Raw genomic sequence first — 72,089 nt, forward strand, 5'->3', positions numbered from 1 at the left:
TGGTGCTAAAGAAATCTGTCAGGAACCTCTGTCTAGGTACATCATGGGTCGGTCTCCTGTTTGTTAGAGGGTCTCTTTGTGTCTCCTGAGCTCAAGTAGGAACAACCCCAGGCATCTCTGATCCTCAAACTCCATGACCCTGCGTAACGGCCCAAAGCCCTCTTAGAAGAGGCAGTGATATCTCCCTCGGATCTCATAATAGACTGTACATCGGCAAATGTAGTGCTCCTCTGTTTTTGCCTCGTGGTAGCATCGCTGACAAATGCGGTCATCTGAGATCTGATGCACATATCGCCCTGTCTCAATCTGCAGCTGGTGTGATGAGGTCCGGATCTATCCAATGGCACAACGTATCCCATGTGATAGGTAAACATCCATGTATGCCGGGTGGGTGATGAAACCATCCGGTGAGAGGTGCAGAAAATGGCTCTTGTAATGAGCCATTTTTCATGCCTAAGGGAGAGAGAGAGAGAGGAGTCAACCCTGTCAAAGACGAGTGAGAGCCAACTTGTTGCATTGAATGCCCTTCACGGAGAGTTGTTTACATCATAATGACATAACGGCTAAGTCTCGCAAAGAAAATGCAAGTTTGTCCAAAATTTTTGGCATAGTTACATTGGGATAAAACCTTTAGTCTGTGGTAACGAAGGACCTCTCTTTTGGCTTGTGTCCGTTCAGTATTCCAGCTTAATGGAAAAAACGGTCTTGGGGTCCGACAGTAGAAAACGTCAGCTCAGCGTCTCTGGCGGGCATCCCCACATACTTAGGCATGCCATTATCCTTTCCAGTTGAATTCTGATCGTTCTTCTTCTCTGCGATTAGGGTTTCGTCTTGCTCTTTCTGCTTCGTCAGGGTTTCGTTTTTCTCTTCTGGTTAGGGTTTGGTTGGGCTTCCCTTCTCGTTTGCACCCGTGACTTGTGTTCTGTGATAAGGCTTTCTTCTGATTCACCTGTTAGGGTTTGGTTGGTTTATGCATTCCGGAGCTTACTGCAGAAGGCAAATAAAGAAGGGGGACTGTAGACAAGCAGGATCAAGCTTTCTGCATTAAGCGGGATCAGGGCTTTGATAAATCCCAGTTGCTCTAAAGCGCTGCGATTAGGGCGCGGCTGATCCGAGATGAAGCGGTGTTTCTTTATTGTCAAGGGCTCTCTGCCTCAGACAAGGACTAGGGCTTTCTGCATTCATCCTCTCTAACATAAGTAATGATTGGGATATGGCTGAAGATGATGCTTTACTGAGAGGAGCCCGTGCCAGTGCTCTGAATGCTGTGCAAGCTCTAGGCAGAGGCTTCGATGTGACCTGCGACATCCGGTTACTTTACTGCAAGGGTGCACCAGGCACAAGACTGGTAAAGATTGACGAAGAACACTGCGGCAATCTTGAGTTAGCAGACAGGTTGCGTATTCCTAATGTTTCTTCAGACATCAAGGCAAGGCCAGAGAATTGTACCCGCCATTTTTTGGGCGTATTAGACTTCAATCAGGTGCGTTGTACTACAAGTAATCACGTGTCTGGTTTTCTAACTGGGGATTGCAATAGCAGCATGTTTATACACACTAAAAGTATGACAACTGCATTAAACTCTCCCTCAAAGAGTGTGCCAGATTTGGTTTTTCTATGTTTCTAGTGCTGTTTTGATGCTAGATTGAACCTGCCAACTCATTGGGCAAGGCATCACCTTCCATTTTAATATTTGTCATTTAAATGTCATATGAAATGAAAGAGTGCGGTCTTGTGATCTTAGCATGGTACGCAATTCACATATCTTAATTCCCAATATAGGGCTGCAGTAGCTTCGATGTTTTTTAATACCTTTGCTAGTATTACAAGGATGTACAATGTTGGCATAGTTGCCCTGGAGCCCCAGGCAAGAAGGAATATGAGTCCAACTCAAGCAAGGAGTGCTAAATGGAACCAACTCAAGCACGGAGTGCTGAACAGAAGGCTTTCTGTCTGGACTCTGAAGAGGAGATGGATCGCCATTTAAAGAGTGGACATATGAGGTGGGAGACTTAAAGAAGAATCACTCACTTTGTCTCATCCAAACTCAAAGCGTGATTCCCCTAGCCCTTGTGACTAAAAACGTTGACCACAAATCTCATCGCAATATCCTTGTTGTGGATCCTCCTTGACCACAACCCACACGATCTGCTAGTCAACTCTCCTCTAATAGCCGACTGCCACAAGGCCACATGCACTTGGTCAGCTGAGTAAAGTCCCCCAGTATCATGCAGCACTGATGTGGTAATTAACGAGATAAGCAAGAGGGGGACACCTAGAAGACCCGAGGGGGTTTCTCTCTTAAAGAGGTTCTCAAGTGCTGTGGCAGAAGATTCAGTGGGTGGGTGCTCTTTGACCCTGGGAGCACTGAAGACTTTGTCTCACCAGCTGTTCAAATACATGCCGAGTCTCGTGGCCATCACTTCAATACATATTTATAGTCTCGCATACTTTTTTCAAAGGTACCTTGGAAACTTCATTGCAGGTTTAGAACATGGAGCTGATTTTGCAAGGTTGAATTGAGTGAAGAACACTCACTTTTATCAATGGCAATATCACACACTAATTTTGCATAGGATATTCCCAAGGAGGTGGCGATTTGATGTGACACATACCCATGCTGTCAATCATTCAGCTCAGATGGTTGATGCGACATGCTGCCCACGTGTCTCCACACAAGACTTTTTCAGATGGACGTCAAGTCGGCTTTCCTGAATGGAGAGCTTACACAGGAGGTTTATATTGATCAGTCGCCAGGATTTGTTGTTCTGGGCAAACAAGATCATGTGGTTTAGCTCATTCTTGCGTTTGGCATTCCTCAATCAACCATCATCGGTAAGTTGTCTGCATTGTAAAGAAAGTTCTTCAAAGCAATAAAGCAAATACTCCTACTTGCAAGAGGGGGGCCTTAAGTGGGTAGATTGTGTTGGATAGGTGTCATCTCCAGATGGTGTCACGCTAGTGGCACACTCTTTAGCCTCTAGGCATTTTTGGGTTTTATAGCATTCATTTTCATTTTTTCCTATTTACACACATTTTTGGGTGGAGGAACTTTCCTATATATATGAGACATTGTAGTTCATTTCTAATCAAGTTGGCTAGTGGTTCATTGATGAGTTCTTGAGTACATTGTCTCTTCTCTCATCTCTTCTTTCTCACATGGTATCAGAGCAAGGTGGTGGCGCACATAGAGCCTCCTTATCCTTCTTCCTCTCTACCTCTAGTCCTCTTCAACAACCCCGCTTTCAATTGCGTTTTTTCATTCTTTGATTTTCTGCTAAACGAATGCGTTTTTGAGGATTGTGCCTGCGCGACCTACTGGAATCATCGTGGTCTACAACTTTGCAGAAGAAAGTTTTCGCAAATTCCTCACCGTTTTTGAGTTATTCTTCGCAGACTGCCTGCGTGCAGAATTTCTGCCTGTGTTTTTTGCAGAAGCCCTTACTCATCATCCTTGCACTCATTCAATGATGCAAGAGGCTTCAAACCAACCCCTTACCATCCTCTACAAGTGTGTTTTCGTTTTTTGCAGAAGCCCTTACTCATCATCCTTTCACTCATTCAATGATGCAAGAGGCTTCAAACCAGCCCCTTACCATCCTCTACAAGTGTGTTTTTAAAGCACTTCAATCCGAGTCCTGCAACTCTACTTGCGGTGAAAACATTGCCAACTAGTTTTTCTTACATGCGGTAGTGTTTTTTTGGAGGCTTCTTGTGGAGAGATTTCTTGGCTGCGATTTCATCATCAACTTCAGCCCTCTTCAGGTGTTAAGGTACATATTCATCCTCTTTTCTACACCTTTCTACCGGCTGAAAATTCCACTTTGCTACACACTTTGTGTTTGCGTTTTTGTGGACAATCAACTCCTCCATACTCCTTCTACCTAAGGCTACATTCTCAGCCCTCTTTTGGTGGTTTCTACGAAGTCTCTTGGTTCATATATCGGCTGCGTTTTGTGGCTGCGTTTTTGCACTATCTTTGTGCATATTTTGGAGATACTTCCTTGGTGGACAACCCTCTATTATTGGCTGCGTTTTTGGAGGTACGACACTTCTTCCCTTGTGTTTTCCCATCCTCCTCTCCCTATGGGATCTCGGAAGTCCTCTACTCCAAAAGACAAAGGCAAACTTGAAGATACTATGGATCCTACATCTCTTACGACGGTTGGACCGACAACTACTACAACGGAAGTTGGTGCAATTCCTTCTTCGGTAGGTGCCTCTACTTTCTCTTTTCCGTCATATCCATTATCTTCTACGGATCCTTTCTCTCTTTCTTCTTTGTCCTTTATGTCTTCCTATCCACATACTTCTATGCCCTCTATGGTATACTCCCCTACATCATCTATGCCTTTTATGGCAACTTCATCTACTATGATTCCTCCTTCTACTACTTCCACTACTACTCCTCTCCCCACTCAATCATATCAGCCCTTTAACCCATTCACTCAATCTTTGAGCCTTCCAAGTCTTTCCGATTCACAAAAGCTTACCCTAAACAACTATCACACTTTGTCCTTGTTTATGCAACTTCTTTTGGAAAGCGTCGGGGTGTGGTCTATAATCACTTCTCCTCATATGGTGCCTTCTCAATATCAAACCTATATGGATGCACGGGCCAAAGCTTTACTTGTGCATGGCATGTCTACATCGGTTGTGTCTCAATTTCTCTCTACAAGGAGTACAGCTCAATAATTATGGCACGCTATACAAATGCAATATGGAAGACTTTCAACGGTTAAGATGGCTAAGTTGGAAGAAGATTTGGATAAGCTTTCTATCTCCGAATCCGACAACATAGTGGAGAAGCTTGGAGAATTCAATCGAATCAAGCGGCAACTTGAAGAGTTTGGTACATTGGTAAGCAATCCGGTCCACAAGCTACTTGGTAAGTTGCCTTCTTCTTTTGAATCGTTCAAAGATAACATCTTTTTTCGAGTTCCTTTCCCTTCCTTTGAAGAGACTATGGGTCTTCTTCATGATAAGTGCCTTACTCGCAAGCAAAACAAAAAGGACTCGGCTTTTGTAAGCCAAGGCAAGGGCAAAGGCAAAGGCAAAGGCAAAGGCAAGGGGAATGATCAACGCAAAGGCTCTAATTCCAATGCTAAAGATTCTTCAACCAAAGGCGACAAGGACAAATCAAAGGATTCTTCCAAGGAGTGCACTTTGTTTTTTCGTAGTGCATGCTAAGTCCAAACCTATGATATTCATAGGATATGCTTCTCGCTCCAAAGGGTTCCGTTTTTGGGATCCTTCTCGTGAGGATATTGTTCTTTCACGTGATGCCATCTTTGATGAGCATGTTTTTGGTCTTGATAAGTTACCACCTTCTACATCTCTCTCAGATCCATTTCCATCTCTTGAGCTTGGGCCTCTCTCATTTCCTACAGTCTCATCCTCATCTACACCATTAGTTCCTACTTCATCTCCTTCATCCATTTCGATTGCGACACCTACTACTTCATTGGATTCTACACGGACTTCTGGTCCTCCAAATTCGCTCTCTACTTCAGGATTCAGGTACATCACTTTCAGATGCTCAATAATCTACTGCACGTGTCTTACGTACACGCCCTTCAGTAAATATTGCCTTGATGTCTCATATTGGTGATGTGTTTGAGCCTGAAACGGTTAAGGAAGCTCTTTCCTTACCACATTGGTGTGAAGCAATGCAAGCAGAGATTTCTTCTATTGAATCAATAACACATGACAGTTAGTTCCACGACCTTCACATAAAAAGGTCATTGGTGTTAAGTGGATTTTCAAAGTCAAGTTTCATTCTGATGGTACTCTTGATAAGTATAAGGCATGCCTTGTTGCTAAAGGTTATGCTCAAAAAGAAGGTGAAGACTTTGATGAAACTTTTGCTCCTATTGCCAGATATTCTACTATTCGTGTTGTTTTTGTTGAAAGGAGCTAAAGAAGCTCAGCTGAAACAGTTAGGGATTCATGTGGAAGACACACACAGAGAAGAAGGGAGAGAGAGAGAGAGAGACATGTGGGGATAAGTCAACTCACAAAGTATGAGTGTGTGACTCCCCTATCACACATGTATATTTGCTCTAGTGCACATAGTGCACTTAGTACATTAAAAGTACTAAGTGTACTATGTACTATAAAACTTATGGGCTTGTACACACTATAAGGGTGGGCATAATGCCTTTACCCCAACAACCTCCCACTTAAAGGCAATGTGCCCTTAAGTGAAGGAAAAGAAAAAATTAGCATGTACATGATAATATACAAGGCCATATCAAGGCTGAAACTGGTCTCATCCAATGCCCATCAAGTGTCTGCAATGAGCAAACCGCTTTGGAGGCAAACTCTTTGTCAACAGATCAGTTGGGTTGTCATTTGTATGAATCTTGACAAGCTCAATCAGCTTGTTCTCTATCACCTCTCTGATGAAGTGATACTTCACATCCACATGCTTCGTCTTTGCATGAAAGACAGGGTTCTTTGCCAACTGGATGGCACTCTGACTGACATAATGCAACAATGGAATATCCCCTGTATAACCCAAATCAACCACTAACCGAGATAGCCATAATGCCTCCTTGCAAGCCTCTGTGGTTGCAATATACTCGGCCTTTGTAGTAGATAAGGTAGTGATCATAAGGAGCAGAGAGCTCCCTCTTGATGCCTTTAGCATCACAAAAGTCCTGAAACTGTTTGGACATATACTCTCCACCATTGTCGGAACGCAAAGCCTTCAGTGTTTTCCCAGTTTGATTCTCAACATGAGCAACAAACTTCTCAAACACTGAGAATGTATCACTCTTCAAACGAAGAGGATAAACCCACACCTTGCGTGTGGCATCATCAATAAAAGACACAAAATATTTTGTCCCTCCCAAAGAAAGCTGAGGCATCTCACATACATCTGTATGCACAAGCTCTAACTGAGCATCTTTCTGTCCAAGAGCTTTCTTGTGGGGGCACTGGAGTTGCCTGCCATATATACAATGCTCACAAAACTGAAAACTTGAGAACTTTAGAGAAGGCAAGTAACCAAAACGAGACAATTGCTCCATTCCTTTGACACTCATGTGTCCCAACCGGCTATGCCACATAGAGATTTCCGGCAGCTCGGTTGCATTTACATTAGCATGGTGACAAACACCAGCATGCATGAAGTAAAGAGTGTCCACCTTAGAGCCTCTGGCAACAACCAGTGAGCCCTTACTAATCTTCCACTTTCCACTACCAAATGTGGTAACATAACCAGCATCATCAAGCTGTCCAGTAGAAAACAGGTTCGTCTTGATCTCAGGCACATGCCTGACATCATGGAGCATAAGCTGTGAGCCATCTGAAAACACAAGCCTCACATCACCTCTACCAAGAATCTGGCATGCATGGTTGTCACCCAAATAAACTACTCCTTCATTGCCAGTAGTATACCTGACAAACAAGTCTCTGTAACCTGTGACATGAAAGGAGGCACCTGAATCAATGATCCACGAGTGCATACCATGACCATCTCCTGCATGGAGTGAATGGGCATCAAGTGAAGACATGAATAGGACTTCATCCTCATTGTCACCTGCATGTGACACATTGACTTCTTCAATCTTGACTCCACTTTTGTCCTTTGGCTTTGTATCTTTGGCTTCATCTTTGTCTTTGTCTTTTCCTTTGCCCTTTTCCTTTTGATCATTCTTCCATTTGTAGCATTGCTTTTTGAAATGTCCCTTCTTGCCACAATAATGGCATTCCAAGTCCTTTTTGGAGCGGGACTTGCTCCTTCCCCGTTCTTGGCTTTTACCCCTTTGCTGGGATCTCCCACGTGCATTCATTGCATTGGACTTTCCAACAGAGTTGTTCTTCCTGTTCATCTCCTCTTGAAAGAGAGCACCCTCCACATGTGCATATGACAGCATAGCATTGGAATTGCTAGTGGCTGTCCTGAATGTGTCCCAACTCTCTGGCAAAGTGCATAAGAGAAAGGTGGCTTTGAACTCATCGTCCATTGCCAACTTTTGATTGATGACCTGGCTGACAACACCATTAAACTCATTTAGATGGGCTGTCATAGGCGCCCCTTCCTTCATCTGAAGACCTATGAGTTTCTTCAACCAATACACTTTGCTTGAGGCACTTTGCTGGGCATACAAGTCCTGCAATCTTTGCCACATTCCCCAAGCTGTCTTCTCTTCACGTATGCTGAAAAGTAAAGAGTCTGACACAGGCAACATGATGGTGGATCTTGCCAGCTCATCCATATCTTCCCATTCTTCATCAGAAAGAGAAGCGGGCATTACATCCCTTTCTTTGATGGGCTTGTGCTGCTTCTTCTGGAGCAACACATTATAGCACTGGGTTTGCCAAATGTCATAATTATGTGAGCCTTCAAGCTTCTTAATGTGAAGCAATGAAGAGCTCTCACCTGTGGTTGCCATAGCAATATGCAACCTTTGACACAGTCAATGCTTGACTCCCTGCAAGATGTGCAAACACTGCACTAAAGCACACAAAGTGCTCATAGTTGTTCTCCCAAAGTTTATCTCCCAATGCGGAAGCACGAATGCAACTCTCCTCCCACTGAATGTCATAAAATCACCAAAATCTGGTTGCTGCAGATTTATGACAGCACCTTAGATGTGCTCTGTTCCCCTTCCAAAATACTGTACAATAGTACTAAGTGCTCACCAAAAATGTACCAAATCTGTACCGGCAAGTACAGCAACTGAAAATGAGCCTTTTCCTCACTCAAATCAATGTACAGCCATGCCAAAACTTGTACAAAGTTGTACCAAATCTGTACCAACAAGTACAATAGCAATAAATGCTCTCTTGGCTGTCCAAATGAGTGAAAATCAGACCTTGACAGTCCCCACCACTGCATACAACAGTCCCGGACAGAAATTGGGCAAAAGCCCCTTGACTGCAAGTGGATTTCTGAGGGTTCAAGGCATAAAAGTCTTCCCTGCTGCTTTGCCAAGCTCAACAAGCACAAAATCTTGAAAGGCCCCTTGATTCAAGATCAATTTCTGATCATGAATGGTACATTAATGCACATGAAGGCATCCAGAGTCTTCACAATGCTTCCCCCTGGCCACATATACATTCAATACATAAAAGCCCCTTGATTTACTGGCACATTGAGTGCTTGACAGGCATCAACGCATTGTCCAAGGCATCAAATGCCAGTGCCTGCATGCAAATCAACCCAATTGGCACAAAAAACCCTTTGATTTGCACTCCAATTTCCTGCAATTTAGCCCCGAATGTGAGATTGCTCACATCATACAGCATGTATGAATGCCCAATGGCACAATTACATCAAAAGCCCCAAATGTTAACACCCAATTTCCTGCCAATTGACCCGGAATGTGACCAATGTCACCCAATGTTGCCAATTGTGCTCAAATTTGAGCCATTAGGACCTGTACCTGCTCATGCAAATCCCAAAATTGAAGCAAATATCTCTGAAATTTTTGATTTCTGTTGCAAGAAAGGGGGGGCGTCGTATTTGCTGACTCGTGTGCTGATGATGCTGCTGCTGTGCAGGTACGGATGCTGCTCTTGTGCTGTATGGCTGTTGAAGGGAGCTACTGTTGGTCTTGCCCGCTTCTCAGCATACAGTATATTCGTGCAGGTGGGCGGTAGCGGAGGAGCTCTGCAGCGATCACGCCATGGCGGCCTCATTAGCGGCGTCGGGTTTCTTGCAAGGCTCATGCGTGCTCCAGGTGGAGCGCACCCCAAGTTCTACGGGCAGGCGGAACGGGGAGCTCGTGATGACGACGGGCGGGACGCAGCCCAAGTACGTGGTGGATGTGTGGTCGGGCATGATGGGGAGAAACCTGTCAATTAGGGTTTAGAGTTCATTCATGGGAGACATACACAGAGAAGCAAGGGAGAGAGAGAGAGAGTTGTGGGGATAAGTCAACTCATGAAAAAAGCATGAGTGTGTGACTCCCCTATCACACATGTATATTGCACTAGTACACATAGTGCACTTAGTACATTAAAAGTACTAAGTGTACCATGTACTATAACTTATGGGCTTGTACACACTATAAGGGTGGGCATAACGCCTTTACCCCAACAACCTCCCACTTAAAGGCAAAGTGCCCTTAAGTAAAGGAAAAGAAAAAATCAGCATGTACATGATAATATACAAGGCCATATCAAGGCTGAAAATGGCCTCATCCAATGCCCATCAAGTGTCTGCAATGAGCAAACCGCTCCGGAGGCAAACTCTTCGTCAACAGATCAGCCGGGTTGTCATCCGTGTGAATCTTAACAAGCTGAATTTGCTTGTTCTCTATCACCTCTCTGATGAAGTGATACTTCACATCCACATGCTTCGTCTTTGCATGAAAAACAGGGTTCTTTGCCAACTGAATGGCACTCTGACTGTCACAATGCAACAATGGAATATCCCCTGTATAACCCAAATCAACCACTAACCGAGATAGCCATAATGCCTCCTTGCAAGCCTCTGTGGCTGCAATATACTCGGCCTCTGTAGTAGATAAGGCAGTGCACTTCTGCATCCTGGATATCCATGACACAGCACCTCCTGTGAATGTAAATACATAACCGGTAGTAGACTTCCGGTTATCTGGATGACCGGCATAATCCGAATCCGTGTAACCATGCACTAATGCATCCTGTTTGCCAAAGCAAATGCACAAATCCTGTGTGCCCTTCAGGTATCTCATGACACCTTTCACTGCTTCCCAATGCTTCTTGCCAGGGTTGGCCATGTATCTAGAAACCACTCCCACTGCAAATGCAATGTCCGGCCTAGTAGCAACCATGGCATACATGAGACTGCCACAAGCTGAAGCATACGGAATCTTGGCCATATCAGCCCTGTCTCTATCTGACTGTGGGCTGTCCATAGCACTGAGTTTCACATATGGAGGCAAAGGAGTACTAGCTTTCTTCCCCCCGTCCATATTGAACCTCTGCAAGACTTTGCCAATGTATTCCTTCTGAGACAAATACAGCACATGCTGATTTCTGTTCCGAAGTATCCGCATACCCAAGATGTGATTAGCATCACCCAAATCCTTCATATCAAAGGTTTGATGCAGCCTCTGCTTCAAAGCATCCATCTCTTTACGAGATTTCCCGGCAATCAACATATCATCAACATACAAAATGAGAATCAATAGACTGCCATCCAAGGCTTTCTTGGTGTACAAGCAGTGATCTATGTCACTTCTCCTGAATTTCTGAGATTTCATGAATGTATCAAATTTATGATACCATTCTCTTGGTGCCTGTTTGAGCCCATAAAGACTCTTTTTCAGCTTGCATACAAGCTTCTCCTTTCCACTTACTGCATAACCCTCTGGCTGCTGCATATATATCTCCTCATGGAGATCACCGTGAAGAAAAGCAGTCTTCACATCCATCTGAATCAAGTCCAGATCATCATGCGCAACCAAAGCCAACACAGCTCTAAGTGTGGTCATTTTGACCACTGGAGAGAAGATCTCATCAAAGTCCACACCATATTCCTGCTTGAAGCCCTTAGCCACTAACCTGGCTTTGTATCTTGGCTTAGCATCTGATGCAACTTTGAGCCTGTATACCCACTTGCATGGCAAAACCTTCTTGCCTGCAGGCAAAGGCACCAACTTCCATGTTCCATTTTTATGCAGAGAATCCATCTCTGACTTCATGGCACGCTCCCATAGAGCTTTGTCTGCCCTCTGTAAAGCCTCTTTGTAACATGAGGGCTCCCCACAGTCAGTAAGCATCAAATAGTCAACCCCTGGAACAAACCTGTCAGGGGCTCTGGAGGGTCTAGTGGACCTCCGTACCCAATGACCATCATTTGCAGGTTGCTGTCCAGCCTGCATATCACCCATTGGTGGCTCCTGTTCCATGCCATAAGGCTGAAAAATCATGCCCGGTATATCCTCCAACTGTGGTATATCCATAGGGATATCTTCTGCCATATCTGGCTGTCCATTTGGACCATTTTCAGCACCATTTAAGGGGTGGTTTTCCTGCTGTAATGGCTGATTTACAGCCCTTTGTTGTTGTCCATGATGTCCATCGTCATCAAAGATGACTCTGCCAGGCTCCTGTTGCCTTGCAGGCTCCTTATACATGCATGTTTCATCAAAAATGACATCATTGCTGCGTATGATCTTTCTATTCATGGGATCCCAAAGTCTATACCCCATTTCACCTCTGTCACCATATCCTAGGAATATGCATTTGTGAGACTTAGGATCAAGTTTGGTGCGCATTTCCCTGCGTATGTGCACGTACGCAACGCAACCAAACACTCTTAAGTGCTTGTATGACGGAGGCTTCCCTGTCCATACTTCTTCTGGCACTTTCCCACCAAGCCTCGTGTTAGGTGACCTGTTTATAAGGTGTACGGCTGTCATAACAGCTTCAGCCCAAAAACCATGAGGTAATGCAGCATGTGACAACATAGAACGGACCTTCTCCTGAATGGTCCTGTTCATCCTCTCTGCTGTCCCGTTTTGTGGAGGATCATAAGGAGTAGAGAGCTCCCTCTTGATGCCTTTAGCATCACAAAAGTCCTGAAACTGTTTGGACATATACTCTCCACCGTTGTCGGAACGCAAAGCCTTCAGTGTTTCGCCAGTTTGATTCTCAACAAGAGCAACAAACTTCTCAAACACTGAGAATGTATCGCTCTTCAAACGAAGAGGATAGACCCACACCTTGCGTGTGGCATCATCTATAAAAGACACAAAGTATTTTGCCCCTCCCAAAGAAAGCTGAGGCATCTCACATACATCTGTATGCACAAGCTCTAACTGAGCATCTTTCTGTCCAAGAGCTTTCTTGTGGGGGCACTGTAGTTGCCTACCATATATACAATGCTCACAAAACTGAAAACTTGAAAACTTTAGAGAAGGCAAGTAACCCAAACGAGACAATTGCTCCATTCCCTTGACACTCATGTGTCCCAACCGGCTATGCCACATAGAAATTTCCGGCAGCTCGGTTGCATTTACATTAGCATGGTGACAAACATCTGCATGCATGAAATAAAGAGTGTCCACCTTAGAGCCTCTGGCAACAACCAGTGAGCCCTTACTAATCTTCCACTTTCCACTACCAAATGTGGTAACATAATCAGCATCATCAAGCTGTCCAGTAGAAAGCAGATTCTTCTTGATCTCAGGCACATGCCTGACATCATGGAGCATAAGCTGTGAGCCATCTGAAAATACAAGCCTTACATCACCTCTGCCAAGTATCTTGCATGCATGGTTATCACCCAAATAAACCACTCCTTCATTGCCAGCAGTGTACCTGACAAACAAGTCTCTGCAACCTGTGACATGAAAGGAGGCACCTGAATCAATGATCCATGAGTGCATACCATGACCACCTGTAAGAAGTGAATGGGCATCAAGTGAAGACGTAAAGAGGACCTCATCCTCACTGCCACCTGCATGTGACACATTGATTTCTTCGATCTTGACTCCACTTTTGCCCTTCGGCTTTACATCTTTGGCTTCATCCTTCTCTTTGTCTTTGCCTTTTCCTTTTTCTTTTTGATCATTTTTCCATTTGTAGCATTGTTTTTTGATGTGTCCCTTCTTGCCACAATAATGGCATTCCAAATCCTTTTTGGAGCGAGACTTGCTCCTTCCCCTTTCTTGGCTTTTCCCCCTTTGCTGGGATCTCCCACGTGCATTCATTGCATTAGACTTGCCAACAGAGTTGTTTTTCCTGTTCATCTCTTCTTGAAGAAGAGCACCCTCAACATCTGCATATGACAGCATAGCATTCGAATTGCTAGTGGCTGTCCTAAATGTGTCCCAACTCTCTGGCAAAGTGCATAACAAAAAGGTGGCTTTGAACTCATCGTCCATCGCCAACTTTTGATTGATGACCTGGCTGACAATACCATTAAACTCATTGAGATGGGCTGTCATAGAAGCCCCTTCCTTCATCTGAAGACCTATGAGTTTCTTCAACCAATACACTTTGCTTGAGGCACTTTGTTGGGCATACAAGTCCTGCAATCTCTGCCACATTCCCCAAGCTGTCTTCTCTTCACGAATGCTGAAAAGTAATGAGTCTGACACAGACAACATGATAGTAGATCTTGCCAGCTCATCCATATCTTCCCACTCTTCAGCTGTAAGAGAAGCGGGCATCACACCCCTTTCTTTGATAGGTTTGTGCTGCTTTTTCTGAAGCAACACATTGTAGCACTGGGTTTGCCAAATATCATAGTTATGCGAGCCTTCAAGCTTCTTGATGTGAAGCAATGAAGAGCTCTCACCTGTGGTTGCCATAGCAAAATGCAACCTGTAATGCCTGACTCCCTGCAAATGTGCAAACACTGCACCCAAAAGATGTGCAAACACTGCACCCAAAGCACACAAAGTGCTCACAAATGTTCTCCCAAGCTTTATCTCCCACTGCGGAAGCAAGAATGCAACTTTTCTCCCACTTTTTGTGATGAAAACACCAAAATCTGGTTGCTGCAGATTTTGGACAGCACCTTGAATGTGCTCTTTTGCCCTTCCAAAGTACTGTACAGCAGTACTAAGTGCTTACAAATGATGTACCAAACCTGTACCGGCAATTTCAGCAGCTGAATTTGAACCTTTTGATCACTCAAAACAGTGTACAGCCATGTCAAAACATGCACAAAGCTGTGCCAAATCTGTACCAGCAGGTACAATAGCAATAAATGCTCTCCTGGCTGTCCAAATGAGTGAAAATCAGACTTTTACAGTCCTGTACACTGCATAAAACAGTCCCGAACAGAAATTGGGCAAAAGCCCCTTGACTGCAAGCTGATTTTTGAGGATTCAAGGCATAAAAGTCTCGCCTGCTGCTTTGCCAAGCTCAACAAGCATACAAACTTGAAAAGCCCCTTGATTTGAGATCAATTTCTGATCATGCATGGTACATTGGCGCACATGAAGGCATCCAGAGTGTTCACGATGCTTCCCCCTGGCCACATATACATCAAATACATGAAAGCCCCTTGATTTACAGGCACATTGAGTGCTTGTAAGGCATCAGCACATTATCCACAGCATCAAATGCGATTGCCTGCATGCAAATCAACTCAATCGGCACAAAAGCCCCTTGATTTGCACTGCAATTTGCTGCAATTTGCTGCGATTTTGCCCAAATGTGCGATTTTTCACATCATACAGCATGTATGAGTGTTTAATTGCACAATTACATCAAAAGCCCCAAATTTCGACATCCAATTTCCTGCAAATTGATCCTGATTTGACCAATTTCCTGCAAATTTTTCCTGATTGTGACCAATGTCACCCAATTTTGCCAATTTTGCTCAAAATTGAGCAATTTGGGCACCTGTACCTGCTCAATTGCTTGAATTGATAAGAAATTCGCAAAATTGAAGCAAAAATACCTCTGAAATTACTGATTTTTCTTGCAGGAAAGGAGAGCGTCGATTTTGCTGTTGATGCTGCTGCTTGCAAGCTTCTGTGCAGGTGGACACAAGGGAGTCTTGCCAAGCCTTGTGCAGAAGGCTTTCATTTAGCTCTGAGACTCCAGCCCAGCGGTCTTGAAGGACCCTTCTCTGCCAGATGACGAGTGCTCGTTGCTGATTACAGGCGCTCGTCTGTACTGTTGACGACGCTACGGGTTGGCTACGCGAGTTGACTGGCGCCGGGGCCTACTAGCCTTGCTGCCAGTGCTCCACGCTCCACGCTCACCGCACCATGCTTACTGATTCGCACGCTTATGGCCGGCGCCACCATGCTTACTGATTCGCACGCTTATGAGCGCCACCTTGTGTTCGCTCCACGTTGACGCATGAAAGCCTTCGTTGGCTGCGAACACTCAACGCTCGCCCTGGCGCCTTCTTCGCTCCATGCTGAAGTGGTTAATACGCCTAGCGCCAGTACGCCCAGCGCTATCTCCACCAGCAGCGCTAGTCTTCGCCAAGCCTTGTGCCACGTGCTCGTATGCAGAAGTGGCTGCCCCAGCCACGCTACAGCCAGGCCTGAGTATGGTCGTGTGCTGCCTCAGCCAGGCCTTGCTGCGAATCTGATAGGCTCACACAGAAGAAAAAACGACCAGCAGCTCACACAGAGGCAGGAAGAGGGAAGAGGGAGGGAAGACCTTGCTCTGATACCAGTTGATGGGGAGAAACCTGTCAATTAGGGTTTAGAGTTCATTCATGGGAGACATACACAGAGAAGCAAGGGAGAGAGAGAGAGAGTTGTGGGGATAAGTCAACTCATGAAAAAAGCATGAGTGTGTGACTCCCCTATCACACATGTATATTGCACTAGTACACATAGTGCACTTAGTACATTAAAAGTACTAAGTGTACCATGTACTATAACTTATGGGCTTGTACACACTATAAGGGTGGGCATAACGCCTTTACCCCAACAGGGCAACCACCCCTTCTACCTGGGCAAGGAGACCGCCTTCCTTCAGGATGCCGATCGCGTGGACAGGTTCAACAAGCGCTACGGTGGTGATTCCTTTTTCTCCGTCGTCCCCATCCTCACCCAGGGCGAGATCATCTTCGAGAAGAAGAAGAAGCCTAGCAAGGGCAAGGGCGGCAAGAGGTGAACTGCCTCGCTCTGATAACAGTTGAAAAGGAGCTAAAGAAGCTGAGCTGAAACAGTTAGGGTTTCATGTGGGAGACACACACAGAGAAGAAGGGAGAGAGAGAGAGAGAGAGAGACATGTGGGGATAAGTCAACTCACAAAGTATGAGTGTGTGACTCTCCTATCACACATGTATATTTGCTCTAGTGCACATAGTGCACTTAGTACATTAAAAGTACTAAGTGTACTATGTACTATAAAACTTATGGGCTTGTACACACTATAAGGATGGGCATAATGCCTTTACCCCAACATTTGCTCTTGCTTTTCACTATGCCTGGCCTATATATCAAATGGATGTTAAATCAGCCTTCTTGAATGGAGATTTAGAGGAGGAAGTTTATGTGGAACGACCTGAAGGTTTTATTGCACAGGGTCATGAACATGATGTGTATTTATTACAGAAAGCTCTTTATGGTCTTAAGCAAGCTCCTCAAGCTTGGTATCAAAAGATTGACAGTTTTCTCCTTTCTCTACATTTTGAGAGGACTCATGCAGATCCTAATCTTTATGTGCTTATTGTGGATGATGATATATGCATTCTTGTGCTTTATGTGGATGATTTGACACTCACTGGCTCTAATTTGGATCTACTCAAGGGTTCAAACTCAACTCACAACATCATTTGCCATGATCGATCTTGGACTACTCCACTATTTTCTTGGTTTAGAAGTGTGGCAATTTTCTTCTGGCATCTTTCTTTGTCAAAAGAAGTATACTTTAAGGTTGCTTGAGAAATATGGCATGCATGATTGTGCATCACTCACTTGTCCCATGGATCCTAATTTCAAATTATCCAAAGATGATGATTCTCCTGAGGTTGATTCTACAGAGTATCGCCAACTTATTGGTTCTCTACTTTATTTGGTTAACACTCGGCCAGATCTCTCCTATGCTATGAGTATTCTTAGCCAATTCTCTTCACAGCCTCGTCGATCTCATTGGCAGGCAGCTGAGGGTTCTTCGATATCTTCATGGAACTCTTGAGTATGGCATTTCTTATGCAGGTGGTGGAGATACACTTATTGGTTACTCAGATTCTGATTGGGCAGGGTGTATTGATACTAGGCGTTTCTTATGCAGGTGGTGGAGATACACTTATTGGTTACTCAGATTCTGATTGGGCAGGGTGTATTGATACTAGGCGTTCCATGTCAGGCTATTGTTTTATGCTTGGTAAAGGACTTGTTTCTTGGAAATGTCAAAAGCAGCGAATTACTTCTTCTTCATCGATCGAAGCAGAGTACAAGTCATATCTTGATGCCACTTCTGAAGCACTTTGGCTTCAGCAAATTCTGAATCACCTTGGATGTTCATCTACTCCGACACTCATCTACTCAGATTCACAGAGTGCTATTGCTTTAGCCAAAAATTCAGTTATTCGAGGACGATCCAAACACATTGATGTTCATTTTCATTTTGTTCGTGATTGGATTTCTGAAGGTCGCATTCAGCTTGAGTATTGTCCTACCAAAGATAATGTTGCTGATTTGTTTACTAAGCCTCTTCCTCGACTTACCTTGGATTATCTTCTTCAGCGCGTTGGCGTTGGTCCTTCCATCTGGACCTGAAGAGGAGGTGTTGGATAGGTGTCATCTCCAGATGGTGTCATGCTAGTGGCACACTCTTTAGCCTCTAGGCATTTTTGGGATTTATAGCATTCATTTCCATTTTTTTCTATTTACACACATTTTTGGGTGGAGGAAAGGGTGGAGGAACTTTCCTATATATATGAGGCATTGTAGTTCATTTCTAATCAAGTTGGCTAGTGGTTCATTGATGAGTTCTTGAGTACATTGTCTCTTCTCTCATCTTTTCTTTCTCATAGATTGGGACCCAATCTGGTGTCGACTCTACATATTCTCTCTCTACAGCTCTCTCTCTTGTGTATAAAGATTAAAGTGGATTGCTTGATGCTCACTAACATAAAGGTATATAGAAGGCCTTGCTGTGCGTTACATGATCATACCGGTTGCATGCTCTACGGTTTCTTCTGTGATAACGGTTACAGTTGCATTTCAGTTTCCCCATTTCTTGTAATTCTGATTTAGAGGCTAACTCTTGTCTCGCAGACCCGCAGAAATGGCTAGTGGAAATAAGAATTTCACTAGTGGAGTGATCAAGTCGAATTTAGGTAGTGTGAAATCCTAAGCCTAATTCCAAACCTTCAATTTGGGAAAGTATGATGTCATACTGGGGATGGATTTATTGATTTTCTGTGATGGTGAAGGACACAAGATCCCAATCATCACAAAACCGCATACTGCAGCCCGAGCAGGTGGTTCAAGTCTCTGAAAAGCTGACCGTCAAAATTGACAAAACAGAGGAATCGTCTTCCTTCCTGAGGTCAAACTGTAGGCTCTGTTCCATGCACTTAGCAACACCACTTCCATGATCCCATCTCTCCCTGCATCAAACTAAGTGCCTTCAACCTGCATCAGAGTAAGTGCCTTCAACCTGCATCAGATTCCTGCAGCTTTTGGAAGAGGAGAGATGAGTTTTTGTTCTCTCCTTCCACATAGAGAGCCCAGGAAGCAACTGCTGTTGACAGTTTCAGCTTCTTCTCTGTATCCCCATTCTCATATCAGCAAAGCGAATACCCCACAAGGGGGAAGGTGGGGTGGGGGGGTGGCTGGTCATCAAGGGATTGAGTGTCTGTATGCATGTGGGTAGATCCCCTTTAGTACTCAAACTTTGATGTAGTGCAAATGTTCCTTTTAGAGAGGGTTATTGAAAGGCTCGGTTTCGCTCTCACTTCAAGCTTCCACTCCTTCAAGTAGCACGAAGTAGCAAACCTTGTCGTGTTTAGCATGGACAGGCTTCAAGTTCATAAACTGTACGTGCAAATGTTATCATAGCAACTGTTTTTACAGTGTAGTACAATTGTTGACATCATTCTTTTAGAGATGGTTATTAAAAGGCTCGGTTTTGCTTTCACTTCAAGCTTCCACTCCTTGAAGTAGCATGAAGTAACAAACCTTGTCGTGTTTGGCATGGACAGGCTTCAAGTTCATAAACTGTACGTGCAAATGCTATCATAGCAACTGTTTTTACAGTGTAGTACAATTATTGACATCGTTTTTTTTGCAATTTTTCTATCATGAGTAGGGTGAATGAGTTGTTATCACATATAAAACCTTTAGAAGGAAACATATATGTGGTCTTAGTCATGCCGTTGTTGTTGCAGATGTCCGAAACGTTCAACAAGCAATTATCTATTCTGGGAAAGACCCCATCAGGCATGTTCAATGCTATGTTCAGCTTCTCAGGGTCATGGCAAGTTGATGCATCAGTGACGAAGAGTCTTGCTGTTGATGGCTGGGTTATTCCTCTGTACAGTGTGCATCTAAGACAACCTTTGGTCTTGTGTGAGGAAGTAAAGAAAGCTGTTCCGATCACGTGGGACCCAGCAGCTCTTGCAAGGTCCGTGAAAAGTATTTTTGGTTAGTGCAGTATAGTGGAAAGCCTTTAATAGTATAGAACCTTGAAGGAGAATGGACCAATGATCTCAGAGTCTGTTATACTGCAGATTCATTGAGAAATATGGCACTCACATAATTGTGAGCGTGGAAGTTGGCGGTAAAGATGTCATCTATGTGAAACAGCACCAGTCATCTATCTTGACAAAGTCTGAAATCGAGTTGCATCTGAAAAAGCTAGTAGAAACCAGGTTTCAAGGCATGGGAAATAGTGTAGTCGAGGCAGAAGACAAGGTATAAGCTTTTTGGCAAAGTATTTTTATGAATTTTAGTAAGGCTGTACGTAGTGATTCTCTGGGGTTTCTTTCAAAAAACTTAAACAGCTTCAAGATTTGGCAATGTTTACCACCCAAAAGATTCGATCCCAGCCTTTGTATGCTGACGACGGCTCATCATCTCTCACAGGCAAACAAGTAAATATCTTAATTTTTTTTTCTTGTATCAGGGCTCTGGCAGATACTTTTGAAAGTTGATTTGGGCTAATGCAAACTATCATCTGCTTCTGTAGGATATCACTGTGATTTATAGGAGACGAGGTGGGGATGATCTAGTACAAGATCACGTTGAATGGAAAAAGACTGTGTACTCCAATCCAGATGTCTTGTCCATGTCTTTTTCCCCTATTGTTTTGCTGCTTGAGCCTGGTTCAGGTAGAGACAATCTCAATCGTGCCATTGAGGCGTATCTAACTTGTAAGGGCTCATTCCCCTACTCCCCAATACATGCACATGCCATACACACACGCGCACACACATGCACAGTTGACAGCTTTTCATAGTTGTTGATTGGTGTTAAGTTCCTACAAAATTGATCAGATGTTGTGCATTTGTTCCTCAACTATCAAATTTTCAAAATGGACTTGTGTTTATTGATTGTCTAGCTTGTGGCTTGGAATTTTATGCGGTTAAAGGTGCAACACATGTCATTGCTCATTGCAGATAAGCCTCCATTAGAAGAGCTGCATTACTTTTTGGAGTTTCAAGTTTCAAGGGCCTGGGCACCAGTGGTCAATCATGTGGGTCCCCCCAGGAAGGAGCCAGTTTGTCCTTCTTTGCAGTTCAGTCTCATGGGGCCCAAGCTCTTCATCAGTACAGATCAGGTGAGCCTTTTCCCCACACAGCCCAGGCACATGCTATACAGTGAAACATCACACACTGTATATCACTATTATATTAATTTATGTAAATTTGATTATTACTATAATATTAAACTACTATATCTTATTTTTATGTAATACACAATATTGTAAATCATTTTTACGAGTGATACTGTTGAAAGAAAATGGAGGTTGTTGATGATTGATAGATTTTACTATTTTTCTGCACTCACAGGTTTCAGTTGGTCGGAAGCCTGTCACTGGTCTTCGTCTATGCCTTGAAGGGTGCAAGTTGAATCGGCTTGCTGTCCATTTACAACACCTTACTGTGCTTCCAAAGATACTGCAACCACACTGGGATTCTTATGTTGCTATCGGGGCACCCAAATGGCATGGACCAGAAGAGCAAGATAGCAGATGGTTTGAGCCAGTTCAATGGAAGAATTTCGCACATGTTAGCACTGCTCCCGTTGAATTCAGTGAAACATGGTTTGGGGATGCATCTGGGGCTTATATAGTCACAGGGGCCCAACTTGGGGTTTGGGATTTTGGGCTCAAGAGTGTTTTGTATTTGAAGCTTCTCTACTCAAAGGTTCCTGGTTGTACAATCAGGAGGTCTGTATGGGATCATACACCTGCACCTTCAGGGAAACAGCAACCATTGGCAAAGAAAGGGCCAGCTAGCACCGGACCTGCTGCCGCTACACAATCCACCCAGAAACTCTCAAAGTTTGTTGACACAACGGATCTGGTGCGAGGGCCAGAAGACTTACCTGGCCACTGGTTGGTTACTGGTGCAAAGCTGTGTGTGGAAAAGAGCAATATTTTTTTGCGAGTGAAGTATTCTCTTCTAAATTATTAGAGGGAATGTGCTGAGTGTATTGAGACTTTATTCTCTCAAGTATGGTTACTTATTTGCCCACACTATGTATATGAAAATGGTGTCTCATGTGCTACTTTTACCTGAGGGGTCAAATTACCCAGGCTTCTGGAGATTCTTTTTCACACACTGTTGTGGTGCATTTCGGTAGCATGGTGTGAGTATGTAATAGTAATATTGTGTTTGCTGTGCTTTACTTCTCTGATGTAAGTCTGTTCAAAAACCTGTGCCTTGTCAAAATATGTTATGAATCTTAACAACTTGAGCTTGAGCTCCAGACTTGAATTTGTCAGCGGAGGAAAGCCCTATGCATATCTGTGGAGAAAAAAGGCTAAGTATATAGTGACAACACAGATGCACAATGCCTATCTTTGGAGAAAAAAGGCTAAGTATATAGTGAAAACACAGATGCACAATGCCGCACAAGAAATCGGCATAGAGCTCATGCGGCCCCAAGAAATCCTTGAGTGCACGGATGGAGCACATAAGTACATTTAAATGTAACCATAAATCCTCTTGACAATGAGAGTCTTGGCCTTTATGTATCATTAAACATGCCTGCGGTCAAGATTTTGAAGCAGGTACATTATAATTGAGTTCCATTTCATTGGTATAAGAGTTGCATGGACTCGTAGTTTGGTAGTGGTGGAGGGTGGCACAAGGATTCTAGTTTTGTGGGCTTGCTTTCTGATGCGGGATACCCTCAAAAGCTATGCCATTGTAGTCTTCATGCTAGATGAGGCATATGGTCTTGCAGCACACCAAAGGATTTTTTCTTGTGAGCTTTAGTGTGTGACATTGTTTGCTAAGAACATGACACAAGGATGGCCCTGTGATAAATGCTAGCTTTCATCATTGTTTGGGTAATGATAGAGATTGCAAAATTGTTTGACAAGCCTGGGGCTGTTGGTATTGATTTTGTTGATGTTCGCTTGTGAGGACAAAATGTGACCAGTTTACATGTGCAGACCAACTTAGTAGTGCATTATGTTGGGTGTCTTGAGTAGTAAACATGTGGATTCTTGTAGGGTGACACATTTTTATAAGGTGATGCAATGCCAATGTACTGTTTGCACCTGGTTATTTAGCAATGCCAATGAATCGCTTGCAATCTGTCTGAAATGAGAATTCTTAATTTTCCTCTATTAAATCTCCTTGCACCAGCAGGGGCACTTCGAGGGCACTTCGGTTTTAAGTGTGGAATGGGCTCCCCCACCTACGAACCTCTTAATTTTTATTTTTAGTTTTATTTTGGGTTCTGTCATGAGCTAGTGTCACCGCTTGATGAGGAGGCAAATGCCTTTTATTATTTTTTGATTGCTCCTTGCAAAATTTGGCTGTATCAATGGTCACTGATACTCAGCAAATTCAAAACATGGAGGTTTGTTATACTATATCTCAATCTAAAAATGTGTGGCTGCAACATGCTTTGTTGAGATTGCCTGTTTACAACCAATTATCTTCTTTCTGTGTACCCTTGTTTTTGAAGGAAACCATGAGTGGGCCCTTACCCGGGAAAACAATCCTTGTAATTAGTAGTGCTTTTTGATGGGTTGGATTACCCTTCAAAATGACTGGTTTAGTAGAGATAATGCTCGTTGTTTCACAATTTACCTTAATTTTTAAATGATCACTCAAAATAAGTGGTGGTATTTTATAGCCAAAATGCCCAAAAATGGGCATGACACTTGTAAAAAAGCTACCTTGTTTGTAAGATTGCCTTTCTTTAGGAAGATATGATTCTTGATTGTAGGTGGGTTGAAGAATTCTGGGGTGTACCAACAATTTGTAAGGACTTAAGGTTGTTTGATGTTGACACCATGTGTGTGGCATAGCCTTTTCATTCCTTTTGCAATAGTCTATACATTTCAAACTCAGCTTGGTATAATAAATGTGTTGATTTTCAGCGTATGCATTTGTAATGAAGAAAATTATAATCTTGTTCCCCAATCTTAAACTTCTTTCCCACATAAAGGTGACAATAATACAAACACAAGTTATCATTCAAGACATGCTGGTTGCCCCATATTGAATGGAAAGCCCATTACTAGGCTATTCACAAACCAAAAGATCAATACAGATGACAACATTCGGTTTGTGTTGTTGGATGCACAATTTAATGTGGAGACTCTTAAAACTTTGGAAAGACACCATCATAGCTTTCTCTTGGTTGCATATAAGGTGTGCTTGGAATCAAATAAGCTCAAGTGTCATGCCGTTAGTTTAAATAACAAATCAAAGAAGCTCAAGTAACATGTCATTAATTTAAATAATAAATTTACTTTATTTTTTATAACTTTTTGCAATGTATATGTTTTAGGTTATGTAAGAAGCATGGAAAAAGCTTGGAGATCCAAAATATAGGCACCATGATTATTAAAAATCATGTGAGTGGTGGTTTCCCATAATATAAACATACTTTACAAGGTAGTCATGTCATAGAGTATGTCATCTAGTTTTTGGGTCATACTTTGCACATAACACATGCTTATTAGTTTTTGATAAGGATGTGGAAATATATAGAGAGAAACATCCAAAGTTTAAGGAAGAGCCTTGCCATTATATGGGTGGTACGATGCATCTGATGGTTTAAACCAATTAATTAATTTAAACAAATATTTCCATCCTTAATCTTTTTTTTTAAACAAAGGTATTAATTCTTGCCACTTTTCATGGCTTAGCTATTGGTGTTGTCGTGCATTCATTTGACTTGTGCTTTACCCCCCAAAAGCTAAAAAGTGAACATGGATTTGCTTCATTTATGGGGAGGAGCTAGAAATCTTATGGCAATGAAACCAATTGTAAGACGTCTTAAGGATGTGCTACTCAAAGAATGCTTGGTGTGCATGACTTTCTACTCCATTTAGAGGCCTTACGTACTTACCAATGACTTTCTACTCCATTTAGGGGCCTTAGGTAATATTACCAATGACCCCCTAAGTGGTTTGATTGCAACATTAATGCTCATCATATCAATAACTTCCATCCAACTAACCAACTTATGGTCCCATTGGTCAAAATCACCCAAATTCAAAAGCAAGTGATTGAAATTACACCTTGACAAGCAATGAGAAGAAACTCACCACTTGGTATGCCGAGGCTTTTGATCTTTCATCTCCTCCCTCATTGAAGTAAATTGAGAACTCTTGGATCCATCGAACTAAGATATCAAGAGAGTACATAAGGATGCTTTTGAAAATTTTCTAATTTATGGCCATAAAAATTGCAACAAAGTAGTCCTAAAAGTGCCATGGATCCACAAAATTAACAAAAACCAATTATGAGGAAGGAGATTGTATCTTTTTGGAGATATGTGTTGTTTAAAGAGTGCACTCACAAAAGGTAATAAGCATAGCATATTCAAATCACACGATGGTATTCAATTTGTGTAGGTATGATGATTTTTTTCAACACTTAAGATTTTTAAATTTATTTCATAGGATGTTTAAAATTCTTGATTGCGATAATATATATGTGCTATTTCATAGGCTATTTAAAATTTTATAATATATGTTACAATAATATGTTAGTATGTGCTCCCAACTTCAAATAATTTAAATGAGGGCATCAAAGGTGCTATCTACAAGATTAGTGCTTTAGTGAGGTATGCTAGCTGATGCCCTTTTATAGATCCCATACATCTCAATACCACCTAGTGGTTTCATCAAAACAAGTGGTTTAACACTAAACTAGGTGCTAGAGAAGCTTCACCCACAAGCTAAGTGATTTGGTCCCTTTCACATGTACATGGTCCATTTGGCCCCATTACAATGGTATTGATGACCTTTGATGACTCACCACAACTTATGCTCTTAGTGAATGAGAGATTTAAACTAGAGGCTTGTGAAAGGCTTAGAAGAGACTTGGATTTGATTTCAAGAAATTTGTTGGGCCTTGCAAGAGAGGGCAAGACCAACATTGAGATGGAATGAGTTATAAGTCTTAGAGAGAAAACTTGATTAGCCAAGAGTAAGATTGTATTAGTGATAATTAATCACTAATTATAATTATAAGAGCTTGTGGCTATGGAAACCTTGAGAGACTGGGGCTTGGTTTGAAGTTCCCCATGTCTTCCATAGTGCACCAATCGTGAAGCCCTATCAAGAGAGGCTAGAGTGCATCTTGGCACATCCTCACCATAGAAGAATTAGGTGGATTTGAACCGGATGACCTGTATGAGCTGTACGATCACGAATACGCAGAAAACAAAGACGAATTGGGAAAAAAGACAATGACATGGCGTGACAGAGAGTTAATCAGCACAATTAGTGGTACGGGCTGGATTGGATTGCCTTGAGGTGTAGGAGAAGCCCATGAAGCATTTTGAGCTCAAGTGGAGCAAGTGGGGAGCATTGAATCCTCCACCAGCTATGGGTATGGCTGGCAACTTTGGAATCTAGTGAAAGACACTAAAAATAGTTGAAGATGTGATAACCACAAAAAAAAAAACTTCTAAGGATTATGACAAGGCTTTGATACTATGTTGAAATACTGAATAGCATGTGCAAGTTGGCTATGGTGGATCAAATACTAGAGCTAAGTTAAAACACAGGATGAGTAATTTTAAAGTGATAGATAGTGGAATGAAGGGAAGAGGCTTTAGCACAAGTGGAATCTATTGATTCTTTTGGAGCATTAAAAAAAACCAACAAAGAGATGGATAAGGAAGTGTCTTTGATAGAAGGGAAATGCAATGAGAATAGTTTTCTCTCTGCTTAAAGTGAAAAAAAAATGGTTTATAAAGAGAGCCACAAATGGGTGGCTTTGCAATGAATATCGAGAACAATGCAAGGCTCTGGTATTAGTATTAAAGTCCTAAAGAGAAGGAGATCACAAAAGGAAGCTTCAACTATAATGAAGACCCTTAGAGTAGGGACTAGACAAATGTGCAGTGCAAGGAGGCTAGTAGTGGCAAGATCGTCTAGCGGCTGCCACGTTAAACCTTGAGGGTGTCTTGACTTGGTTCAATGAGGAGGGCTAGGAGGACTTTGATGGCAAAAAGATGGCCAAAATTCATTAAAAGGTGATGGAGTTGATGTCCTAGTGGGCCATTGAGAGAGACAAAATAGAGAGTGTGGGCCTCTGCACAAATAGACTTTGTGAGAGCCAAAAGAAAAAGAAATTTTAGGTATAAAAGGCATCAAGCCTAAAGTTTTAACTATAATAATACTTGTCCCCCAAATGATACTTTTGGTCACCAAGGGTCAACCATATGGTAATTTTTTTTGAGGGATCACCAAACCGTGTTCTTTAGATATCAAAAATTATACACTTCTTAATAATTATAGGAGATGATAATCGATTAAGTATAATAATGTACAATTACATGTGCATTTTTATACCTTTCATCATGTATTATAAATGTAACGTTGATATTTTTTAATGAGAAGTCAAATAACCTCTTTATTTCCTATGAATATTAAGCGATAACTTAAATGAAAAAAATTGAAAGGATATCTTTGCTTTCTATGAATATTAAGCAATAACTTAGATTTTTTTTAAAAATGGAAGGAGCTCTTGGAAACCAAGATTTTCTAGGATGCCCATGATGTGTTTAATACCCCACCACAAAGGAGGGATGGTGGCTTGCCAACAAATGTGCCCATAGAGCTGCGAGCACACATATGAATGACCCTATGAAAGCATTGGCTTTGCTAAGGTAAGTCCCCACTCTACCTAATTAACACTCCAATATTTTAGAAAAAATAATATTGGGGGAGTTATAGATAGTAGGGTTCCATTTGGACTATTTTTGTCCTTTCATCCTCTTACACACCTTCTTTACATGTGAGATAGCTTGGGATCTCCTTCCCTATCTGGTAATCTTCTTTGTCCATATGTAAGATTTAAACCACTAATTCTCCCCTCCTCTAATCAAGCACCACAATTAAGCATGGAAGAAAGAAGCCGGACTTGGGATCTCCTTCCCTATCTAGAAATATTCTTTGTCCATGTAAGATTTACCCTATCTAGAAATCTTCTTTACCCATGCATTTATCTCTAACAACTCCCTCTAATCAAGCATCTAATCAAGCATGATAGTTCTTGATTGGAGTGCTTTATCAAGGCTTTGATACCATCTTAGAAGCCAAGATATGCTAGACCACCCATGATTGATATGACACCATAAAGGAGGAATGGTAAGGTGGCCAATAAATTTTCCCATCATGCTCTCCAGAGTCACTATCACCCCAAGAGGCACACACATCTACATGTCCCTACGTAAGCAATGGTTTTGGTCAGGCAGCAAGTCCCCACTCTACCTAACTAGCTCTCCAATCTTCCGTAAAAGATCAGCTTGGGGTAGTTATAAATAGTAGGGCTCCTTTTGAATGTTTATGTCCTTTCATTTTCCACACCTTCTTTGCATGTGGGATAACTTGGGATCTCCTTCACTATCTAGTAGTCCTCTTTGTCCACGCGAGGTTTGCACCTCCAGTAGGATCGGCCAAGTTGGCTATTATTTTTCTTCAAGGTGATTTAGAAAAAAAATGATTCTAGTGACCATTGGCAATTGGTCATATTTAGCCGAGGAGACAGACTTATTCAAAGGATTAATGATAGCAGACTAGTAGTTAAAGGCAATGAAGACAAAACATTTAAGGTGGGTTAACATACACCAACAATGCTGATGAAATGCAAGCAAGAGTGGGCTATGGTGGATCAAATGCAAGGATCAACATGATTAGTATGTAATTAAGGTAATTAAGAGATGATTAAAAAGAGATTAGTGAACAATTAATCTAATAGGATAATACAGGTATGGATACTAAAAAACCAGCAATTTCTCATTAGGCCAATGCCTCAATTTATAGGTTTTATATCCACAAGATGCCAAGCATCTAATCCCACTGATTTCTCCTTGATTTGTGCCACCTCCTCTACATCTGGGGGCACCTTTCCTAGAATCTTTCCACACCCCTATATTCACTCATGCTACCCTTGATTCTCTCATCAGTAGATTCCTCTCACTTTTTCACTGCTATCCACTTAATTACAGACTCCCTTTTATAGTCTCTTGCTAAGGGCTTGTTCCCACACACACCCATTGCCTTGCATATTTCAACACCTCCTCTCAAGTGAATAACTCTAGCATACCTGGACCCTATACCAAGTTTCCCTCTTACTTGTTGGTAGCCCATGACCAGTGCCTCAAGTCCCTAACTCATAGTCCTTGACACTCTCTCTCTCTCTATGTGTCCAAGGCTACTACAAGTGCCCGTGACCTTGACTAAAGTGCTCACACATACATCTACCACATGGCCTACATCATTGGTGGCTTAGAGGTGGTTTTACTCTGGGCTGTGGGGTTTCTCTCTCTTTCTCTCTCAGAAAAGATGTCCTGACTCCTCTTCCTTATTAGGAGTCTCCATGAAGTTTGCCGATGTCGATCCTTCTTCATTTGGTTTGCTGTAGAGCAGTCTCTAGCCATGTGTCCTGGCTTCCCACAGTTGTGGCAACAAGTGAAGGTCTTCCTCCTCCCGTGCCTCTTCCTCGTCCTCATCCTCATGCAAGGCCTCCTCGGGTGTAGGATGCTTTCTCCTCTCCAGTTGTTGGGTCCATTTCCTTTCTTCTCTTTGACCTTGTTCTCTTGCTCTAGTAGAGCTCCTTCTATCTCATGCAGCTTCAAATCTTGTACATTCTTTAAGGTTGCCACAATGTTCTCATACTCTCCCTTGCCCACACTCTTCAGAAGCATTGCTAGTGCCTTGTCATCTTCTACCTTCTTTCCAATTACTGCCAGTTGTTGCTTAATGCTTTTGTATTTGTTCAAGTGTGTGGTTAGAGGTTCACTTTCCTTCATGTCAAGTTTATAGAATTGCATTAGCAAATTTATCTTTAAAATCTTTGCTTGAGTGCCAAATAATTTGTTAAGTTCATCCCATGCATCTTTATCTTGAGTGCCAAATAATTTGTTAAGTTCATCCCATTCATCTTTAGCTTGCTGTTGTATCCTTGCAATGTGGTGAATGATTTCATCATTTAAGCTAAGTGCAATGAGTCCTAATGCTTTCTCATTCCTGCTCTTTCACTCATTCTCCCTATTCTCCTCTGGACATTCATCTCTTCCCTCAACTAGCCCCCACAGATTCTTCATCATGAGCAAATACATGGTCTTTGTTTGCCATGTATAGAACTGCTCCCCGTTAAATTTAGCTATTTCTTGTGCAGTGCTCATGATGATGTGAAGGGGCTCTTTCACTCATTCTCCCTATTCTCCTATGGAAATTCATCTCTTTCCTCAACTAGCCCCCACAGATTCTTCCTCATGAGCAAATACATGGTCTTTGTTTGCCATGTATGGAACTGCTCCCTGTTAAATTTAGCTATTTCTTGTGCAGTGCTCATGATGTGAAGGGGGTCTTACCTCTTGATCTAATTCAAGATTCAAGGGTAGTGTCTACCCTTTTACAACTCAAATCTGGTGTTAAATGATGATTACAATATATTTATGAGCATGAATACACCAGAAATTGCATAAAGCCAAGGGTAACTGATTTGTACTGAATGGTTGGGATATCAAACCATCTCCAAATTACAATCTAAAGTGATAGAGATCTGTATAAGATACCCAATGGTGAGTTTGAACCATCAATTGTAATAAAATATAGTGATTACTGCTAATTAATCATTGATTAGTGAAATAATCTCCTATTTTATGTCAGAAAATAGAGTGTACGGGGAGGCCTGATCTGGTGCCTTAGAGTTAAAATGAGCTTAAATCCTTTCAAGGGAATCAATAGAAATTTCTCTAGTAGAGGATAAAGCCCAAAAATAAAAGATTTGACCAAACATTGAATGCTTAATCACTGTTTTACCAAAGTCACTTGTTGCAGATTTGATGCAAAGCTTGATTCCACTTCTCCTTGAAGAATTTCTGAAATCTGAGATCATAGGCTTGTAGAGCACCCTTGAAAACCCCTGGGGCCAAGAGGAATTAGCTTGATTTACCTTGAGTGAGTGTAGATATAAGATTTCCTTCAAAAAACTGGCGCCGAGGCAAAATCACGATTTTCTGCAATTTGCGGGTTTGACGAGCTAATGTGCTGGGCTGAAGCATGGAGAGTCTATCTAGCTATGGCTAAGAACATTTTGCCTAATGTTGAGGCTGGAGGGAGATGGAGCTCCTCCGCCAGCTGGGTGCAGAGGATAGTTGAAAAGAGGTTAAAAATTGGGATTAACTTCTAATCATGATTAATAAAGTAATTAGCAAGGTAATTAGGCTCAAAAATCATATGAATCCTAAGATTTGCTCTGATACCATGATGAAATGCAAGCAAGAGTGGGCTATGGTGGATTAAATGCAAGGATCAACATGATTAGTACATAATTAAGAGATGATTAAGAAGAGATTAGTGAACAATTAATGTAATAGGATAATGTAGGCATGGATACTCAAAAACTAGCAATTTCTCATTAGGCCATGCCTCAATTTATAGGTTTTACATTCCACAAGATGCCAAGCATCTAATCCCACTGATTTCTCCTTGATTTGTGCCACCTCCCCTACATTTGGGGGCACCTTTTCCTAGAATCTTTCCACACCCCTATATTCACTCATGCTACCCTTGATTCTCTTATTAGTAGATTCCTCTCACCTTTTCACTGCAACCCACTTAATTACAGACTCCCTTTTACAGTCTCTTGCTAAGGGCTTGTTCCCACACACACCCATTCACTTGCATATTTCAACAAATGCAACCTAATAATATTTGTTATGTGGGGTTATGGGCTAGTGTTAACACAAAGTTTCTAAATGACATGTGGAGAAAAGACCATTAATATAATGGCATGTCATTAGAGTTATATCACTTGAACAATACTAGAACAATAGTACACCTAAAAACCAAGCAATATTAGTACATGGAGGTGTAAGGAAATCAAATAGCTATCATTTTCCATAAAAAATGACACATGGAAGAAGATTCCAATGACATGTAAGTACCCTTAGAGCATTCATACCATTGGGAAAGGTGCATCAATACGTTGTATTGCGAACCACATTAGAATATATGTGGCTCAAAAAAAGTAATTTTTCCCTCCTTAAGAGGTTTCCCCCCCAAGTGTATGTACACACTCTTATGAGTGTGTATAAGTAACCTTATCATGGTACTTTATTTGTTCTTCACTCATTCTCATCAATCTACTTTGATTGTTGTGCTTCTATGTATCTCTACTTGCTTGCTACATTTATGTGTGTGTTGCTACCTTGATGTCCACTCCAACAATTGGTATCAGAGCAAGTTCTCTTGGCTCTCACCCCCTTATCATCTTCTCCTTGAGTTTCTCTTAGCTATCTTCTTAGGTGGAGAAGGTATAGTGTATTGTTAACTATGTTAACATTATTTTTGCATGTTTTGGGTGCAATTTAGGAATTTTTCGCATGCTGTAAGGTTTTTGTAGACATCCTGCGAGAGTGTCGTTTCAAACTACTTTTGTTTGATTTTGGTTTTTTTGCAGTGTAATAGTAGCATTTGGTGTTTAGGTAGGGCTCTCGTCAACTTCGACGTTGCATCTTCAAGATTATCTTCAATAGCTTCAATGGTATCATCAACATTATCATTAATTTTTGCATTCGTGCTAAATATTATTCCACACTCTACACTCTATAAATGTCATACACTTTGTAGGTTTCCTTCATCATCAACAATCTACTAGCACAGCCATCTCGGTTGCATTCAATGAACATTGATAGTACTTGTAAGAAGAATGGATATTTACATTCTAGGTTAGATATTAGTTATTTATAAGCTGAAATGACATGTAATGATGTATTTGGGATGCTTTCTGTGCTGAAGATAAGCTTGACCGGACCAACTACCCATTTATGGTCCTATATGATATGCTAAAGGGCTTTAAAATATCGTTAATTGGCATCTGTCTTGCCAATGCAAAAACATAGTACATGGTACGAGTTTTGATGTAACTATGGCATCTGTCTCCGCACCTCCCACAGTGGAACAAGCCAAGTGAGATGGCAGGGATATAGAGGCACATGTATGGGTGGCAATGAAAAGAAGCATTATTCTTCATATTTACTCATGCAAAACTGTGAAGTATGCTTAGGGGGTGCACTACCAAGAAACCCTATGTATCATGTGCGTTGAAGGGGTATTTAAAAAACCCCTTACTTATGAATTTTTCATGAATAAAATGACCCCTTTTTCTATATGGATACGCTTTTTATGCTTTAACAGGTGCGTAATGAGGCATGAGTGGCCTACTTGCATTAGCAATTAGAGTCCAAGAATATGAATGAGAGAGATTTAATAGATGAGTTCCTCATAAGGATTAAAGATTTCAAGGAGTATCTTGCACGATGAGGCTTATCCCGAACGTTCTTCAGTGTGTCGACTGTTCTCACAGCTCTACCAGATTCATACAAGGTTTTTATACCTAAACTTCAGCACATGATGAAGGTCCAATGCCCTTACTTTTGATGAGTTGGTTACAATGCTCTTATAAGAAGAGAAATCTTGGAAATCAAAAAGGTAAAAGTAAACTCTTTTCTTAGGGTGGCTATAAGCCAAGGCAGAATCAGCCCAGTCTTCTGGAAAGGATGCCAAGAAGGAGTGTGATAAGCCTAATAAGAAAGGAAAATGCAACTACTATCGAAAGCCATGTCATTAACAATGAATGTAGAAAAAGGAAAGGAGAAGAAGAAAGAGTTAGGTATGGCTGTTAGCTGATGCATCAAGACCAAGTGTTGAAAAGGAGTTAGTAACCTATGCATACGATGATCGGGCATTCATCATCCATTACAGTTATGATATCCTTCTATCCACGATGTATGCATGATAGTGATAGATCAACATGTTTGGTACTCTAAGCCATGGGATTTACAGGTTAGATAGGTATAAGAGATTGGCACATAATGCTTGTTCAGTTACCACACATGCTATGAGTGATGTGGAGCTATAGCGTACCCTCTTTATTTACTTAAATTTTGGTAGTTTGTTGTACCTTTAAAGGTAATAGATAGTGCCAAAGTTGCCAAAGATTAATTAAATCCCCTCTAAATCATATATATGAAGGGTGCATTCTGGGCATGCAATAGGCATCATTCTCAAAAGATGGATCAGTAAGGGTTATCCAAAAAATATAGCGTATACATAGTGATGTACGTGGTCCTATGAGGACACCATTAATTGGGAGATATCTCTACTTTATGTCCTTTATTGATGATGACTACTCCAAGTACACCTAGGTGTATCCATTGAAGGAAAAGTCAGAGGTCTTTACATGCTTTAGACACTTTATTTCTATCACTGAAAATGTGTCTTCATATAAAGTTGGCACCCTTCATATAGGTGGAGGAGGGGAGTATATGTCAAAGGAGTTCCATGTATATATGGCTGAAAGAGACATAAAACACCAATGCATAGTGTCTTACAAACCTTAACAAAATGATGTGGCTATGAGGAAGAATAGATCTCTCATGGAGATGGCACATTGCATAGTTTTTGGGCAAGATTTGCCTCATATTTTTTGGTTAGAGGCACTTATATGTGTGAGTTATGTGCTAAACAAATGCCCCACCAAGGCTTTATAGATAATTACGTCTTGTAAATCTTGGAATGGTAGGAAGCCCTTTGTGGCTCATTTGCATGTTTTTGGTTATCATGCTTATGCTCTTGTGCCTAAGCAACGAGGCAATAAGCAAGACGGTAAGGCGGTAAGATGCATTTTTATGGGATATATCTCAGAAAGAAAAGGGTATAGACTCTATCATCTAGCCACAAAGTGGATTTTGGTAAGTAGAGTTGTCTTTGTTGAGAACTCACTTCAACCCATGCTTTTATGTAAAAAACAACAAAATGTATCCTCACAAGATATTGATACACTCCTACCTTTATACAATGTTGGGCAACCATATGTGGAGCAAATAAATGCTAAAAAAGGTGGTGTAAATCAGCCCATACCAATTGAAAATCAACTTGAGTTTCAGCCCATAGATAAGCCTATTGAAGAAGAAATTGTGGATGAGGAAAGTGCAGCCATATAGGCATCCAAGCAATTATGGATGATGTAGTGGATAAGGATAAGGCAGCCTATACCGGTTGAAAATCAACTTGAGTTTCAGCCCATAGATAAGCCTATTGAAGAAGCAATTGTGGATGATGTAGTGGATCAGGAAAGGGCAGCCATATAGGCATCTAAGGGTATGCCATATAAGAAATTATGGATGATGTAGTGGATGAGGAAAGGGCAACAATACAAGCATTTAGGGGTATGCCAAAATGGCTGGTGCAGACATTGTCGAACAACAAATTAGCTACTCCTTCACCTAGGAGGACACATGCAAGTTCTCATCATACATCTTATTCTTTTGTGGATCATGCTCTCATTGCCAATATATACAATGAAGAGGAATCTCTTTCCTTTGAGGAAGCATAGGAAAATGATCATTGAATGGAAGCCATACAGGATGAGTATGACTCATTCCCCAAATATGACACTTGGTATTTAGTAGATTTGCCTTATAGTAAGAAGGCCATTGGTATGAAGTGGGTTGATGTGCTTAGTGGTGCATTCTCTAATCCACTTGCCCTGCCCCAAATAAGAGCCATATTCATTCTCTTACTATTACCAAGTAGGACCTACTTTGAGCTAGAAATTTCATAAGTACCTACAATCCCTAGCTAGTGAGCACTAACAATCCTATAGATGCTTATTATTTTTTCTACACAATGGATAAAAGTCCTTCATTTCTTTCCACTTTCTAATCTTGTCATGGGTAGGGAGATTTTGATGCATTACTCTCTAGATCAAAGCAGTAGGTTGAACTTTGATACCTTGATTAACCATTTCTTCCATGCCTTGACAAGCTCTCAAAGGAATATCAGTACAATTACTAGAATTTATGATAGAATTGCAACACAATACTAGAATTTGTGATTAAAAAAGCATCTTTGGATATTCATGCCATTGTGCTCTTGTTTGGATAAACTTGATGTGATATCAATGTTACTATCATTATAATCATCATTGTAACCAATGTTGTTGTTGTTATCAATATCATTGTGGATCTACATATGCATTATCCAATCGTTCTTGGCCTTACAAATTGATGTGCCACTTCAATATGATGTTCTCTTGGATATGGTGTTATCAATCATCATTATGGATCTATATATGCATTATCAAATTGTTCTTGGCCTTTCATATTGATGTGCCACTTCAATATGATGTTCTTTTAGCTATGTGATATAACTCTTGATGTGTTATTCCTTATGTATAAAGTGTAGTCTTGTATTGTTTCCTTATATATAAAGTGGAGTATTGTATTGTTTGCTTATACGTAAAGCACATGATGATGCTTCCTCTCATTTTGAGTATGGAGAAGATTTCAACATATATTCTCTTTCCTCCTATAAAGATTTTAGTGTATCATGGAAGATTTTATCATTAATTGTAGATAGCATCAACATGTCATGGAACATGTTATCATCAATGAGTCATCAATTGTTATGGTGGATAGAGTTTAAAGTGTCACCATGATTTTGGAATTTAAGCAATATACAATCATGAGAGGTCCCAAAGACATGTCTACCATGATATTTTCATCCCAATCTAGATTGGAGTTATGTCTTTGGATGATGCCAAGCTCATGTATAGGTTGATATACAATTAAGCTTTGCCAATCATTAGCTAGCATGAGCTGTCTTGCTCACTTAAATAGTGATCACAATGAACATACTATTTACTATCATCCACTCACCATTAAGGGTTTTAAGGTCTCAAAGTCCCACAAAACATCTTTTCTTGATAGTGGCAATAAGGAACATATATATTGGTAATGCACTCGTTAGCTAGCCCCTTAGCTAGGATCTCCTCAAACTTGAGTTTTAAACACAACATTGAAGTTACCATAAAAAACTAGAAAAAACCATTGAAAACTCACCCCCTTCCCCCCAACCCTTCTTTCCCTAACAACATTTTATTGTTTTGGTAATTGGTTGCTCCTTATACATTGATAAGTGACATGAAGGTGTAATAGCAACATCATTACATACATAATGTAGAGTCCTATTTCATTGCTTATATATGTACTTAGATTTATGAACTAAAACTAACTTAAACTTTCATAAATCTCAAAGTTAAGATTCATTAATATAATTGGCCATCCTTGTTGTGCAGCAAGCAGTTTAAATCGATTTGCCCAATGCATCAAAATTGAGATTAAGCAATTCTCATATTTCAATTTGAAATTAAGAACCTAAATGACCATGTTTATCTTATCCTCAAACCCTTCCTATGTGAAAACTTTAATGGTTGTTCCTAAAATAACCATGTTTCTCTTATTCTGTAACCCTCCCTATGTGAAAACTTTAGTGCTCGTTCCCTAAATAACCATGTTTCTCTTATTCTTAAACCCTCCCTATGTGAAAACTTTAGTGCTCCTTCCTTAATAATGCCTTATAAGAAGAGTGAAAAGACAATATCTATATGAAAGTTGGTTAGTTGCACTTAACACACTTTAGCATACGAACCATGGAAATACATTTACTTCAATCCATGTGGTTCAAAAACATTTCCACTTCTTTTATGATTAGATGAAGTGGATGCATATATAATGACATAGGCAATATTGAATAAGTGGAAAGTGGTTGACATCTTTAAAGGCTTTGAAGAAAAAGAAATAAAGGTGGGTGAAAATCTTAAAAAGAAGGAATTATTTTGTCCTCCATTATGATATCATGAATATGGTTATATCCTTACCCCTCACATGAGCACCCAAAAGGCATGTTGACTCCTCACCACATACCTTTATATTTTAAAGAAGCCTAAGGAGTACCATTTCAAGCATAATGTAGCCTAATTTGTAATTTTAGGATGAGCTTTTTGGAATCTTACGTAATCTATGCTTACTACAAGGCCTATCATATCACTTTTGTTGGTATTGATAGTTTTGGGAATCTTATGTAATCCATGCTTACTACAAGGGCTATCATATCACTTATTGATGGTTTGATAGCGAGCAAGGAAAACATAATGCACCCAATAGTGAGTGCTAAATAGTCAATGGTGCTAAGTATTGGGTTCCCCCCTAGTGAAAGGCTTAATGTGCACAACATAACCTAAAGAAAACTAACATTCAATCATGTGTGAATTAAAGTTGGAATAAGGTTAGCTCAATACTAAAGAAGGTGTGCATTACTAATTTACATGTGGTCTACATGTGAAGAGGAATTGAAGCTTTTTTTAGAGAGATTTTGGGTTTTATTGACTTGATAGGATAGAGCCTTGCCCTTTTTTCATCATGTCGCACTCATCTAAAGGTGTTTATAGACAAATCCTCACCCATTGGATGGGCGGGGGCTTGAATTGGGGAGATCCAAGGTTGAAAAGTGGTCAAGATGGGCCCCCTAGCCCGAGAGCAAGCACACACGCAGAAGTGTTCATTGGCTATAAGTATGTAAACAAGATAATAAACATATAAAAGAGAGAACACATATCATTGTAGACTTGTGAAAGCTCTTTTTGTGAGTTTTAGATGAATAGTTTCCAAGATTTTTTTGGATAATGCAAAACCCTTTAGGCATGCCAAGATGTGACAAGAAGTCTAAAACTTTTTAGAAATATTAGTTATTAAATGGTTAAATTAGTTGTAAACGAATGAAGCTACTTCAAAGATCTTCCATGGAGAAACATTTATGCCTTAGGTGATGCATCGAGTTGTGATTTACTAGATCCTTCATTTATTACTTAGACTTCCCAAAAGTGAAACAGATAAAATGAACGTTAAAAACATATTGTGTGTAATCTGTAGAGAGTCAACGATTCAAATCTCTTAGGCTATATTGATTTAAAAATGATATTAAACAATTCATTAATCTCTCACACACATCGTCTCATCGCGGTAGTAATTAGGAACACTTAAATATTAACCAAAAAAACAATACTATAAAGTGAAGTTTAAACTGCATGAACTTATGATTGTTTTTTTAAATGTACTGCACATGGATGGCACTATGCATGCTGGTACAAAAGTAACACCTTGACCCACCACAAGTTAACCTCACATGCAACTTTAAATGTGTCATCAACAAAATTTAAATGGGCAAAAATATATATAAAAAAAGTACACGCTGAAAAATAAGAGCCATCCAGTCAATGAAATAAGACAAGCAACCAACGACCGAGATTGAATTGAATTAACCATGGAAATTTGACAAAAAATCTGCCAACCCCCCACTATATACTCACAAACAGCAAATAGCAAGACCGAAAAAGGCTAAAATGACTTATGAGACTAGATACATAGACCATAAAGGTTTCATGCCAAATCTCTAGTTTGAGAACATCAAATATATATATATATATATATATATATATATATATATATATATATATAGAGAGAGAGAGAGAGAGAGAGAGAGAGAGAGAGAGAGAGAGAGAGAGAGAGAGAGAGAGAGTCCTTCCAAAGTAGAAGCTCTTAAAGAGCTATGTGGTCCTCCTCTCCTTTTTAGGTAAAGATGGAAACAGTAGTTCAAACTTCTTCTTTGACTCTAAATTTTTAAGATAGTTTTTGACTTATGTTATTTGTAAAATACAAGTAAAACATCTTAAAACATGCTTGACATCCATCAAATATCATCCTATATTATCATCACTTATGGGATTTCATGCCCGTTTTTGGGCATTTTGACCATCAAAGATGCCCTTCACACGTAGACTTTAAGCGGCATAAGTGCGTGGTGGAATAACCCAAGCCCATCCCCCCCCGACACCCAAATGAGGTCACACGTCATGGTTCCCAAGCCACCGGGGCTGGAAACATGTGCATTTCCAGTGGATGAATAGCCTGAATAGGGCACCAAAATATAATATTGTTTTAAATATATTATGTAAGTTTTTCAAGAATAAGAGTGTTTTTCTAAGGTTTTATTTGAGGATGTAATGATTGATGCTTGAAAAACATGCAAAAATTTGAGAAGCTTGTTGAAAAAGACATTAAAAAAGGTGAAATTTGTAAACCTGAATAATAATTATTATTATACAAAGGGGTCCGGACCCATTAAATAGATTTGAGTAACCGATTGCAAGGGTGTTAAAAGGTTCTAATTTTTTTTAAAAAAAAAGGGTGTCTCGTTCTCTCTCTAGGTTTACTCTCTCTCTTCCGGAAATTTTATTTTGAAATCCTCTCTTTGCGCTGACAACCTCCCACTAATCTCCACGATCCTGCTTTTATTTTTTTTTTCAAATCGGCGTCGTGTGAACCTTCTCTTGCGAGCCTTCCTTTGTCGCCAGCAGGCCTTTGCCCCTGTGTCGCGTTGAAGCATGTGGGCATTCATCGCATCAGCTACCGCAGATAACACGATGGTCTCCATGGTGCTGCATAAAATCATCAGCAGGCTGCAGCATCACCACCATCACCATCGCCAGCAGATGCAGATTCAGCAAATCTCGCTCCCTCTCAAGTAGGGTTTCACCCTTGGCCGTATCATCATCACAATGGACGCAGATGCACATGCAGCAGAAAACACATCTCTAACATCATCACCATTACCAGTGCTGTAGAGCTTGCCTCCTTTGGCCGTACCATCTCCACCATCAGCAGTGGATGCAGATGGATATGCTAACCATATCGTCATCAGCTGTAAATGCAGATGCATGCGCATGTGCACATGCGACCGAAAATCTTGAGCTCACCTCAACAGACTCTGTCGTCTTCTTCTAAGGTTTCTACATCCGCTGTACCATCACCATCATCATCAGTAGCAGTAGATGCAGGTGTGTATTAGAAATTCTTACCTCATTGAGCCCATCACAACAGAATCCATCACACAAGGTTTTACCACCTTACCACTTCCACCACCACCATCATCATCATCATCAGCAGTGGTTGCATTTAAAGTGCAACATCGGATGCAGATGCACATGTAGGAGCAGTTAGCTGTTTCCCATAACGGCATCTGTTTCTTCAGGTTTCACCATCGGCTGTAATGCCACGACCGTCAGCTTGTCATCATCATCAGCATTAGTTGCAGTGGATTCAAGTGGAGCAGCAGATTGTAATGCACATGCTGTAGAAAGCCCCTCCTTTTACAAAACTCACGATAAACACCATGGCACCATCTCTATAATTGTCATCATCTATCATTGTCAGCATCATCGTTTGCAAGAACAATAGATGCAGATGCAACTCCAGCGGAAAGCCCCTCATACCAAGCTCACCACAGACAGCATGGCTTCATAAGGTTTTACATGTGAATGTGCCATGGGCTGGCTCCTTGGCTGCTTCAAATGTAGACAGAGACGCCGGGGCAGCAGTTCCTCGAACTTCACAGCAAAGTGCAAGGTATGTGCATCCAACAAGTTAGGTTTTCTGGGTTTTGATCCAAGGCGTCAATGCCTGTTTGATTCAGAATCTATTCTCTATGGTGCTCACCTATGGCTTGGCCTGGGATTTATGTCCCCTTTTATGCTGCTTGATGTTGGATTTCTGTCCTCCTTCATACTATACCTTTTGCTACTTGAGTAAGAGATTTTTCTTTCATTATGTTGCTTGATTTATGGCCTTTCCCTGTGTAACCTTGTTTTATGTTGTGTGTTCTGGTTTCTCCCCCCCTTTTATTAAAGGTATTGCCTGCTTTAGATGATGCTTTTATGTCTTGGCTCGATGATGTATATGCTCCAAAAGTGAGTTTCTGCTCCTTATTTCAGGAACAGAACAAGATTGCCATAGATGCTGTCCCTTGGAGTGTCACTTTTGCCCAGACCCAAGGTAGAAGAGGTTGTGTTTATAAAATTTGTGTTACCAATCTTGCCAGCAGATTGTTTTAGTGTTTTAATTTGTGTTTCTGGATCCTTAACAGCAACAAGTCAAGGAGAGCAAGTGGACTTGAACCTTCATTCAGAGAAGTGTGAGGTGAAAAGGAATGCTCAAACACAGGGCAATGACTTGGACAAGAGCCTCTCAGCATCTGTCAAGACAGAGAAGAGATGTTTTCCGGCTAGGAACCGTTCATCAGATCAATTGTTGCAGGTGGAGAAGCTGGAAGAAGAGCTCAACAACCTTAACAGAAGGCTTGTGGAGGAGGCAGATGAGGCGAATAATCTCAGAAATGAGGTGTATTATTTGTCGTTTTATTGGCCGTAAACAAAGTAACTAATGTATCATCTCAATCTGCCTGTGAAGCAGGTAATTAGGGATGCACGTGCTTCATCGCAATAAATACCTGTGTAAGGAAGTATACTTTTTTGCAGGTGAGATACCTTCGAAACTGTGGTGAGTTATTGGATTCTCCAGGTGCCTTCAAGAAGGCACTTGATGATTTGCAGAAGGCTTCAGAGGAGGGTCAGCTAGAAGAAAGTGGACATCTGCTTCTTCTGCAATCTTTGCTCACAAAGGTCGAGTCTGAAGGAGGAGCACTGGTTGAGCCTTGCTCGGAGCAGAAAGAGCAAAACAGGTATATAAATGCAGGCTGCTGGAACTGCATACTTTTTCATATGTAAGTATTTGGAACCGGTGATTTTTACGAGCAGCTAGTGATCTATTATCAACTTGACACTATAATGGTTTTAAACTGCTAGCACTCTTTGAACTAACAAACTGAATTTTGATTGTGGGATGCATGAGCACAGACCACCATTGTCTGATAACAAAAGCAAGGCACACATTGATATTATTGAAGCTCCAGAGGACCTGCTTGATTCCATAGACAGTTCTTCTTTGGTGACTTGGAGAGAATCAGAATCCAGCTTGGAAAATTCCCATGGCAAGACAGTTGTAATAGGGTTTGATCAGTCCCAGGTTAGCTTTGTGTTTCCTCCTTCATTACCGTAATGCTGTACAGTTCAACACTTTGTTTTAATCTGCTCTTCCTTCAAATATTATGCAGTCGACGAAGGTATCAAAATCCCTGAATTCCCAAAGGGCATCCACCAATGAAGAAAGGGGATGCTCATATGAAGCTGAGCAGAAGCTATTAAGTACAAGGCTAGATGATCCATCTGATTATGTTAACCCAGATGTTAAGCAACCTCAACTGATCCCAGTGGCAAGGAGAAGAAGATCTACAGCTCTCTCCTTCTCGGGATTCTTGTTAGTTGAAGATGAAGCAGGAAACAGGCTCACCTCAGAGCAGTTTGCAATTGAGGGTTCCAGCAGCACAGAATCCCAAGGGTTAAGACCTTCTTCTAAGATTATTGAGGAAACTGATTTGAGCAGTGAAAATATAGATGAAGCTTCCAAAAGCCTGTTTGCATTTGCCACAGATGCTTCTCAGAGTCAGTCTGTTTCAGCTGACCAGGCTATCTCTCTGAATGTTTCCCGGGATGATATTTTTTCCAACACAGACTCAGAAGTAGACTCTCATTCGGTAGATCCATATGCCAATGACAGTTGTTTTAGCTCGCACTACAGGCCATGTAGATGTCCATGGAGTCCAAAAGATCACAATGCCCATGAAGTGCACTTGCCATACACAGACACAACAGTGGAACAATTCCAAGTTAGCACTTCCGAAGATACTTATGATAGGTTTTCGGATGCATTATCCTACATATCAGCAGATCGCAGCAATAAAAGGAATGCCATTGATGATGATTTTCGAGACGGTGGAAAACTAGATTCTGATGCAAGCTCTTCCAGAACTTTATCTCAACTGCATGTATCTTCAGTAGAAGACAAGGCTTCTGCAAAGAAGAGTTCCAATCCACATGCAACTGTTAGAGATTCTACCATGTCACAGGAGGAGAATGCAATCCAATGGAAAAAGATGAGCGCAGAATGCAGCAGCTCAACGGAAGCTCAAGCTGAAAGGGTGCCAAGAAAGGAGGATTATTTAGTGCTTTCTCAGCAGCAGAGTGCTGCTTCAACTAATACAACAGAAAAGTGGATTGAAAGGGCCATAGGCTCTGAATTGAAAAACAGCCATGAAAGCTTAAAATCAGAGGTACAGAAACTAATTGAAACGGAAACCAGCTCTAGAGAGGCCAGCTTATCTGGAGGACTAAAGCAATCATCTTCAGACGAGGCAGCTTTTGTGGGCCAGAATAAGCTTCTTCTGTCAGAGTTAATAGATGAAGGCACATTCAAGCAAGAGCTAGCTCCATCAAGGACCAGAACAGTTACATCTCCTGACATACCCACCGTACCAAGCTTAGAACATGGTCAGATTCCTGTGCTAGGAGGTCAAGGCATTGCAAGTATAGAGCTATCTGCACTTGGGGCCACCTCGGCTTTGACTTTTGACTCTGAAATGTCACCTTACATTTTACATACACAATCTCCTTTGCCACATGTAGTCACTGCAAAACAAGGGTTAACTCCACAAAGTCTCACTTCAATTTCGTTGCCAGAGATTCAAACACTGCCAAACTCAGTACATTCACAGCTTTCTGTGCCAGCATTATCCAACGAAGGCACATCTAAGCAGCAACTTACTCCCTCTAGGACACTTTTAGCTCCCTCTTCACAGGTCGAAACGCCAAACTCTATACAGAGTCAAGGGTCTCCCGCCAAGCTTGCTGAGGATAGACCCATATTGGGAACTGTGGCAGCTCATTGGAGCCACTCATCATCAACTCAGAAGTGGTGGGATGGGAAAGGGATCCCGAACTCTACCAATAAATACAAAGAGGTATTGGCTTTACCCAGAATATGTTTCTTTGACTGTGTTCATATATAATTTTATATGATGAGTGATTGAGTTGTTTGTGCAGGACCAGAAAGTCAGCTGGCATGCTACCCCCTTCGAGGTGAGGCTTGAGCGAGCGCTGGCCAAGCAAGGGCGTGTATTCCAAAAGTGGGTGAAGTTATTAACATCCAAAACATAAAACTTCGCTTCTAACTCATAATCATGTGCTGGGCTTTAGTCCCTAGTTTTTCATATTTGCAAGTCTGAAGCCCCACACCAAGCTCTAATAATGAGAACGCAGTGAGTTTTCATGGTACTAATAACATGCAGGTAGGTTTAATTGAACATGTTTTGAAATTTTCAGGAAGCTTTTTGCGGGAGCTATGGCTACAGAGATGGAGGTGAGCACTGGGCCGATCACTTCCCCTGGCTGAAAAGGGGACCAAAGGTCAATTTACTAGATTAGGGTGGGTCTTATGAGGGTTGGGAGCAAAGTGTACAAGATGTAAAAAATGTTGTAGCTTAGGGATCTGCGTTTGCTTAGGAATCAACATATATTTCCATCATTGTGAGTACACAGTGAGACCTCTTATTTGTCCCTATCAGAACCCCTGGTGGTCCCTAATGTTATAGAGAATGGACTATTTCCATTTCCATCATTGAGGACAAATATTAACTCAGTTGCTCTCTCTCTCTCATCCCCCCCCACTTAAGTTGGAGTTGAGCGACCTTGTACCGTAGGACACTTTCTTGAATCAAAGTGCCCTTCTTTAGTGTGACATTGTCATAGCTTTGAACTGGCAAATGTAGGCATAATAGTTACATCATTTACTTCTTTATTACAATTGTTCTCATACAGAGTTCTTCTAAACTGGTAGAGGAATCCAGTATCACAGACTTGCATGATTTTATTTAGGTCCTTTTGATAAAAAAACATGTGCATTATCTATGTTAACATGCCATCAATGGAGGTGCATTGAAGAATCCTCATATGCTACAACAAATCCGCTAGAGGTATCAAGCTTTCTTGCGATGTGTCGTGATAGACCCAAAGTTTTATAGCCATATGCACGTTAGAACTTTATTTTGCTTGCCATTAAAAAATATGGGAATAATACAGAGAGGCTGCAGCACAGTGTGTCGGGGGGGAAATATGATTTATCCATCAAGCATGCATATAGAAAATACTAGGTTAGTATTTTCTATATGCATGCTTGATGGATAATACTACGTTATCCTTTTAAACTAGTCCTTTCTTGTCCCTTAAGTCTTGGATTTGAATTGGAGGAATATGTAGGTCTTGTTGAAACTTAAAATTACTGGAGAAGCCCTCGTTTGTAACTCAACACGAGCCGTTTTCCAAAAAAAATGACGTATATAAAAGTTGACTCACCTTAGGGATATTTTTATCATAAAAGTATCTAATTTTGTAAGGTTTCTTAAATCTATAATCATGTCTTTATATATGACATTACAATTTCTCTAATTTGTCCTTGTCTTCATCTTCTTGTCCCCACTGTATCCCCCCATTCTAACTTATCCTCTTCTTTATATATTCTTTAGACCTCATGTTTTGTGGACTGGAATGGTTGATCCAATGTTAATTGGGTCCTATACCAAAGGATTCAAGGTTGTCCTGCCAGGCTGAAACGGTTAAATGTGTATGTGAGTGCATGGATACTTGCAAGTATGCTAGAAAAAAGAGTGCAAAATTGAGTGGGAAATCCAACAAAATGTGAAAGGAAGATTTTGGATGTGGATGGGTATAACAAGGGAATAGAGATCTTTTTTATGAATGTGTTTCAATATTTTGTTGATAGTGGGGATGGGCACGGAGCGAGCTTTATTTTGCAACCAATATCTCTCTATACTCTCTATTACCTTTGTCTTCTCTCTTCTCCCCACTTCCCTCCTCCAAGCCAAGCCCAGCTAGATCAAGCCTCGTCCCAGCCCAACCTTCCTTGACCCAACCTCTTTTTCCCACCCCCATCGCACCTCCTTCATCTCTCTTTCTCTCTCCTCTCTCCTCTTATTTCTCTCCCTCTCCCTCTCCCTCTCCCCCTCTTTGTCTCTCTGGTGTCTTCTCTGTCCTCTTCTTCTTCTCCTCTCTCTCTCTCTCTCTCTCTCTCTCTCTCTCCTCCATATACACTCTCTCTCCTCTCTCTTCTTCTTCTCCTCTCTCTCTCTCTCTCTCTCTCTCTCACACACACACACACACACACACTCTCTCTCTCTCTCTTCCCTCCTCCTCCCTCTCCCTCTCCCTCTCCCTCTGTGTGTTCCCCATTCCTCTCTCCTCAGTCGCATCACATGTGCCTACCCATGGCGAAGGCGTTCCTATTCTCTTTGTCTCCGTCTGCCTCTCTCGTTGTGATAATAGTAACCATTGAGAGAGAGAGAGAGAGAGAGAGAGAGAGAGAGTAGCAGCATTAGCAAAAAAACCCCTTTCCCACCTCGAAGTAGCGAGTTTTGAGAGAGAGAGAGAGAGAGAGAGAGAGAGCAGTAGCAAAAAAACCCTTCCCCCACCCCAAAGTAGCGAGCTCACCACTTGGAGAGTGGGGAAGGGGAATATAAGGGCAACCATGGCTCCACACGGCCTTCTTCACCAGACGTAGGTGTTGAGAGCTCTTGGATTAACCTCCCGACCATAGCAACCATAGCCAAAACAACACGACTACTATATCAGGACTCCTACTGTTTTAATAGCTTAAAGCTCTTCACATGTGTCTAGTCACTTTCACAGTGTCCAACCGCTCTTAATTAAGTCCGTAAAAATCGGTCATTTTGGCACCCCTAAACCCCGCTCGTGCCTTTTCCAGACGGTCGAGCTCTAGGCTCGTTAGTAATTTCGTCGTCATGACATTACTCCCTCCTTAAGAGGAGTTTTCGTCCTCTGAAACAAAATTTGAAAACCTCTTTCTTAGTGTGCTTATCTTTTCCCAGGTAGTAGAACCTTCTTTTGGTCTATCCTTCCACTTAACTAAACACTTCTGTCATACAGAGCGTCGAGTTCTTTTCTCTTGGAAATCCAAGACCTTTTCTGGTTTGTGTGGTCAAGATGGGGGTTCAATAAGTTCTAATAGGATTTCTTGACTGACGAGATTATCGTCATCACCCAATTTCTTTCTCAGTCTACTGACGTGAAAAACTGGATGAACTTTAGAGCTTTTTGGTAAAGCTAACTTATAAGCAACACTACCTACTTTTTTAAGTATTGTAAATTGACTAGAATACCTTGGGGATAGCTTCGGACTTCTCCCTACTATTTTCAAAGATTTGGAGTGTTCGGGATCCTTTAAGATTCAGAGTCTGCATAATGTTTAGCACGGTCCTATGCTCTCTTAACATTATCTTTCGCGATTTTTGTGTTCTCTTGCAGATCTTGAAGAAAATCTTTAACCTTTTGTATCTTTTCTTTCTCGAGTAGTCCAACGGCCACCACTGGAGCTCGTGGTTGAAAACATAAATGGACTAAATCCCGTTGTTGAATGTTTGGCACTATTATAAGCAAATTCCAATATGGGTAAATATTATTCCCAATTGGTTTGCTTTTTGCTTACATATGCTCGTGCATGTCTTCCAAGACTTGGTTGACTCTCTTGGTTTGACCATCACTTTGAGGATGAGCAGCTGTACTCATACTTAGCATGGTGTCCAATTTCTTGAACACAACACTCCAGAAATGACTATTAAACTTTGTATCTCTATCACTAACTATATCGGTAGGTAAGCCATATAATCGATAGATATTTTCAATGAGTAGCCTTGCTAACTCAGGCGTAGTCACTTTCATTTTTGTCGGAATAAACCGACATATTTTAGTCAACCTATCTATGATCACCTAAATCGATCTACCTATAAAGTCCATTGAGATACTCTCCCACTTGGTGTTTGGGATCTCTAGTGGACATAGTAAGCCACCTACCTTTAGGCGTTCTGCTTTATTGACCTGGAGCTTTTGGCATTTTAAGACAGTCATGGACGTCGTTACTTAAGCCAGACCAATAAAATTGTCTCTTAACTAGTGCATATGTCTTTCGTATTCCAGGATGACCAGCATTCGGACTATCATGACATTCATATAAAATACGGTGCCTAATGTTTGAGTCCGAATGTATACATACTCTACCTTTGTAAAGTAGGTAATCATTATCGATGGAAAAATTCTTCCAATGATTTCTTTCATCACTTATAAATGACATGTCTCCTTGAGACATCTTTTGAGACTTACCGCTAGTGGAAGTGTGTGTCTCGTTTAACGGGGCTATCTTTATTTTTAGTCAAGGAATCTCTCTTCTCTATGACACTCCAAACGTGGGCATAATGCGGATCATCAATGCACTTCCCCTTAAGTGATTCCAAAAAATCACTCTTAATTTGAGTAAAACTCAACTCATTAACCATGGGCATGTGACTCAATGAATCAACTACCACATTGTAACGTCATTTTCTATATCTTAGTTGAAAGTCAAACTCTTGGAGAAACTCTGCCCCCATCGACCTTTGCATCCTTTCAACTCTTTTTGACTAGATAGCCATTTGATACTCTCATGATCAAAGATTATCTCAAATCTGGCATCATATAAATAACGCCTCCACTTCTTTAAGGCATGAATTATAGCATATAACTCCCTTTCATAAGCTGAATAGTTTTGTTGAGCTTTGTCCAACTTTTTACTTTCAAATGCAATAGGTTTCTCCCCTTGTAAAAGAACTACGCCTATTGCATCATTACTAGCATCCGTCTCTACCACAAAGGGTTGATTCGGATCGACAACTTGGAGAACGAGAGTTGTAGCTATAGCTACCTTAAGTTTTCCAAACTTCTTTGCTGGGGGGAACCCCCTAAACGAAGGTCTTTCCCTTTCCTTTAAGCTGATCCATCATTGGAAAAACTATCTTAGCATAATCTTGAACATACTTTCTATAGAATCCAAACAAACTAAGAAAAATTTGTAATTCTTCTAAGTTTGTGAGATGTGGCCATTTCAATATAGGTTTAACTTTCGTTGGACGAATGCCATCTTCCAAGATAATGTGGCCCAAGTATTGGATTTCTTTTATGAAGAATTCACATTTACTCCCTTTGGCATAAAGTGAATGATTCCTAAGTAACTTAAATACTTGCCATAAGTGTTCGAGCTCTCTAGGCTCCCAGTAATTTTGTTGTCATGATAGGGAAATTTTTTCCATTGAAAAAAATGCATGTGTGAATATATATATATATATATATATATATATATATATATATATATATATATATATATATATATATATACATGATTCGTTAGAAAAACTCCTCCCCACCTTCCACCACTTGGGGAATGGGTGAGGGAAATCTATTTTTGAAACAAAAATTTATATTTATTATCTGTATTAGTTTTAATTTCCCTCCCCCACCCCCAAGGTGGAGAGCTCTCGCCACTTGGTGTACATTTGGCCTTGGTTCTCTCTCTCTCTCTCTCTCTCTCGGGTTACAATGTGGAAGGGTTTTTTGGAAGAAGATGTTGGAGTACCTAACCGTTTTGAGAGATGTGTGTTAGAGATCTTTATTGGGATTGGAGACCTTGCGAGAGTTGGGAGAAATCTAAAGAGATTAAATTTTTTAGAACCGGATGAGCATATTGTTAATGAGGTAGATGGAGACAAAGTAGAAAGGGGGTCAAAGGATAATGAGAGGGGAAGAGAGAGATAGGGAGAGAGGAATAGGAAAGAGAGAGATAGGGAGAGAGGAATAGGAAAGAGAGAGATAGGGAGAGAGGAATAGGAAAGAGAAACATGCATGGTGAGAGGAATAGAATAGGAGAGAGAGAGAGAGAGAGAGAGAGAGAGAGAGAGAGAGAGAGAGAGAGAGAGGATTGAAGGGTTGGGCGAGTTTGTTGAGAAAACGTGGTGCTCATGCTAGATCAAGTGTGTGGAGGAAAAGAACTCATAAAATACAAGAACAATATCTTGCTATTTAGTTGTTTATGAATACAACTAGGCCTTGCTACACACAAAATGCCTCCTAGCTCCACCTTTAAATAGGTGAGCTAGTGGACCTCAAGTCCATTCACACTCACACCCTTCTCTTCCCTTTCTACATAACCTTAGTCTCTTTAATACCCCCCCTCAATACCAACTATGAAAGAATGGAATAGGTGGTATTGGACATAGGATGCCTTTATAACATTAGGCGTACAAGGTTTGGAATATAGGTGTGATTACATTGAGAATTAAAACAGTTTCTCAGCGGAGTTAGAGGCTGAAACAAAGTTAGCCTCTGACTCTTTGTTAGGACATTTAGAGGTGATATATCCCGTTTGTTTACATTTGTTACATTTCATTTTGTTGGGATATTTAATCCAACAATTATTTGCCAACAAGTGACCCACCTTTTTGCAATGGGCATATCTTACTTTGACCACTTGTTGATGTGACAAAGCTTGTTCGATAGTCGATGAAGTGGTTGCATTTGAAGATTCAGCTCCTCCCTTTGGCGTCTTTTCTTTATCAAGACAAGATTGAATGACTCCTTCGAGGGTGGGATTAGGTATGTTCTTCAGGGTGGTGACTAAGGTGGGGTACACCTTCTTGACTGCTTTTAGCAAAACAGCCACTGCATCATCTTCATCCATTCTTGCATTCACTGATGCAAGTTGAGCCATAAGGCCCTTCAAGTGAGAGATGAAGGCTCCAATGCCTTCTCCCTCTTTGAGTTCCAAGCTGAAAAATTCAATTTTGAGTGAGATCTTGTAAGGTTCCTCCCTTTAAAAATGGGAGAAACACTTAAGATAGTCCGCTAAGTCTTATCTTGGGAAAAATTTCCTATTCATCGACACCTTGACCCTGTAGAGATTCAAGGATACGATTCATAGGTATGACCTAGCTCTATCCCGCAGGGGGAGCGTGATTTCCTAAACATCAAATCACTCATAGGGCAATTGATCAAAAATTGGGCAACTACTAGACTTGATGTCTAGAGACAACGCTTTTTTCCTCATCTTATGCAAGGCACAGCCGCTGACCTAGTTTTCTAGAATAGAGTTGCCCAAGAACCTAACTATCTAACGTAGAGCTATCACTTAATCTATTGGAAAGCTACCCGACTAATCGGGTCCACCCATCCGTAGGATGGTGCCGTCAGGGCATTCCATCCTCCCACTTTCCACCCTACTCACGCATCAATTTGTTTTCTAATTAGTTCTACCACACTGTTTGACATAAATAAGCATATTCCTTAATTAGGGCCCTTCTTCACAAGGTTCGTTATAACAGCCTTCTTACACAATACAGTCATACCAAAGACAAGATGCAATTATATAAAAAGTTTATACATGAATCCATTTCCATACAAGCCAATCCGGCTCTCTTATTCTTATTCTGCCGATGATCTAGAATTCGGCCTTCCAGCCTCTACATGCTGGGCATAACCCTACGGGACCATACACCTCATCGTCGGCTGCTGGCGAGGACTCAAGCCGGCCTGTCGCCCTCTCAGGCTCCATCGCTCGATCCTCCCGCCCCTCAGAGGGATGTCTGCACACTAGGGTGGGCTTATTTACCGCACTAGCCTGGGCCCTCAGAACTAGGCAGCCTCATAATCTCTCGCCTCAATCGGCGATCCTTATTCTTCCAAAGGTATGAGGGATACCTTGGACCATTACCGAGCTTTGCTAACGACGCCGCCCAGCTACACAAGCACGGAACGGAGTTAGCGTTGAAGCCAAAAAATCTTGAATTCCAAAGATAACAACTTCAATGCAATTTTCTAAGTATAGCATTCACAATTCATGAAGATAGGAATTTCAACGCAATTTGTCGAAAACAACATCACATCATTCGTAATTTCATATAATTTTTATGTCCTCATTTTAAAAGAAAAAGACACCATTCATTAATACTAATTTTAAGGAAAATTCTTTTCTTTTTGAAAATTAACCAAGCTAACCTGGCCATCGTTTCCTTGAGGGGCTTGAAAAGGGCGGACTGGAGCCGCGTTGGGCGCATCTCCCTCCATCTCGTTGTTACGTGCGCCTCTTGAGGCAATATTTTGCCGTCTCTGGGATGAGGCCATCTTAGGCGTCGCCTTGTAGAGCTCGCTGCTGCGATCGAAACGCTTCAGTCGGATCTGAATTCCGAGCTCGTTTGCTCACCGTATGAGCAAAAGAATATGGCGCACGAACCCTCGCTTGAGCCAAAAAATCCCTTACTAAAGTCTACGCAAATGGGGGGGGGGGAATTGTTGAGATGTCCTTAGGCCAAAGGCAAAAACGTGGAGAGGGCTGGGAGGGATTGCTGCAAGCCTCTCTGTAAGTCTATTCACACGGGGGGGAGAAGAGTTAAGGACACTGGTCCATGGCAAGAGGAGGATGGAGGAAATTTGGCTTATCTGAAAAGAGCCAAATGAGGGGGTGTGAGAGGGGTGGCTGCAAGGGCGGCTGTACTTGCAGCAAGTACGCTACGGCGGTACGGACGGCAGCACAACAGGGCATACGCTACACAGAAGTGCGTGCCGACTGAGGAGCCGGGGGTTTATATAGCTGAGGGGTGAGGGTGCGGGCGCTGCGCACAGCAGGGACGAAAGGACGGTGTACCTTCAAAGGCTACGGATCAGTGGCCTGCATGGGTCTACCGGAAAGGTACGGTGTCGGTTGTCTGAGAAAGGAGTGGTACGCATGTACCTTATCCGGTCTGGGTGTCCGCCCAAGGGTACGCGTGGACCAAACAGTGGGCGGCCGTCCTTTGGTTCTTGGGCGGCCATTGTACGGGCGCCCTAGTAAGTGTGTATGGACCAAATTTTTGGGGCGGGATATCCAAATTTGGGACGCCCGCCTCGATTTGCGTGCCGGACCGCCCCTGGGGGGTGAAATTTTTTTTTTTGTCCGGGAGGTTCTCCTGGTCGCAGGGGTTCAGACCGTTTGTCAATCGAACGTGTGGTCGTGCATTTATTAAGGTTTAAAGGTCGCCGTTTTTTAACTAAAATGATTAAAATTAGCGTATAGGCTTGATCCGGTGTCCGTTTTGGATGCTGTAAAATCCTATATTAGGGTAAAATCGCACGCAGATTCCAAATTTGGGCTCAGAATTTGAAGATTCTAAGTGGAAATGACTCAAATAATATTTATACTATAAAAACTCATAATTACATGGACATTTCTTTATTAGTGAAGATGGGTACGTTACATCCTTCCCCCCTTAAAGAAATCGAGATGTCCTCATCTCGTCATGAATTGGGGATAATCCTTTAAGAGTGTAGCTTCATCTTCCCAAGTTGCATCCTCTTCAGGGTAATCTTTCCACTGAACTAGATGTTCTACAAGAGTTCTATTTCGGAGTTTCCTTTCCCTAGAATCTATGATGCTACTGGGCTGTAATTCAAGGACTCCTTGAGTAGGGATTACAACTTGTTCATCATCAAGAATATGATCAAGACTGGGGACATATGGTTCTAACAAACTTACATGGAATACATTATGGACTTTGATATGGGCTGGGAGTTGGAGTTTATAGGCACTTTTACCTAGACACTTGATAACTGTATAAGGACCACAATACCTAGGGCTGAGCTTTTTATATTTCCCAAGTGATAGAGAACTTCGTTTGGGTCGCACTCGTAGAAGAACTTTGTCTCCTTCCTTGAAGATCCTTTCAGACCTCTTGTTGTCAGCATAATGCTTTTGTCGATCTTGGGCAGCTTTAATATCCTTTTGGATAGCCTTGGTTTGTTCCTCCATTTCTTCGAGCATTTTCCTGGATGCCTCAACTCTTATGGTCGGATCAGAGAAATTTAGAGGAGACAAGCATTCTTGCCCATAGAGTGCTTTGAATGGTGATATTCCTATGCTTTGATGATAAGATGTATTGTAGGCAAATTCTACCAGAGGAAGGTATTGAATCCACCTTCTGGGTTCCCGTCCACAGTATGCTCTGAGAATGTCTTCAATTACTTGATTGACTCTCTCAGTCTGGCCATCGGTCTCTGGGTGATAAGCTGTGCTAAAGCAAAGTTGAGTCCCCAGAGCTTGAAATAAAGACTGCCAAAATTTTGAAGTGAAGTCAGAATCCCGATCACTTACTATCCTTTTTGGGAGACCATGAAGTTTGAGGACTTCCTTGATGAATATTCGAGCAACATCAGAAGCTTTGAAGGTCTTTTTTGCTGGTATAAGGTGAGCTACTTTGGTAAGTAAGTCCACTACTACTAGAATGGAGTCATATCCTCCTTGAACAGTGGGGAGACTTGTGACAAAATCCATACTAATGCACTCCCACTTCATTTGGGGAATATCTAAGGGTTGAAGCTTTCCAGGCATCTTGACCCTTTCAGCCTTGATCCTTTGGCATGAGAGACATTGTTTCAAGTACCGAAGCACATCATTTTTCAAGCCTGCCCAATGAAAGCTCCTTCTTACCGCATTTAATGTTTTTGCATAACCTGGGTGTCCTGCAGCAGGGCTATCATGAGCTTCATGGAGGATTAGTTTCTTTAAAGCAAGATCCTTAGGGATACATAGCCTGTGATTGAAGTAGAGGCTTCCTTCATGGGTGGAGTATCCCTTGATTAGATTCTTCTCTTTCTCTGAGTGTCCCCCTTCTTCTACTAACTTTATCATCCTTTGATAATCTGGGTCATGAGATGAGACTTCTTCCACCTTGACTAGTATGGGATTATTTGGCATTGAAACTGCATTCAAGAAAGATTTGCGGCTAAGTGCATCTGCTACCACATTATCTTTCCCAGGACGGAATTTGATGTCGAAATCATATTCTTGTAGAATTTCAATCCATATCCTTTGCCGCATGTTGAGGTTAGGCTGGGTGAAGATCCACTTTAGACTTTTGTGGTCAGTTACTAGCTGGAATTTGCCTCCCAAGAGATAATGTCTCCATAATTTAAGGCAATGAACAACTGCTAAGAGTTCCAAATCATGGGTGGCATAGTTTGCTTCATATTGCTTCAGCTTGCGGGAAGTATAAGCGACTGGTCTTCCTTCTTGGCCTAAGACACCACCAAGTGCTAGACTACTAGCATCGGTAACCACTTCAAATTCCTTGGAGAAATCAGGAAGCTTTAAGACTGGGGCAGAAGTAATAATGACTTTCAGCTGATCAAAGCTGTTTTGATGGATTGGCAGCCACACTATTTTGCAATCCTTCTTAAGAAGATCTGTCAAGGGTGCAGCTACCAAGGCATAATCTTTGATAAAAATCCTATACCAACCCGTGATTCCCAAGAATCCACGAACTTCACGAATTGATTTAGGGGGTGGCCATTCTAGAATATCCTTGACTTTGGCAGGGTCTATTGAGATGCCATCTTTGGAGACGATGAATCCCAGATACTCAATTTGATGAGTAAAGAAGGTACATTTGCTCTTCTTGGCATAGAGTTTGTGTCTGCGCAGCAATTGCAGAACTCTACGCACATGCTCCTCATGCTCCTCCATTGATTTGGAGTAGATTAAGATGTCATCAAAGAAAACAAGCACAAACTCATCCAAGTACGGGCGGAATATATCTTGCATTAGGCGGTTGAAGGTTGCAGGGGCATTGGTTAACCCGAATGACATTACAGTAAACTCATAGTGGCCATAACGGGTATTGAAGGCTGTTTTGGGTATATCTGCTTCCTTGACTTTGATCTGATAGTAACTAGACCTCAAATCTATTTTTGAGAAGACTTTGGCCCCATGAAGCCTGTCGAGAAGTTCATCGATGCGAGGGATAGGATACTTATTTTTGACAGTGACTTGATTTAGCCCTCGTTAATCTATACAGAGGCGGAGACTCCCGTCCTTCTTCTTTTGGAAAAGAACAGGTGCTCCCCAAGGAGAGCTACTGGGGCGTACAAATCCTTGTTCAATGAGTTGGGAAAGTTGCTCCTTAAGTTCAATGGCTTCAGGAAGGGACATTTTATAGGGAGTTTTTGAGACGGGTTGAGCTCCAGGGATCACCTCGATTTCATGGTCGACTTCTCGAGGAGGCGGTAACCCTGTAAGCTCATCAGGGAAGATGTCAAAGAATTCTTGGAGCCAAGAGGGTTCTGTCTCTATACTAGGTTCAATGACTTTGTTGAGTTTGACTAAGAAAACTTGCTGACCCTTACGTGTTCCCTTGAGAAGATGTTTTGCCTTGACTACCCTAGACTTAGGTTTTCCTGTGATCCCCTGAACAGATATTACTTGGCCATGCTCATTTTCAAAAGTGATACTCCCCTGGTTACAAAGAATGCTAGCTTTGTTTGCAATTAACCAATCCATCCCAAGGATTCCATCATAAATTCCTAGTGGCAAGACTCTAAAGTGACCATGAGTTTGCTCATTACCCAGCTCAAAATCAAGGTTTCCTATAGAGTGGCGAGATACTACTTCTTTCCCACTGGCTAACTCTACAATCATTTTTCTAGCTGATTTTTGACTCAAGTTTAATTTTTGCAAGCACCTAGGAGAAAGGAATGAATGGGTACTGCCACAATCAATCAAAAGCTGAAATGGCTTACCGTGATGAGTGGCGGGGGCTTGGATTACACCAAATTGTTTATTCGGACCTTGGTGTTCTACTGCCGCATGGACGGTGGCGCGCTCTTCTTTAGCCTCTTCCAAGGTTGGTTCTTCACTTATAACACAGGCAGTTCTAGCAACTGGTCCTCCGCGGCCTCTGCCACGACCACTGCCTCTTGCACCTTGGTGGGTAGGGGTTCCACGGCCTTGATTTCCTCTGTTACCTTGGGGGAATGATGTTGCCATCTTGGGACAGTTGGCTCTAAAGTGTCCCGGCTCATTGCACTCAAAACACAGAGGGCCTTCTCTAGAAGAAGCAGCATACGAGCGGGGGGTAAAAGAGTTGCCTTGTCGCCCTCTGTTGTAGTAGGGAAAATTCTGTTGAGGTTTCTTGTAGGGTTGATCTCTAAGGTTTGCCTCAGGGTAAGATCTCTTTTGATTCTTCGGTTTGTTAGCCTTCATTTCTTTCACAAGGGGCTTTGCTCGTATGAGAGCATCCTGTAAAGTGGTTGGCCTCATTGCTTCAAGGCGGGAATCTAGGGGTTCATTTAGCCCTTGGCAGAAACGAGCCACTTGCTGGGAAGTAGTCATAGCTGGGGCATACTTCCGAAGGGTAATAAATTTGGAATAATAGTCCTCAAGAGTTAAGGTGCACTGTCTAAGACTAAAGAACTCATTCATCTTTATGGATTCATGGGATGGAGGAAGATATCTTTCCTTCACTGCCTGCTTGATGTCTTCCCACATTTGAGAATGCTCGGTGACCTCCTTGTCATGGCACCACTGTTTCCACCAGAGTTTAGCATCTCCAGTGAGGCGAAACCGTGCGAGCATAGACTGATTTGCTACTCCAGTACCGGCAGCAGAGAAATAATCGTCCATCGCCTCAATCCAGACTTCAGCATCCTTCTCAACATTTGAACCTTCTCCTTTAAAGGAGGGAGGTTGCATTTGCTTGAGCAGGAGCTTCTTCTCCTGGGTATCGGTGTAAAGCGCATTGGGAAGTGGAGAGTGGTCATCCTGGCCATCATCGTAAAAACAATTTTTAAGATTACAAGATTCATATTTGCATAACGCTTAATTTTTGGAGAGCAAAACTATTGAAATTATTTTATTTCCAAATATTTACAAGGACAAGTTTTATTACAAGGATCTGAGACTAATATAATTAGTCTTATTTGACATCAAGGGAAATTCCTAGGCTTCACTGTGACATAAGGGTAGAGCGGTCCACATATGTGAAATATGGGGGTTCCGCTGTAGTTTCTAAGACCCTAAAAACTGATGGTAAGGGTGGTAAACTCTGGATTGGGGTAGGTCCCAACACCGCTACTCTATCAGCAGGTAAGACCTGCATCACTTTATCATACACCCAACGATCCTGAGGTATGCGAACCCCATCTATAGTCACCGAGGTGTCGTCCCTGGGGGTACCGACGAACCAAAATAAGCGGACCATCTTCAACTTCTCAATCCAACGAATCTGCTTAAGGTCAGTGGTGAGATTCCCAGTCTGATCTGCTCGGATGAAGAAGTATCTCGGTCCACGACTCCAGAAATCTCTGCCCCATCCTCTCTGAATACGAGAGAAATGAGGGAGGGATATCTTCTCTAATATCTGCACCATGGTGTCGCGAAACTCGAAATTCGAGGAGTGACTAGCAGTCTCGAAGATGCATTGGAAAACTAGAAATTTGGAGTAGGCATCTTCCTCTTCCTACAATCATTCAAACATCAATTCAATCTTATTTGTTTTAGTAGGATGTCTTTACTAATTAGCATTACGTTAGGTAAAACATTTATTACAAAACAATCCTTAAACTGCAATTCCTAGGAGTCAAACTTGCTCTGATACCAATTGTAAGGTTCCTCCCTTTAAAAATGGGAGAAACACTTAAGATAGTCCGCTAAGTCTTATCTTGGGAAAAATTTCCTATTCATCGACACCTTGACCCTGTAGAGATTCAAGGATACGATTCATAGGTATGACCTAGCTCTATCCCGCAGGGGGAGCGTGATTTCCTAAACATCAAATCACTCATAGGGCAATTGATCAAAAATTGGGCAACTACTAGACTTGATGTCTAGAGACAACGCTTTTTTCCTCATCTTATGCAAGGCACAGCCGCTGACCTAGTTTTCTAGAATAGAGTTGCCCAAGAACCTAACTATCTAACGTAGGGCTATCACTTAATCTATTGGAAAGCTACCCGACTAATCGGGTCCACCCATCCGTAGGATGGTGCCGTCAGGGCATTCCATCCTCCCACTTTCCACCCTACTCACGCATCAATTTGTTTTCTAATTAGTTCTACCACACTGTTTGACATAAATAAGCATATTCCTTAATTAGGGCCCTTCTTCACAAGGTTCGTTATAACAGCCTTCTTACACAATACAATCATACCAAAGACAAGATGCAATTACATAAAAAGTTTATACATGAATCCATTTCCATACAAGCCAATCCGGCTCTCTTATTCTTATTCTGCCGATGATCTAGAATTCGGCCTTCCAGCCTCTACATGCTGGGCATAACCCTACGGGACCATACACCTCATCGTCGGCTGCTGGCGAGAACTCAAGCCGGCCTGTCGCCCTCTCAGGCTCCATCGCTCGATCCTCCCGCCCCTCAGAGGGATGTCTGCACACTAGGGTGGGCTTATTTACCGCACTAGCCTGGGCCCTCAGAACTAGGCAGCCTCATAATCTCTCGCCTCAATCGGCGATCCTTATTCTTCCAAAGGTATGAGGGATACCTTGGACCATTACCGGGCTTTGCTAACGACGCCGCCCGGCTACACAAGCACGGAACGGAGTTAGCGTTGAAGCCAAAAAATCTTGAATTCCAAAGATAACAACTTCAATGCAATTTTCTAAGTATAGCATTCACAATTCATGAAGATAGCAATTTCAACGCAATTTGTCGAAAACAACATCACATCATTCGTAATTTCATATAATTTTTATGTCCTCATTTTAAAAGAAAAAGACACCATTCATTAATACTAATTTTAAGGAAAAATCTCTTCTTTTTGAAAATTAACCAAGCTAACCTGGCCATCGTTTCCTTGAGGGGCTTGAAAAGGGCGGACTGGAGCCGCGTTGGGCGCATCTCCCTCCATCTCGTTGTTACGTGCGCCTCTTGAGGCAATATTTTGCCGTCTCCGGGATGAGGCCATCTTAGGCGTCGCCTTGTAGAGCTCGCTGCTGCGATCGAAACGCTTCAGTCGGATCTGAATTCCGAGCTCGTTTGCTCACCGTATGAGCAAAAGAATATGGCGCACGAACCCTCGCTTGAGCCAAAAAATCCCTTACTAAAGTCTACGCAAATGGGGGGGGGGAATTGTTGAGATGTCCTTAAGGCCAAAGGCAAAAACGTGGAGAGGGCTGGGAGGGATTGCTGCAAGCCTCTCTGTAAGTCTATTCACACGGGGGGGAGAAGAGTTAAGGACACTGGTCCATGGCAAGAGGAGGATGGAGGAAAATTGGCTTATCTGAAAAGAGCCAAATGAGGGGGTGTGAGAGGGGTGGCTGCAAGGGCGGCTGTACTTGCAGCAAGTACGCTACGGCGGTACGGACGGCAGCACAACAGGGCATACGCTACACAGAAGTGCGTGCCGACTGAGGAGCCGGGGGTTTATATAGCTGAGGGGTGAGGGTGCGGGCGCTGCGCACAGCAGGGACGAAAGGACGGTGTACCTTCAAAGGCTACGGATCAGTGGCCTGCATGGGTCCACTGGAAAGGTACGGTGTCGGTTGTCTGGGAAAGGAGTGGTACGCATGTACCTTATCCGGTCTGGGTGTCCGCCCAAGGGTACGCGTGGACCAAACAGTGGGCGGCCGTCCTTTGGTTCTTGGGCGGCCATTGTACGGGCGCCCTAGTAAGTGTGTATGGACCAAATTTTTGGGACGGGGTACCCAAATTTGGGGCGCCCGTCTCAATTTGCGTGCCGGACCGCCCTGGGGGCGAAATTTTTTTTTTTTGTCCGGGAGGTTCTCCTGGTCGCAGGGGTTCAGACCGTTTGTCAATCGGACGTGCGGTCATGCATTTATTAAGGTTTAAAGGTCGCCGTTTTTTAACTAAAATGATTAAAATTAGCGTATAGGCTTGATCCGGTGTCCGTTTTGGATGCTGTAAAATCCTATATTAGGGTAAAATCACGCGCAGATTCCAAATTTGGGCTCAGAATTTGAAGATTCTAAGTGGAAATGACTCAAATAATATTTATACTATAAAAACTCATAATTACATGGACATTTCTTTATTAGTGAAGATGGGTACGTTACAGATCTTGGAATTCTTACCACGAGCTCCATAGAGCTTATCAAGCTCATCCCATTTCTCCTTTGCAGTCGGAAGTTGGTCCACATGGTGAATGAGAGCTTCATCAAGATGAAGCATGATGATGGCTTGTGCCCTCTCATCATCTTCAATATCTTCAGCCTTTGTTCGATCAATAACCTTGGTGCCGGAGATGAATGGCCAAAAGCCTTTGGACATCATCTTGTACTTGACAAGGACTTGCCAAGTGTGGAAGCCCTCTCGCAAGAACTTCTTGATTTGAGTGTTGTCCTTTGACATTGGGTATTAAAGGAGGTTATTAGAGAGTAATGGGCTGATTTATGAAGAAGAAAAAATCAGAAATTTATGACATTTAGGTTTAATTAGAGAGAGAAAGGCTTATGAGAGTGCAACAACCCTAATCAAGTTAAGAATGTTGCATAAATAGGAGATTAAAATAGTAATTTTTATGGTTTAGCACTTAGGGTTCGTGCCCAATTACTAATTTTTATGGGGATTAGCTTCATTAGTGTTAAAGAACACTTTATTTGGTGATTAAGATCACCATTAGTGTTTAAAAAATATAATTAGTGCTTAAAAGTATATTTTTAGTATCTAATGACACTTATATTGGTGATTAGATTTACCATTAGTGTTTAATAACACTCTTAGTGTTTAAAAACACTTTATAATAACTTTCCTTTGTTGGATTAGAAGCTTCATTAGTGTTATCAACACTATTAGTGCTCATAAGCACACTTTGAAAAGCTTTGAAAGCTTGAAGGTGATGTTGATGATAGAGCTTGATGAGAATGAGGCTTATGGATACCTCATATGGTTGGCCACCGCTTCAAAATCAAGAAAACCTATACATAGGAGAGAGATGGAGTTTATTTGATACCATATTTTTCCATGTAAATTGCGCCTCAACCTCAAGTCCCCCATGAGTCGAAAAAGAATGAAAAGCATAAATAACTTAAGAATTAGAAAAGCATAAATAATTCTTAAGTATCTTAAGATTATTTATGCTTTTTATTCTTTTATCTTAAGAATTATTTATGCCTTTCCTTCTTTTTCTATTTATGGGTGGACTTGAGGTTGAGGCATTTTTACGTGGAAAAATACGGTATCAAAAAATAAACTCCATCTCTCTCCTATGTATAGGTTTTTAGAGTAGACATAAGAGGTGTTGGTATCTAAGATGTGGATCAAACTTACTTTCATCTTTTGGTAGCTCCATGAAAATAGAATGATGTAGAGAATATACATCATCAGAGTCTAAGTCTTTTATACTTCAGCTGTGCTGCTGTGAAAAAATACGACCATACAGGTGAAATAAGTAAGATGACAGAATCATCTATAATACAAAAAGTAGCTCCATGACAATAGAATGATGTAGAGAATATACATCATCGGAGTCTAAGTCTTTTATACTTCAAGTGTGAAAAATACGACTGTACAGGTGAAATAAGTAAGATGATAGAATCATCTATAATACAAAAAGTAGAGAAAAAATAAGGAGAAACGTGATGGATTATGAAGGAATATGATGCTTAGAGGAAGTATAGGATGAAAACTAGAAGATTGAGAAGCAAGGGTCCATTTTAAATACCAAGAACTCACAAATAATGGATTTTCAAAATACCCCTTGATTGTGATTGAGATCTAGGTTTTCTTGTGGAATTCATGCCCAAGTCTTGGTTTATCCTTGCAATTGTGTCTTGTCCTACCTTGTACATGTAGTCTTCTTTTGTAAAACCTTATTTAACACCTTTGCATGCTCTTCATAGTTTTAGTTGCCGTTTTGGAAACCAAATTGAGTGCCAACATCTACATAACGGATAGGTCATTTAGACCATCAAATCCCATGCCTTTGGAAAGATTCCACTTTTGTCATTAAGAGGTGATTAATCCAATTCAAGAGGCAAAAAACTAGAAAATGTGTTTTTTTTGGGGTCGAAATCGATCATGTAGGGTGTCAAAATTAATGTTTTTTTGGGTGTTTTGGCAGCATCTAGATGAATCAAAACATCTAATTTTATCAATTTATTCACCAATTAGAGATTTTTTCTCTCTTTAGCCTAATTTGCATAAAGAAAAGAGCCAAAATTAAGGTCTTATTAATCTTTGATTTTATTGGTTAATTTACACTTTATATTAAGCACAAAGCTTAGCAATCCAAGGATCTATCTAATGATGTGCTTAATGGTCTGGATTAATTGATGAGTAAGGGTTAATTAGGGACTCTTGTTTAATTCAAAAGGCAGGAAAGATTAGTGAAAGGATTAATCCTTGATTATTTCTTAAGCACTTTTTTCCATAACTCATTTAAGGCTAATGGGCATTGAATGAAAATATGCCCCTTAGTTGTGGCAAAAGGCCACTTTTGGGGGTCATTTATGAAGGGTGTAAGGAGGTGTCATGAAAGTGTTTGACTTTTTTATTCCCACTTACCTTTTTGGAAAAATGCCCATATCTCTCCAATTTAAAATTAAAAAAATATTCCCTTCGTACCAGAAAACTCGAACTTCCCTCTAGAATCCAAAAAAAAACAATTTGTGAAATACTCATTTCATGGCGTGAAAAGGTCCTTGCACTTTCACGTTATGAAAAGGTTCGCACAAAAAAAATAAAATCGGGAAAAGCTCCATTTCATGACATGAAAAGGGTCCGTGAAGAAGAAAAAAAGCCATGTTTGGAGGCCCGTATCTCCTAAACCGTAAGTCCGATGAACACATTCTAGTGCTCATCGAAAAGCCGACATCGAGCTCTTCAAAATTGGTCTTCAATATCCGAGAGAAAAATCCATTGTTTTGACCTCTGACCAACAACCTCAAAATTTGACCCAAAAATTGAGGTAAAAAACGGGCCTAAAAGCACTAAAAATCGCACAAAATAGTCTGAAAAAGACCGTGTACCATAGTCGGGCTACTTTTTGAGTGTCTAAACGATAAAATCATGAAAAACTCAGAGAGACAAAGTTGTATTACTCCAAAAATACTACAACCCTCTCATAGTTTTTTTCCAAATTTGTTTTGGAACATGCTCAAAAAAGGTATGTGAAAACGAAAAAATCTTTCCGAAAAAAATCTAATCTTGAGACAGTGAAGGAAAATAGGTATTAAGACCTCCTTGTCTATGTGAGATGCTACTGGCATGCACTTTTTCCAGAAAAGTTCATTCACGTACTTTTGGGACCTCGGCTTCCATCTGGGACACTAGTGGCACACTTTTTTTGAAAAAATATCTCTAAGAGGTCGTTCACGTGCGCTTAGTATCTAAGAAAATTAAGGCAAACGGACCCTTGTTTGACCCGAGGAAGGGTGTGCTAGGCCTCCTAATTTAAGATGTCAAGCTCAACATGAGCTAACACTCATGAGGCGCTTGCATGACCGTTCGACATTTACATCACTCACTCGCGGGTTTGGTAGTAGCTGGCATTGACATATCTTCGCCCAGAGATTTTACAGCTGGACTACACCAACTAGTCCACACCTGCCCACTCCACTTTGTGTATTCTCATTATGGACCGCTTGTATATACTCTATTATGTGTGTTTATTTTCTTTGTAGATCTCTTTTGTTGTGTGAATAATTTTTAGCCTCTCACCTTGTGTGTTCTCTTCTAGGGTTTGTGTGTTCTCATCTAGGGTTTGTGTGAGTGTGTGTGTGCTTGCAAGAGTTCAAGCTCTGTTCTCCCCTACCTCTTTTCATGGTATCAAAGCCTAATTCATGCTAAGGGGTGAGTGTAAGCAAGAGAAGCACATGAAGCGGTACAAGGGTAAGATCTTTATCTACTCTTCCGCCTTTGTGTTGGCTACTACACCCTTGGGAGATCTTTGGGAGGCACCAGCAAAAAACGAACTCTGCTTGAGGAGCTTTCTTCACTGGAGAAGACCTACAAGATAACTATATTATCCGTTGGACTTATTTTTTGGCCAAAAACATATTTCGAGTGCGTCTGCACCATCATTTTTCAGTTCACCAGGCGTTCACAAGCACTACAGGTAAGTTTTGATTCTCTGCAGAACTCTATTTTTGGAACTGCAGGAAGGATGATTAGTTGTGCAAATAGTGTGTGTACTACAAAGTGGTCTTAAAGTTGCCATTGGGTATATGTATGCAAATTGAGGTCACTGGTTGTGACAGTTTGGGTGCAGTGTAATACCGTTGTGTAGAGAATACATCAGTTTGTGTGTAGGTCAAACAAGAGTGCTATTTTTTGGTAAAAGGTTACTGCTGTTGGGACTACATTGAAGGTGAACATGAGGAGGCACCAGAGATATCAGAGATTAATCCAACTGCTGCAAATGTAAAAGAATTCAAGGAGGCACCAGAGATATCGGAGATTAATCCAACTGGTGCAAATGTAAAAGAATTCAAGGGTTGGAATCAAGGAGCAAGGAAAGTCATGTATTGGCTTTCTATTAGCATACATGACACTATGATTGGGCGTATACAACATGCTAAATCACCTAAAGGGGCATGGGACACTTTCGTAAAGCTGTATAAAACTAACACCAAGGCACGAAAGATTCAGTTGAAGAATGAGCTTCATACTGTGGAGAAGAAAAATATGTATGTGAATGATTATGCCTTGAAGATCAAGGGCATTGTGCAATCCCTTGCATCAATTAGTGTTTCTATTGATAAAATGATGATAAGGTGGAAGTGTGCCTACATGGTCTCGGGCCACAATACAAGGCATTCAAGACCTCTATTCAGACTCGGGAGAACATTCCCAACTTCACAGATTTGGTATCAATGCTGATCATTGAAGATAAGAATTTGGGTGAAGATCAATAGTCTTCACAAAACAAAAACACTTCAGAGTAGTAGGCCTTCTACACAAGTGCAGGTAGAGGACGAGGTAGAGGTCATGGATGTGGCCGAGGTGGTGGCCAAACATGTGATTAGAATTATAGTTAACAGCAGCAACAGCCCCAGGATTCGCAAACAATAATACACAGGTGTGGAAGAGGCCAGTTTCGAGGTAGGGGGAGTCAATGAGGTCGTGGTAATTGGCAAAGGCAGCATAATGATACACGAGGTTGTTTTTACTGTGGTAAGCTTGGACATGTGTAGGCATATCGCTATAAGAAGCAGAGTGACATGCGAAATGGAAAAGTGCAGCAAAACAACTATGCATCCTCTAGCAAAAATAATGAGTAGGCATATTGCTATAAGAAGTAGAGTGACATGCGAAATGGAAAAGTGCAGCAAAACAACTATGCATCCTCTAGCAAAAATAATGAGGATAATGAGATATTGTTTGTTATGCAACCTGTAGCTAATGCTGTGTCTTGAAATGATGTAGCAGCATGTAAGGATGATGTATGGTATGTCGATTCAGGTGCTTCAAACCACATGACAAGTCATGGTGAGTGGTTCAAGGGAATGAAGAGTCTTGAAAGACCAAGTTTTGTTGAAAGAGGAGATGACATTGCTCATCTGATTGCCCATGTTGGAGATGTGCCATTATCTATGCAGGATGGTAAGGTGAAGTACCTTGCAGCTGTACTTCATGTTCCAAACATTAGAAAGAATCTGGTTTCTGTTGGCCAGATGATTGAGCAAGGTTTGAAGGTTCAGTTTAACCACCCTGATGACTGTTATGTAGAAGACTTTAAAGATAAGTGCAGGTTGGTTGCAAAAGGCAACAGAGTGGGTATAATGTTGATATTAAATGTAAATATGCCTGAAGTGAGTGCTACAATGTTTGTAAATGCTTCTAGAGTTGTTGCAGATATAGAAATTTGGCATAAGAGAATTGGGCGTGCAAATGTGCAAAGAATGAAGTCTATGCAAACTAAAGAAAATTGTGAAAGGACTGCCTAAGTTAAAGGTTGAAGGTATGTAGAAAGTATGTGAAGCATGTCAATTTGGAAAGCAAACAAAGCATGTATTTCCACATGACAAAAATGTGAGCAAGAATGTACTAGATATTATGCATTCAGATGTATGGGGTCCTGTAAGAAGACTATGTCTATGGGTGGTACAGGTACTACGTAACATTGATTATACGAGAAAAGTGTGGGTGTATTTCATGAAGGAGAAGAGTGAAGTGCACTCGTTTTCAGAATTTCAGAGTGATGCTTGAAAAATAGACAAGAAAGCATGTGAAGTGCCTAAGGTGAGATGGAGGGGGAGAATACCTCTCCAATGAGTTCTCTGAATTCTTATGAAGGAATGGCATTCAGAGACAATTTACATGTAGATACACTCTGCAACAAAATGGAATTGCTGAGTGGAAAAACAGGCACATTGCAGAGATAACGCAAGCATTGATGGGGCAGAGAAGAATATGCCGCATTGCTATTGGGATGAGGCTATGTCTACAATAGTTTATATCATGAATAGGACTCCTACTGCAGCCATACATGATGTAATGCCAGAGGAGATATTTACTGGCAAGAAACTTGATTTGTCTCACTTAAAGGTTTTTGTTGGATGTATTGCATATGTGTATGTCCCAGATGAGTTGCGTACTAAGCTGGATCCAAAGGTAGAAAAATGTGTGTTTATTGGAGAAAAAGGGATATAGATGCTATAATCCTACTACAAGTTAATTGAGGGTAAGTAGGGATGTTGTATTTGATGAGATGAGTAGTTGGTATGCTGCTAAAAAAGATGATGGGGTTGATGTAAGTGGAAACATGGTTGCACAAAATGCAAGTTAGTACAATCACAGTCATTGAGTGGACCAAGAGAGTCATCATCCAGTGGTTCTATTGATAGACCATGGAATGGCAGGCTATGTCATAATACCAGTCCTGTAAATGTAGTTGATACATCACATAAAGGCAAAGAGAAAGTGGTTGAGCCCCTTGGTATGCTTGATATTTCTGTAGGGCATTCTCTTTGTTGATAGAGAGTCTAGTGGCTCAAAGATGAGACTTGATGAGGAGCTTGGGATTCTAGCAATGAGGACACCTGGTGTGAAAAAGGCTATGGAAACCATGAATGCAAAGTTACAAAGATCTAGAAGAGTCAAAAACCCTGTGTGCAGAGGTTGCCTTATGATGGTTATGTGGCACATCACTATGCTTATATGGCAAAAGTTGTGCAGGTTATAGAACCCACATGTTTTGATGAGGCTATTGGAAATGTGTGTTGGGAGAAAGCTATGGATGAGGAGATGGATGCATTGTATGGAAATGAGACTTGGGATTTGGTGCCATTTCCTGAAGGCAAGAAAGCTATTGGTTGTAAGTGGGTGTATAAGGTGAAACATAACACTGATGGTAGCATAAGTAGTTACAAGGCTAGATTGGTAGCCAAAGGATATGCACATACACATGGGATTGATTATGAGAAAACATTTGTCCCGGTTGTTGCAAAGATGGCAACTGTGAGAGTTGTGATTGCGGTGGCTACAGCTAAAGGCTGATATAAGGATACAGGTCACTTGGAGTATGTATGCAAGCTTCGTAAGGCTTTGTATGGGCTGAAGCAAGCTCCACGAGCATGGCATGACAAGATTGCTGAGTATCTTATCACTATTGGTTTTCATATGGCAGATGCATATCACTCTTTATATGTGCGCAAGAGTGATAAGGGTATTGTGATCATCACCATCTATGTAGATGATCTTATTGTTGGGGGGCGACAACTTGGATGAGATTGAGCATGTGAAAAATCTTCTCAAAAGGAAGTTTGAGATGAAGGATTTGGGAGATCCGCACTACTTTTTGGGAATTGAGGTCATTCGCACACCTGATGGTATTTGGTTGTCACAGAGACAGTATGTATTAGACATGTTGTCCAAGTATGGGATGGTTGATTATAAGTTAATATCGATGCCATTAGATTAAAATGGCAAGCTTAGTGCGGATGCAGGTTATGTGTTGGAGGATCCCACTATGTACAGGAAGATTATGGGGAGCTATCACATCAATCCCTTTGGGATTTGGTCCCTTGCCTAGAACTACCACAAGTCCTAAACCTTTAGAAGTGCTAGGTACCAACTCTTTGCAACCCCTAAATGTACCAACCTTGGACATATTGACTAATCTAGGAAGGGGGGTTGCCCAAGGACTGAATGAGGTCATAACCACAAGAGCACCCACACACGGCCTCAATGACAAATCCAAAAACACGGCCGTACAGATTTCCAAAATCATGGGCAAGTACAATGGAATGATTGATCCTGTTCAATTCATCCAAATGTTTGAATAGAGCTGTGAAGCCTTTGGAAATCCAAACTATCCCACCAAGGTATATGCGTTGAACCTTTACTTAGTGGGAAAGGCTAGTCGATGGTTCATCACCTTGATTCCTGCGATTAAGCCGGATTTAAGAACCTTGAAAATAGCCTTTATCCAAAATGTTTCAAGACAAGGTTATAGGCAGAGTGCATCAAGAGAACTCTATTCGATTGAGCGAAAACAAAATAAAACCATTAGAGATTTTATCCTTGGGATAAAAATCTTGGACTCACGATGTGAGCATGGGAAAACCTTAATGGTTCTCAATTGAAGAAATGTTTCATGATGGGCATAGAGAATAACATCTTACACAACTTGATCATTGTATCCAATCCAGAAACATTCGATCAATGTTGTAAAGAAGCAATACGTTTAGATGACAACGTGATGGAGGATGATCACGATATAAGATGTTCCTCATCTAAACCAAGTGAAGCTAAAGAAAATTTGATCTCGGAATTGTCATTCCCTGAATTCTACACTACCTTACTGAAAAGCTTTGAACCGACATCTCCAAGAGAGGATGAAATCCCTCAAAACCAAACATACTTAATGCCTCTCAAAGTTATGGGCAAAATATCTTGTGTTCATTGCCACCAGCACTCCATCCATCCCAATCCCCAATGCGCGTACCCTAGGCCTATCTTTTTGTAGTGCATACATTGAAAAAACTTTGGTCATGACAAACCCTAGTGTCCCTATTCACCTACAATTACCTCAAAACCTCAATCTCCCACGTCCCAAATAAACACAGTTCAAAGGGTCGCAACTACTCAGAAACAGTTTAACAAAAACTAGAGTGTTTTTATTGTCGTGGACTGCACAAAGTGGCAGACTGCAAGATTTGGAATGCTTCCATGCCCATAGTCATGCCCATAGTCACTAACACCTTGCAACCTACATGTGAACGATGTGGAATCCATCACATATTCCAAGATTTCCCAAGGCAAGTTGCTTTAATGAAACCTATCTCGCAGAGTACAAGTCTTAACATCTTGAGTGTGCAAAATGGGCAATTGTCCATGGTACTATTGAATGTACTTACATGCTTGCAAGCCAAGGCACAAGAAACAATAAAAAAGAATGAAAAATAATACACTTTAAAATGGGTAGAAGAGCATGTTTTAAAACAAAAACCAAAAGAGGATACAAAACCTTCTAAACCCAAGAAGAACAAGGGCCAACAAATTGTCGAAACCAAGGTTGAAATAAATTACAAGGGAAAGGAGATTGTGAAAGACCTAACCCCAAAAAAGCCAAAAGCTACATATGATTGCAAATGCATCCAGCTCAAAGGCTACACCTGAAACCACTAAACCCACCTGTGCGAAACATGATATAAAAGCCGAAAAGAAAGTTTATTCTCGTCGCATGGGAAAACATAATGAAAACCGGACGATCCAAGGAAAGTTAGAAGATGAAACAAGCTCTAGTACGTCACTTAGTGAGGACGAAACAAGTTGTGACTCGTCACTCAGTACACCTCCCACTCCAATCAAGAAACTAGAACCCACACCCCAAGTTGAAAATCATGATCACATGACATATGAGGAATGCAAAAAGCAAGCTTAGGAGAGCATGCTTATTAGCATTGTTGAATATCAAATAGGATCCCCGGTTGTGATTAAACCTCATAATGCAAAAAGCAAGCTTAGGAGAGCATGCTTATTAGCATTGTTGAATATCAAAAAGGATCCCCAGTTGTGATTAAACCTCATAATGCCAAACCTAAAAAAATAACCAAAATACACAAACTAGAGGAGTATTGTTTCCCTTTCAAGAGGAAGACGTACTCTCTACAGAAATGACCTCATTTAGATAAGAAGAGTCATCAGAGGAAGATTACATGAATGATACAGTTAAAAAAGCACATGAGGAATTTGATGAATCCCTTATGAAATTTAAGCAGTCTCTCAAATCCTCATTTAGATAAGAAGAGTCATCAGAGGAAGATTACATGAATGATACAGTTAAAAAAGCACATGAGGAATTTGATGAATCCCTTATGAAATTTAAGCCGTCTCTCAAATCCTCATTTGAAGGAGTGCTCTTCTCTCATAGTCGCATAGCTTCGGCCCTTGCACCTTTAAAGGCTAACTGTGAGTTGTACCAAGAGCTCAAGTGCTACATAGCATAGAACCTTGCACCTTTAAAGGCTAACTGTGAGTTGTACCAAGAGCTCAAGAGCTACATAGCATAGGACTATAAGGATTCACAAGTTTCCAAACAAACCTTAGTTTATAGATGTCAGCGGACCCAAGGTATTATTGTACACATTGGGCACCCTTGAAAATGCTAAGAGCCAAGAAGAGGATGAAAGTGAATGGGAATATGAAACCCACGGAAGTTAAAACAAAAACAAAAACTTCCATGGTTCCACTTGAGGTTTCTATCATGGTTTGGTTAGATTTGTGTGAGAAATAAGTTTAAGCACAAATGCGCATTGATTAGCCTTGGAGCAAGCCATAACCTTATGACAATAGACACTTGGGTATCA

At 41.3% G+C, this 72,089-nt stretch overlaps 2 protein-coding genes across 6 annotated transcripts; both read left to right on the forward strand.

The window, feature by feature from the left end:
- The first annotated feature begins 482 nt into the window (after positions 1 to 482).
- LOC147619513 (MACPF domain-containing protein CAD1-like) lies at positions 483 to 22,222 on the forward strand. The gene is made up of 7 exons (XM_086773182.1): positions 483 to 1,483; positions 19,763 to 19,998; positions 20,105 to 20,288; positions 20,378 to 20,467; positions 20,563 to 20,746; positions 20,993 to 21,153; positions 21,386 to 22,222. Exons 1-7 carry the CDS (start codon positions 1,214 to 1,216, stop codon positions 22,010 to 22,012), a joined length of 1,752 nt encoding a protein of 583 aa, XP_086629308.1. The 5' UTR covers positions 483 to 1,213; the 3' UTR covers positions 22,013 to 22,222.
- Positions 22,223 to 40,197: 17,975 nt separating this feature from the next.
- Positions 40,198 to 45,473, forward strand: LOC147619514 (uncharacterized). Of its 5 annotated transcripts, none has more exons than XM_086773184.1 (9): positions 40,218 to 40,768; positions 40,963 to 41,336; positions 41,702 to 41,762; positions 41,854 to 42,107; positions 42,245 to 42,489; positions 42,623 to 42,791; positions 42,880 to 44,622; positions 44,705 to 44,787; positions 44,984 to 45,473. In XM_086773184.1, the coding sequence occupies exons 2-9, from the start codon at positions 41,256 to 41,258 to the stop codon at positions 45,051 to 45,053; spliced, it is 2,706 nt and encodes a 901-aa protein (XP_086629310.1). In that variant the 5' UTR covers positions 40,218 to 40,768; positions 40,963 to 41,255; the 3' UTR covers positions 45,054 to 45,473. The 5 variants fall into 5 exon arrangements, with proteins under 5 accessions (XP_086629309.1, XP_086629312.1, XP_086629311.1 ...); XM_086773187.1 differs by having other exon boundaries at positions 42,245 to 42,447; XM_086773183.1 differs by having other exon boundaries at positions 40,198 to 41,336.
- Positions 45,474 to 72,089: the final 26,616 nt, after the last annotated feature.

This window comes from Cibotium barometz, chromosome 33, assembly GCF_041138505.1.
Source record: "Cibotium barometz isolate CiBa-2024 chromosome 33, ASM4113850v1, whole genome shotgun sequence".
NCBI lineage: Eukaryota > Viridiplantae > Streptophyta > Polypodiopsida > Cyatheales > Cibotiaceae > Cibotium > Cibotium barometz.

Bases quoted from the DNA above. Each gene is read 5' to 3' on its own strand.
- LOC147619513 (XM_086773182.1), top strand. From the start codon at position 1,214: ATGGCTGAAGATGATGCTTTACTGAGAGGAGCCCGTGCCAGTGCTCTG. The intron at 1,484-19,762 runs GTGCGTTGTACT...TTGTTGTTGCAG, and splicing joins GCGTATTAGACTTCAATCAG to ATGTCCGAAACGTTCAACAA. The intron at 20,747-20,992 runs GTAAGGGCTCAT...TGCTCATTGCAG, and splicing joins CATTGAGGCGTATCTAACTT to ATAAGCCTCCATTAGAAGAG.
- LOC147619514 (XM_086773183.1), top strand. From the start codon at position 41,256: ATGGGCTGGCTCCTTGGCTGCTTCAAATGTAGACAGAGACGCCGGGGC. The intron at 41,337-41,701 runs GTATGTGCATCC...TCCTTATTTCAG, and splicing joins ACTTCACAGCAAAGTGCAAG to GAACAGAACAAGATTGCCAT. The intron at 42,490-42,622 runs GTAAGTATTTGG...GCATGAGCACAG, and splicing joins AACTGCATACTTTTTCATAT to ACCACCATTGTCTGATAACA.